The sequence below is a fragment of the Humulus lupulus genome, chromosome 8 (genome assembly GCF_963169125.1).
Source record: "Humulus lupulus chromosome 8, drHumLupu1.1, whole genome shotgun sequence".
Taxonomy (NCBI): Eukaryota; Viridiplantae; Streptophyta; class Magnoliopsida; order Rosales; family Cannabaceae; genus Humulus; species Humulus lupulus.
The window spans coordinates 46127813-46188760 of NC_084800.1; the positions used below are offsets into that span (position 1 = coordinate 46127813).

Below are 60948 nucleotides of genomic sequence, written 5' to 3' on the forward strand. Positions count from 1 at the left end.
CGCATCGCAGAATCACGTACAACCAAGACCAAAATTGCCAATTGTTGTCGGAGTCCCTAGACCTGATTGAGGAGAAACGAGAAAAAGCCCAACTCCGAGTAGCCGCGTACCAGCAAAAAGTCGCTCTGTATTTTAACTCCAAAGTAAAAAAAAGAAAGTTCAACGTCGGAGACTTCATGCTCCGAAGAGTTTTCTTAAACACCCGTGACCCAGCTGCTGGAGTACTCGAACCAAACTGGGAAGGACCTTACCAGATTGAAGAAGTCCTTCATCCAGGCACCTATAAACTTGCACGCTTAAATGGAGATCTCGTTCCGCGTTATTGGAATGGAGAACACCTATGCAAGTATTATCAATAAACAGTCCTTGTTAAAGGACTGGCTTGTATTAACTTTTACTTTTTACAAGTTTTGAAAAAGGGTTAGTCATGTTATATGGCTAATCACTTATAAGTGTAAGATCTTTCAAAGATCACTCGTAAAGACATGTTTAGTCCATTTAAATACGAGAATTATAAGGGACTGTGCGTAGCCAGTCATTCTTGCCAAACTTTGTAAATTTTTACAAGTATTTGTTCATTACGTGTGCTGTTTTTCTGTATTATAATTTTTACATTTTATACCGAGCAATAATGTTCGTACAGGTCGTGGTCAAGGCAAGTGACCAAGGACCTAAAGCTCCTCAGTCACTTGGGGGGCATATAAGGCACATAGAAAGCAAAGCATACCAAGAAGTATGTAAACACATGAACAAAATAAGCGAAAGCATACTACGATACTTAGAGTATTTTTCAAATTTTATATTTTTTTAAATCAAGCCAAAGTATTACGCTAGGTTCGGTCATGCGAACAAATATTATAATAAAGCAAAAATATTATAATGTCAAAGGAATCCTTTTACACTACGAGCAGTACTGCTCGGATGTAACTGTTCAAGTAAAAGTAAAATGGCTGCCCTTGCAGCAATAAAAAATATTGTCTTTACATCACGACCCGTGGGTCGTGTAGTTGAAATAACAGAAAAAAAAAAAAGGATTAAGGAGCTGGAGGGTCTTGAGGAGTGTCTTGGTTGACGGCTGTGCCAGCTTCAGTGTCTGCACCATCTATCCCTGCTGCCAGGGAGATCTCTGGGGAAGCAGGCAATTCAGCCCTCTGTTCTTCTTCCAGGCGAATGGCACACTATGACATTAAAGTCCTCCTCAAGCGTTCTGACAGATAGTTGAAGTTAGCCTCCCAGTTGTGATTCCAGAACTCGTAGAAGCAAAGATGAGTGGCTTCCTTGTATTTCTCCAAGTTCTTAGCTCCAGCTTCCTCAAGCTCTTGCACTCATTTTCCGAGTTCCTCTGCCTCCTGCCTGCTTGCGATCAGATCAAGCTCGAGCTGTACAGCTGGCTTCGTTTGATTTCTTCAGGGCATTCTGGGTTTCCAGCAGCTCCTCGGTCAGAGTAGCTTTTTGCTCGAGCAGCTCTTCTTTCTGCTTAGACAGCTCTGTTTTCTCCCCGAGCAACCCGCCATTCTGTTTAGTAAGCTCGTCGTTTTTAGCTTTGAGTGCTTTCTTAGCCTCGGCGAGCCTGGCATCGAAATTCCTGTCGCGAGACACCAACGCCCCAGCACGGCGCCAGCCAGGGGTTATGGTCAGTAGTCCCTGAAGTCAGATAGAAAAAGATAAAGTAAAGGCAAGGCAAGGAATCAAAAATAAATGTTACATCATCAGGAGTTGACATACGCTAGCTATCTCGTTCAGCCCTCTATTGATAACTTGATCAATCTCCATAGAGGTAGTTTCAGTAATGGCTGCCTGACTGTGTTTATGCTTGGAGAGCTTGTATATTCTCTCCCTAGCAGAGCTGACCACGATACTGAGCAGGGAGCCTTCGGGCTGAGTGCGCAGAGTTTGGCTGCTAGGAGCCTTAGGAGAAGGCTGCTGGTCAATGGGTGTTGCAGGATTAGAGGTTTGCTCGACCGATGGAGTTGAAGTCGGCTGCTCGAATGGAAATGGAGGTGGTGAGTTCTCCTTCGAAGGAGCGGTAGTCGGAGGGTCATCAGTTCGGGCCTTCTTCGAAGCAGTTTTACTGCTCTCCTTCCGAGCCCTCTTGTTGTTCTTCTTCTGGCCATAAGAGGCGGCAGCAGCCTTGTAATGCTCAAACACGTCCTTAGAGTCCATATCTACACAAAAGGAAACAACATGGGCAGTAAGACAAGATGGTCACATAGGCCAAAAAATGAAAGTGAAGAGATTACAAGTAAAGTACCCGCGCTACAATTATTGGTCGCTACATTATTTACCGAACTACTTATTGCCTGGAAGAAATCTGAATTTAAGATTGGAGCATTCTTAAAGTTGCCATCCCCATCAAACAGATGACAGGGAATTGGCAAATTGTTTAAAAGCAAAATTACTATACCGTTATCATCCGATGAGTCGTCAGAGAGTTCGGCAGACTCGGCAGCCTTCTGTTTTCCTTTTCCTTTGGGAGCCGAGGGCCTCTCTGCTCAGTGAGTGCTAGCAGGTTCCCTGATCGTAACCCCAGTTGGTCTCCTCGGCGGAGGAGACGCTTGGGGTTGCTGCTCGGGTTCCGCTTCGGCATGAGCACCCCCTGCCGAAGGACCGCTCATATTTGGTTGAGGGTCCCAGAGGCCAACCAACTTAAGGTTAGCCTTTGTAACTATATTTTTGACACTCTTCTCAGCATCTTACCATTGGCTAAGAGTGCCGCTCTTGACTCCATCCCCGGAGTCGGGTTTGGTCGCAGCCACGGGCCTGAAACACATTAAAAGTTTTAAAACATTTGTGGTGGAGAAACACTAAGTGAAGAAGCCAGCCAGCGATGTGAAAGTTTTACCTCCGCAAGCGAAGGACAAATTGTCTGCGACCAGGTCAGGCATAAGGAAGTACTCTTGGTGGTACCTCCCCACGTTCGAGATGTGGGTCGTGTCAGTCAGGAAAGTGCTCCCGGTTTCCTAATGACAAAGATGGAAGAACCCCGTGCCTTCTTGGTTGAGGTTAGACTTGAGTTCGAACAGGTAGTTGACCTCATGTGGCGACGGCACGAGCCATTTTTTCTGGCTATACAGGATATAGAGTGGAGCGAGCATTCTATATCCGTTTGGAGTAATTTGGAAGGGGGCAACTCCAAAATAGTTGGCCACCTCCTGAAATAATGCATGAAGAGGCAAAGTGGCTCCTGCCTCAATATGAAACCGCGACCAAGCGCTGTAGGCACCTCCAGGCAGATTAGCCCTTTGGTCTGGGTTAGGTTTGACTAGGGTCACCCCTGTCAGATTGTATTTGTTTAAGTAGTTGGCGATCATTCTGACGTCACCCTACTTTCAGAGACTACATGCCACTCGACGTTCGACTGAGTAGCGTGTCGAGGGCAGGCATGCCTTTGCACATTTGGATCGGGGGCATTTTCGTCTCGACCACTGGTCGAGGGAGAATCAGCAGTAGGCTGATGAGAAGTGTTGGGAGTTTTTCTTTTTCGAGCTTTGGTTTTGGTACGAGCCATATTTTGAGTCAAAACTGGGGAAGTGTTTAGGTTAACGCGAGAAAAAGGAATATCTGATATCAAGGTCGAAGGTTGTTCTTCGTCTTCAAGCAGTTGAACTAAGAGATCATCGTCGATGGGTCTTTCTCCTCCCCACGGGTCTTGCATATGAACTGCAAACAGACAAAGGAGGAGATAAGACGCATAGTCTGGGAGCTTATGTTGAAAGTTGGAATAACGTTGCTCGCGTCTATCGACTAGCAGCATTATAACCGAAACACTAAGTTTTATGCTAGCAGTTTGAAAAATGGATCAAAAAGTGAAAGTAAAAAGTTTTCTGAAAAGAAGCTTTTTCAACTCCAAAGGGGCGGGAAAAACCCGGTTTTTCAACTAGCCTAAAAATCGAATTTTTACGTCGATTTTACGCCCTAAACCTATGATCCTGACTATCAAGCTGATTCCTAACTTATATAGAGCAAAAGTACACTACCCTATCAGGCATTAAACGGTATATGCAAAATCTTCACAAACATCTACCCAAGAACACAAAAAGTTTCAGAAGTCAAAAGCAGTATGCATGGCATCTCAAAGAGTTTAAAAGACGAAGAAATTTACTTGGATGAAGGTTGGAGATTCTGAAACAGGACGACTTAGGGCTTGCAAACAAAGAACCCTTAAGCAAAATGACGGGAGACCTTCGAAGTTCTGAGCTCTGGGATGGAGTTCTTGAGAGTTCTTGGCAGGAAATGGCGAGTAAAAGGTCAAAAGGTGAATGAGAGGGTTACTTATAGAAACCGAGGTGTGACAAAAAGGAGTAATCATGAATTCCCTTTTTCGAAGAATGGGGGAGTGTAACAGCCGTCGGAGTGGTTTCTTGAAAACTGAAAAGGCTTGATTAGACGTGATTAGGTCACGATTTTCAAAAACGCACGAGGGCTCTGACAGATTTCGTGGGGCATATGAAGGGTTGTTTTCTAAGTTTACTTATTGCTGGTCGCAATAAATAAACTTGGGGGCAAATGTTATCCAAAGAATAGGCGTGGATCACGTGGCAAACATTTTTAACACGTGGTTGACACCTGGCAGAGGTCCTGATCGACTATCGACCAGGGAGATTCCCCTGACATAACATTTGGATTTTATATACGACCAGCTTGGTCGTATAATCCATATATTTTGAGAAGATCTTGTGTAATTGTAATCATATCCGAGATTATCTCCCATAATTCCTGAGTATCCGATTATTTAGGAAAGAATATATGTAACTAATTCATGTAATCCTCCTTGAGCCTATATATAGAGAAGAAATAACCCAAGGGAGGGATTGGACTTTCTACTTTTTGGCCGATTTGAGTTTATGCTTTACAAGAGAATTATAGCTATTATCTTTCGATTGTATTATTCATCCCTCTTAGGCTTGTGAAACTCGAAGAACCCTAGTTCTTTGATCACTCCTTTGAGAATCAATATCAATAATAGCTTAAGTGGACGTAGGTCATTACCAATCCGTGGGGCCGAACCACTATAATTTGTTGTGTCGTTTACTGTTCTTTCCATTAGATTTATTTCAATACTTTCTATCACATCAAGCGTTTGACTCCATGTCAGTTGACCAAAACGAGGGTCAACTTACATCTTCCAAACCCCTTATCATTAATCTCCCTTAACTTTTATTAATATAGTTTCCGAAAATCTCGGTAAACATTTTGGTGCTTTCATTGAGAGCCTGAGAAAGCTAGTGCTAACATCAAATCTCTACAACAATGGTGAATACAAGGCACACCACTTTCGACCCTACTAACCCAGAACAGGGCAATGGAGAGCCACTACCCTCCCAACCTCTTCCTCAAAGTCCACTTGAGGATGCTCCTCATCAGACGTCCCACCCTGACGAGTCACAAGACCACGAAGGTGGAACAGAGTATGAGGCGGACTATTACAAAGAAGAGGAGGGGAATGAGGGGGAATACCACGACGAAGCTACGGATCCCGAGATCCTAGGAGTAGACCCCAATGAGGAGGATCTGGAGGTGACTAGACTGAGGCAGCAAGTCCTGGACCAGGAGGCCAGGATTGCTGAGCAGGCAGAGGCATCTCGGCGGATGCATGAGTCCCTCCAAGCCGTACAGGCATTGATAACTCTACAAATTAGAGTTATTTTACAACTTTTTATGTGCTAATTGTTGCTTAATTCTTGAGTTTTTAATTGATTTATTAAGTTTTTAAGTAATTTTGAATTTATTAGGTTTATTTTGATTTTATATATTTTTGTGTGTTTTTATAGTTATTTTGTTGTAAAATATTGTAGCTAATTATTTAAATTATTGTTGTTTAGTTTGGGGTAAAAAATGTTGTTTTATTGAAACTAAATGTTAAATATAAATTAAGTTATAATTAATATTTTCAAAGAATTAACTTGATTTATTTTATAGTGAAAATATGTTATTATGATTTATTTTATGTTTATTTTGTTAGGGAATTTGGTGTATTTTTGTGCTTAAAAGACAAGGATAGAAAGCTAAAAAAGAGAAGGAAAAAGTGGCATTTTTGAAACACTTTCATCCAACCAAGCACTAGCCCAAGCCAGGCCCACGCCCAGACTCAGCCCAGCAAAGAAGCCCAAGCCCGCCTAGCCATCTCCCAGCCAATGCACTGCCACCTCACGCCTTGCCCCTGCCCTTCACATGAACCTCCAGCCAGTTGCACTCCCCTTCCAACAGCTTCATAGCCCACACGCCTGGCACCTTCAGCAATCCAACAGGTGCTTCTCCAGCTGCACCACAAAGCAGCCCACGGCCAAGCTTCTCTCCCCAAGCCCGAGCCCAATACCCACCTGCCAGCCACCAGCCCCCATGCAGCTGCCATCAAGCTTACTTTTCCCCATTTTGAGCCCAACAATGTACCTTTGTCCCCTATGTCTAAAAATACCACTTTTTTACCCAAACTTTTCTACACATTTTACCCCAAAACATCATTATTACATCCTATAATTTACCCCTATTTACTATATTATAATTAATTAATTTATATTAATCAATTTAATTAATTTAAATTGATTATTTTAACACCTCATTTTGGCTATAAATATGGAGTTTTGAAGACCATTTAGGGGGCCCATTTTTTAGAGAGGTTAACATACCAAAAATTCTACATATTTCAAAACCTCTCTATCCTCTTCATCTTCTTCTTCTTTTTGGTTATTTTCTATGTATTTCTAAATGAACAATTTGGGGGTTCATCCTCCAAATTTTCCTATTTATGTTGTAATTTTTAGTTTGTATATGCTATTCTAGTTATGAGTTTCTAATCTTTTTAAGATTATTAAGGTGATGATGAAACAATATGTAACTAGATAGTGTTTATTTTGTATATTGATTTCCCATTTTGTGCAACAAAGTTTATGGAATTTTCTTCTTCAAATATCTTCTTTCATCTTAAATATCATGTATTTTGGATTGTTAGCACTTATTTACACTTTGTTCTTCATTAGTGCAAAAACATAATATTCTTTGTGTAAGATGTGTCATTAAATTGTACACATCCATGCTTAGAACAAAAATATTATGTTTTGCCTTATAAATAATATTCATTGATTTATTTGTTATTTCATTAGATTAATTTACACTAAATGCTTTGAAATTATAATTTTGAAAAGTGAAGAAAAATCCTATCTTTTTAGAAGTAATTTGTGCTTGAAATTATACATCTATTTGGAAAATGATAGTTTGATTTATTTTAACTATCACTAAAACTTGGGAATCAATGTACTTATAAATATTATTGAATTATATTTTGTGGATTCTATTATCTTAATAATCTTTCTTTTACTATCTTGATTTCTATTTTTAATTTATTTTTATATATTGTCTTTAATTTCTTTATTATTATCTTTTATTTTATTTTTATTATACAAAAATCCCATCAATCTTTGGAGCTAGGCTATAATTTGTTAATTTTGGTTTAAAATAATTTCCTTTTCGATTTTAGACAACTCCTTTGGGTTCGACCTCGTGCTTACACAAACACTATTCTATAAATACGATTCTGTAATGACCCACTAATCTAGACTAATTGGACCATTATCGAAACTATACATAAAACTTACATTTTTACTAAAATACCATAATTTATTGAGTAACTTGAAAATAAGAGTTATTTACAAAGAAACAGAATACTAAGAAGGATTTTGGGATCCCATTGTCTTTAAAACAAAATAAGATTTAAAATAAAAGACATTACATAACAATGCGGAAAATACATGTAAAACCATAAAAAAACATAAAAGGAGACTACATCCTCGAATCGATAACGCTCGGCCCCTTGACTCCATTCATCATCGATACACATTCTCCAAGCGTCACGAATCTTTCCGCCTCTAAACTTATTTTCCTGCACATAAACAGAAAGGAGTGAGCCTAATGCCCAGTAAGGAAAATCTAACACAAAGTCACATACATAATTTCATAAGAAAACATAAAGACTTAACATAATACATATAACATACACTTATTATAATGGCCATTATTACTTGGGGTCCCATAGACTAAACAAGCATATGCCCATGGGGTTAATGGGGTCCTACTAGCTAAGTAGGTCATATGCCCATAACCCATTTGGGGTCTTGTTAGTCATATGGGTCATATGCCCAAGCCTACATACACATATACATATCATAACACTTTTAATAACATAAACATATAGATAACATAAGCACATAACATATTAATTCTAGCCTATTTTCCTTACCAAAGTTACCGGGATAAAATGGACTGAGTTAGGACTTTTGGAACACTCCTAAAACCACAATGAACAAGGGTGAGTCTAAAGAAAGGAGATGAAATGAAAGAGAATAGGAAGACTAAACCATTAAACGAAAATATGCTTACCACCACTTAAGTGCTTAAGAACTTGGATTCCCTAACCAAAATAAGAATAAGGTTAGGGGACTGAGTAGAAGGTTTTGAGAAAGGAAATAACATAAAATACAGAAAGGAACTAGAGTTTTGGGTTTACCTCAAAGATTTGCAAGATCAATCTAACCTTCACCGAAATACTATAGAACTCACTTCCCAAAGTGTTTGATAAGCTTATGATGTTTAAGCTTATAGTTTTTCCCCAAACCAAGTGTTTACACTCTCACACTCACTTAACACTAGCAGCTTCTGAACTTAGAGCAAATGGTGAATAATGGCTGGGTACTAGGTCCTATTTATAGAGTTTGGGAATGAAAATATCTTGATTTTACTTGAATAAAATAATGGCTTTTTAGGTGAAAATCATTTGAATAATCGTTCAGCAGAGGCTGAAGACTCGTTCAGAAGATGCTGGACTGTTGAAGGCGTTTGAATGGCTGAAGGGAAAAGAATTCAAATGAATTTGAAAACATGCTGGTGGAGGCGATATATCGCCCCCTATAGGCGATATATCGCCTGGACCTTTGTTCCCGAGGCGACCGTGCATCGATTCGTGTTTTCCGTATCTACGTGCTGCGACATATCGCCCCCTATAGCTGCGATATATCGGCATACGCAGAATATTTAAACACGAGTTTACACATTTTTAGCTAAGTTTGAATGGACTAAACAGCCTTGACTAAGCCCTCAACGTGCTCAAAGCTGCTGACTGACCCTATACATTCAAACTTTTACCCTTATTTAATTTAATCCTCAAAAATACTTAATCCTTAATTACCATTCAAAACATGTGCTTAAAATCCTATTGGTTGATGTCTAAACCTTATAATATACTAATATAATCCTTAATATCAGTCACATTAATCAAACCTTAGGTTATACTTAATATTCTTAAACTATAGGTTAAACTTAGAAAATCTATAAGTACTACTATGAGTGTCCAAATAACTCCCGGTCTGAACCAAAAATCCAAAGTAACAATGATAACACTAAACATACTATAATACTACTAAACAATTAGCTAAGTAAAGTTCTCGAACTCTACAATTCTCCCCTACTAAAAAGAATTTCGTCCTCGAAATTTACTTACCAAATAACTCCGGATACCGGCTCTGCATGTCCTCTTCCAACTCCCACGTTGCCTCGCGTTCAGAACTATTGCTCCATAGGACTTTAACTATAGGAAAGCTCTTGGACCGTAACTGCTTCATCCCCCTATCTAGGATGCTAACCGGTCGTTCCTCGTAACTTAAGTCTTTCTGGAGTGCTATGGTATCGTACTTGAGGACGTGAGATGGGTCTGACACATACTTGCGTAACATCGAGATGTGGAAGACGTTGTGACTATCGGCTAGTGCTGGCGGTAGGGCTAGTCTATACGCAACTGGTCCCACTTTGTCCAATATCTCAAAAGGACCTAAGAATCGGGGACTGAGCTTGCCTTTCTTCCCGAACCGCTTGACACCCTTCATAGGAGATATCTTCAGGAAGACTTGATCTCCAACTTGGAACTCCACATCGCGTCGCTTGGTATCCGCATAGCTCTTCTGTCGGCTTTGAGCAGCAAGCATACGCTGTCTAATAAGCGTTACTGCTTCTTGTGCTTGTCTAACAGCTTCGGGCCCTAGAAGCTGCCTTTCTCCTACCTCGTCCCAGTGCAACGGTGATCGACACCTTCTTCCATATAGTAACTCATAAGGTGCCATCTCGATCGTCGACTGGTAGCTATTGTTGTACGAGAACTCGATCAGCGGTAAGTACTTGTTCCACGATCCTCCGAAGTCAAGTACACATGCGCGTAGCATATCCTCTAAAATCTGAATTGTACGCTCGGACTGCCCATCTGTCTGAGGATGGAAAGCTGTACTAAGACTTAACTTAGTACCCATGGCTTGCTGTAAGCTTCTCCAAAATCTTGACGTAAACACTGATCCTCTATCTGATACTATCGTCTTGGGGATTCCATGCAATCGTACAATCTCTTGGATGTAGATGTCTGCATATTGGTCTGCCGTATAAGAAGTCTTAACAGGCAGAAAATGAGCCGACTTGGTTAGTCTATCTATGACTATCCAAGCAGAATCATGCTGCTTATTTGTCTTTGGCAGACCCGTCACGAAGTCCATGGCTATATCGTCCCACTTCCACTCCGGTATGCTAAGCGGTTGCAATAATCCTGCAGGTCGCTGATGCTCCGCCTTCACTTGCTGGCATACCAGACACTTAGATACATACTCTGCTATGTCTTTCTTCATCCCTGGCCACCAATAGACTGCCTTGATGTCATGAGTCATCTTGGTAGACCCTGGATGAACTGAGTACGGAGTACTGTGCGCTTCTTCTAGGATCGTCTTCTTAATACTCTGATCGTCTGGCACGCATACTCGATCCTTATATCTCAATAAACCTTGACTGGATATTGAGAAATCTGTAGTCTTGCCTTCTCGGACTGCATTCATGTGCGTTGCTAGTGAATCATCATGTCTCTGACCATTCCGTATGTCTTCTAGCAGATTCGATTGGATAGACAAGTTAGCCAACTTGCCTACAACCACTTCTATTCCGGCACTGATAAGCTCCTGCTGTAGTGGCTTTTTTTATTCCGGATAAGGCTGCTAAGTTCCCATAACTTTTTCGGCTAAGTGCATCGGCAACTACGTTTGCCTTCCCCGGGTGGTATAGGATTTCGCAGTCGTAATCCTTTACTAATTCCAACCACCGGCGCTGCCTCATGTTAAGCTCCTTCTGAGTGAAGAAGTATTTTAAACTTTTGTGGTCCGTATAAATCTCGCACCGTTCTCCGTAAAGATAATGGCGCCAGATTTTTAACGCAAAGACCACCGCTGCCAACTCCATATCGTGAGTTGGATAGCGTTGTTCATACTCCTTTAACTGACGTGACGCGTAGGCTATCACCTTGTCATTTTGCATCAGTACGCATCCCAATCCTAACTTTGATGCATCACAGTAGACAACGAACTTGTCGTTGGGTGTTGGGACACTAAGTACTGGTGTTGAGCAAAGCTTATCCTTAAGCAACTGGAAGCTTTCCTCACACTTATCACTCCAGTTAAACTTTTGTTGCTTCCGGGTCAGGTTGGTGAGTGGAGTGGCTATTTTAGAAAAGCCCTCTACAAACTTTCTATAGTAACCTGCTAGCCCTAAGAAGCTTCTTACTTCCGACGCGTTCTTTGGTCTAGGCCAATCCTTCACGGCCTCTACCTTCGATGGATCTACTGCAACTCCGTCTTTCGATATGATGTGCCCGAGGAACGCCACTTGTGAGAGCCAAAACTCGCATTTCTTGAACTTCGCGTAGAGTTGGTGCTCCTTCAATCGCGTCAAAATTATCCTCAAGTGTTCCTCGTGCTCCACTTCATCCTTGGAGTAAATTAAAATGTCGTCGATGAACACAACGACGAATTTATCCAAGTAGTCCTTGAAGACCCTATTCATTAAGTCCATAAACGCGGCTGGCGCGTTAGTAAGACCAAAAGACATAACCAAGAACTCGTAATGTCCATAACGAGTCCTAAAGGCTGTCTTAGGAATATCTTCCCCCTTTACCTTGAGCTGATGATACCCGGACCGTAAATCGATCTTAGAGAATACAGTCGCGCCTCGGAGTTGATCAAACAAATCATCAATCCGAGGTAGCGGGTATTTGTTCTTAATCGTTACTTTATTCAGCTCACGGTAGTCTATGCACATGCGCATACTTCCGTCCTTCTTCTTCACGAATAGTACCGGAGCTCCCCACGGTGAATGGCTTGGCCTAATGAAACCCAAGTCTGGGAGTTCTTGTAGCTGCGTCTTTAACTCCTTGAGTTCCGTAGGTGCCATCCGGTATGGTGCCTTAGAGATAGGCTCGGTGCCCGGTACTAATTCTATCGTGAAGTCTATTTCTCTAGTTGGCGGCAATCCTGGCAAGTCATCGGGGAAAACTTCTGGAAATTCTTGTATGACTCGAACATCTCCAACTTTGAGTGATGTCTCCTTCTCCACATTCGTGATGTTGGCTAAGAATGCTTGACATCCTTTCTCCATCATTCTCTGAGCTTTGAGAGATGATACTAACGGTGTGCGTAGTCCTGAAGCTTGTCCCATGAAGCACAGTTTCTGGCCGTCAGGAGTATCGAATGTCACCTTCTTGCGTCTGCAGTCGATCGTTGCGCCATGCCGTGCTAGCCAATCCATGCCTAGTATGACGTCGAAGTCTTTGATCACCAGCTCTATCAGGTCTCCTTCTAGTTCCTTGTCCTCAATCTTGATTGGTACGCCTCGTATAATTCGTGATGATAGAACTACTTTGCCCGAAGGCAACTCGGTTGCAAACCTAGTTCTAAATCTTTCACTAGGTTTGTCTAGTTTATCTATCATTCCTAACGAAATATACGAATGGGTGGCTCCCGAATCAAATAATACATGACATAATTTATTGAGGATGGAAACCTGACCTGTGACCACCTTGTTGCTAGCATCCGCCTCTCCTTGGGTTAAGGCAAAAACCCGAGCAGGAACCATCTTTTCGTCCTTCTTTCCTTCCGGCTTTTGCTGAGGACAGTCTCTTTTACGATGCCCTTCTTGACCACAGTTGAAACACTCCTTGGTGTTGGCACGGCATTCTCCAGGATGCTTCTTCTGACATTTGGCACATGGCGGGTATTCCACGTAGCCCGACCTATTTCCCCCATTACTTGGTCGTGCCCTTTTATTGTTGTCGGCTTGCTTGTTGTCAGGATGCCTTCTCTTCTGTCCGTTACCGTTGTTGTTGGACTGGCTGTTGCTGGACTGATTGTTGTTCCGACTGGCCTGAGGTTGGCTCTGCTGCCTAGGTTCCGGCTTGCTGGCTTCTTCTTTGCTCACGTTGGCTTGCAACCTTTCTACTTCAATTGCCGTCTCAAGAACGTCGGCATATGAAGTGTTTCCCGGGTTCGCTAGCTTCACCCCCATCTCGATCTTCGGGCGAAGTCCTCTAACAAACTTGTTCACCCTTAGATAGTCGGTTGGAACCAACTCTGCTGCGAACTTCGCTAAGCGATCGAACTGACGAGCATATTCCGCCACTGTTAAATTCCCTTGCTTCAGATTGGTGAACTCCTCAACTCTCGTAGCAAGCACTGCTGAATTGTAGTACTTCTTGTGGAAGAGCTCCACAAATCGGGTCCACGTCATAGTGGCAGCATCGTGGGATTGCTGGACCAAGTCCCACCATATCCTGGCATCTTTCTTGAGTAAAGATGAGACGCAGGATATGCGGTCAGCATTATTGAGGTTCATGTGGGCTAGGATCGGCTCCACATTCCTTAGCCATTCTTCTGCTTCAAAGGGGTCCGTAGTCCCTTCGAAGTTCGGAGCGTGCTGCTTGCGGAACCTCTCGTACACTGGCTCCATGTGCTGAACAGGATAAGGAGCGTAGTTCGTCATAGGCCATCCCCCATACGGACCAACTTGTTGGGGTGCTGGGGCCATTGGCTGTGGCTGCGGCTGCGGCTGTGGCGGAGGCTGAGGCTGAGATTGAGCCTGTTGGCGTTGTTGCTGCAGAAGTTCCTCAACTTGTTGTCGCAGTCTGGCAATCTCTGCAGTGTTGTCAGCTGGCTGTGTCGGCGCATTGCGGCAAGCAGTAACACGCACTCTCCTTCGGTGAACGGTAGGGACCGCATTGGTCGCTGGAACATCGTTGGAAGCGTTCCCGTTGGTGCGAGCAGATCTTCGGAGAGACATCGTAGCAGAGTTCTAACAGTTAAAAGAAACATGTTAGAACTTTTTCCTAATAGGCTCTAAGGCAAAAACTTATTCTAAAACAAACATATCTCGGACCTATTTATTATGACTTTTTATGAAAAATTATATAGGTTTTTAGTTATTATTAGAGTGGGTTTCTATACTTAGAAAAACAAGTCATCTTTATTTTCTAAGTGTGTTTCTAATAATCCTATATGACTTAATTCTCAGGCTCGAAACTTATCTTTGTTCCAAAGTTAACCATATTGAGGGAGGGCTGGGATCAGTAAAATCGTTCCCACTACTAAGGCCCCCTAACTCTCAACAAGGAAACCAGGTTCATTGATTTGTATCCACCCTCACCGAACTCAGTCATTATTCATTTTATTTAGTATTTATTATGATTGAAAAAAAAAATTCAAACTCACACATGATATTCAAATAGCATGTTTATTCATTTGGAAAACAATTTCACTTATTACAATCATAACATGAAAGTAAATAAAACAAATAAAAACTACTAATCTAAAAATCGGGATCTTCTACATCCGATCCGTCATCTAACATATCATTATCTATCTCCTTATAATCATCATTGTCTTGAGCCTCAAAATTTCCTCGGGGAAGATTTAAGAAGATCCTATGTTGTTGCTCATTAGTGAATTGAAACTCTAAATCATAGGTGAACTTAAGTATGAGAGAATAATATCTTAGGGCTGCTTGTAAGTCATCATCATTATTTATATTCTCCCATATTTCTTCTAAAGTTAAAATTGCTGAAGGAAAATCTTTTAAAAGCCTAATTACTAGGACATATTGTTCTGCAGCTCTCATCATGATTTTCTTAGACTCTTGAAGGTGACCTATCTCTTTGTGGAACAAGATCAATCTTCGAGTGATCTTTTCTAGTACTCCTACGGTGTTTCTTGGCTCCCTTATTCTTTTTAAAGCCTTAATGGCTCGGATATCCTCATTGCTTAAAGCTCCATTCATTCTTAACTGAAACATAAACACTAAAGTCGTTAGCTATACACATAGACAAAGTAACTTGTAACTTGTAACTTAAACACTTACTTGGCGGTCCAATTCGGAGCTTCGAGCATGTGTATCGAGGAGAACTTCATGCGAAGGAACCGTTTGCTCTGATACCAACTGTAATGACCCACTAATCTAGACTAATTGGACCATTATCGAAACTATACATAAAACTTACATTTTTACTAAAATACCATAATTTATTGAGTAACTTGAAAATAAGAGTTATTTACAAAGAAACAGAATACTAAGAAGGATTTTGGGATCCCATTGTCTTTAAAACAAAATAAGATTTAAAATAAAAGACATTACATAACAATGCGGAAAATACATGTAAAACCATAAAAAAACATAAAAGGAGACTACATCCTCGAATCGATAACGCTCGGCCCCTTGACTCCATTCATCATCGATACACATTCTCCAAGCGTCACGAATCTTTCCGCCTCTAAACTTATTTTCCTGCACATAAACAGAAAGGAGTGAGCCTAATGCCCAGTAAGGAAAATCTAACACAAAGTCACATACATAATTTCATAAGAAAACATAAAGACTTAACATAATACATATAACATACACTTATTATAATGGCCATTATTACTTGGGGTCCCATAGACTAAACAAGCATATGCCCATGGGGTTAATGGGGTCCTACTAGCTAAGTAGGTCATATGCCCATAACCCATTTGGGGTCTTGTTAGTCATATGGGTCATATGCCCAAGCCTACATACACATATACATATCATAACACTTTTAATAACATAAACATATAGATAACATAAGCACATAACATATTAATTCTAGCCTATTTTCCTTACCAAAGTTACCGGGATAAAATGGACTGAGTTAGGACTTTTGGAACACTCCTAAAACCACAATGAACAAGGGTGAGTCTAAAGAAAGGAGATGAAATGAAAGAGAATAGGAAGACTAAACCATTAAACGAAAATATGCTTACCACCACTTAAGTGCTTAAGAACTTGGATTCCCTAACCAAAATAAGAATAAGGTTAGGGGACTGAGTAGAAGGTTTTGAGAAAGGAAATAACATAAAATACAGAAAGGAACTAGAGTTTTGGGTTTACCTCAAAGATTTGCAAGATCAATCTAACCTTCACCGAAATACTATAGAACTCACTTCCCAAAGTGTTTGATAAGCTTATGATGTTTAAGCTTATAGTTTTTCCCCAAACCAAGTGTTTACACTCTCACACTCACTTAACACTAGCAGCTTCTGAACTTAGAGCAAATGGTGAATAATGGCTGGGTACTAGGTCCTATTTATAGAGTTTGGGAATGAAAATATCTTGATTTTACTTGAATAAAATAATGGCTTTTTAGGTGAAAATCATTTGAATAATCGTTCAGCAGAGGCTGAAGACTCGTTCAGAAGATGCTGGACTGTTGAAGGCGTTTGAATGGCTGAAGGGAAAAGAATTCAAATGAATTTGAAAACATGCTGGTGGAGGCGATATATCGCCCCCTATAGGCGATATATCGCCTGGACCTTTGTTCCCGAGGCGACCGTGCATCGATTCGTGTTTTCCGTATCTACGTGCTGCGACATATCGCCCCCTATAGCTGCGATATATCGGCATACGCAGAATATTTAAACACGAGTTTACACATTTTTAGCTAAGTTTGAATGGACTAAACAGCCTTGACTAAGCCCTCAACGTGCTCAAAGCTGCTGACTGACCCTATACATTCAAACTTTTACCCTTATTTAATTTAATCCTCAAAAATACTTAATCCTTAATTACCATTCAAAACATGTGCTTAAAATCCTATTGGTTGATGTCTAAACCTTATAATATACTAATATAATCCTTAATATCAGTCACATTAATCAAACCTTAGGTTATACTTAATATTCTTAAACTATAGGTTAAACTTAGAAAATCTATAAGTACTACTATGAGTGTCCAAATAACTCCCGGTCTGAACCAAAAATCCAAAGTAACAATGATAACACTAAACATACTATAATACTACTAAACAATTAGCTAAGTAAAGTTCTCGGACTCTACAGATTCGTGCGCTTGCGAGTATAAATATTTAAAACATACCCGTTTTGGGTCTACCAGGCATTCATAGCCGCGTAGGGTCCGGCAACCAATCTCCCAGCTGGCCCGCCTCTGGGAGCGCAACAGCCCGCTCTGCAAGCCAGAACCGGAGCCCCCGAAGATGTGAGGCCGACCCCTCTCCCAGAGCAATTTCCTGAGCCAGTCCCAGGAAACCCAGACCGGGAGAAAAAGAAGGCTGGGGGAAAGACCCGATAGAAAAATACCCCCGTCCCGAAAGCCGGGACTCGTCCCCGGCCGTTCCCTGGGAAAGAGAAGGTGCGCCCCATCCTAGGACAGGGCCGCCCGACCAATCCGTAAGGGACGCGGTCGCGGGATGCTCGGCCCCGGCATGCCCTAGAGCAAGCCAGACGGGAGATCTCTTTGCACCCCAGTGCTTCGGTGAAAAAAATCGCCGGGAACGCCCACATAGAGGGGAGCATCACGCCCTTAGTTCCGGGGACGACACATCCCGGGTAGACCTATGCGACGGACTGAATGCTCGGAAAGAGCGAGCTCGTAAGAAAAAGATCCCCCCCAAGGTGGCGACCTTAGGAACAACATCAACGACAGGAGGAACGAAAGAATCCCCCTGGAGGATGGCATGGCCAGGTAGCTCATGTAGCAGCTGGCCGCTTTGAAAAAGGTCACAGACCGTTTGGTCCGCAAGCAGGAAGGAGCGGATACTGACTCCGAAGAAGAGGACAGAGAGCTCTGTGCGAGGCACATCCTAGACGCTGTGCTCCCCAAGGGGTTCAAGATGCTGAGCCTCATTGCCTATACCGGGAACACCGACCCCAGGGATCATCTATCCCGATACAACCGGCTTATGACCGTGGCCCACGTTATTGATGACGACAAGTGCCTCTGTTTTTCGATCACTCTAGGCGGTCCCGCCGAGGAATGGTGGAAACGACTTAAGCCCGGATCCATCCTATCCTGGTCAGGGCTACAGTCGGCGTTTCGCAAATAGTTCGTGGCCGCCATGAGGATGGACATGCAAATCAGTGCCCTCGCCAACCTTAAACAGCTCCCCGCAGAGACATTGAGGGCCTACATCCAATGTTTCACTAAAGAGGCTCCAAGACTAAGGTGGACGATGGGAAGCGCCTAGTGGCATTGCAGTCCAGGATCCAGGCTGGGTCCCCTCTCTGGGATGACATGCAGCGTAGCAAGGCGGCTACCTTAGAAGAATTCATAAGGAGGGCCCAGGGGTTTATCAACTGTGAGGAGGCTTAGATCCAGGCGTTCGGATGGCCTCCGACGCCTCAGCCCAGTGTCCACGCGTTCCCGGGGTACGGGGTGCAGTTCCCGGCGCAGCCCTACGTCACTCCCCCAATTGCCCCAGGTTCAGCGGTTACGCCCGGGGTTACCTACACCACCCCTACGGTGTACGGTCCTGCCCCTTCAGGATATGCCTCGGTCCAGTCCGCCCCCTTTTCTGGATATGGTGCCGCGCCAGCGAGTCACAGTGTTGCCCCCGTCGAGGGCCAACAGTCCCAGGCAGGGGGAACGGAGGCAAGTGTAAACCCCTCCCAGGGGAAGAGATCCGGCAAAGGCCAAAATCGGTCTGAGCCGACTAAGAAAGGAAAAAGGGGCTACGAGCCCCAATATTCAGAATACACCAATCTGGTGGACACCAGGGAGAACATCTTCCTGGCCACAGAAAGGGTGGTTCACTACCGGAAGCCTTCCCCCATGTTCAAAGGAGGGAGGAATCCAAGAGATACCAACAAACAGTGCACCACACGACCGAAGAGTGCCGGCAGCTCAAGGATGAGATCGAGAATCTGATCAAGTTGGGGCATCTCCACCAGTGGGTCAGGATGCCCGTGGGAGTCCCAGGCCTGTCAGCAAGTCCCGGACAACCCACGGTCTCGGGTGCCCCCAGAGCATATCCGCCTCAGGGAGGATATGCACAGGGCCCGGCGGCGCAAACCCCTTAGGGGGTCCCCGTCGCGCAAACACCCGACCCCGAAATGCCCTATCCATCCGGGACGGCACCCCCTCGTGTGGACGGACATGTGGCCACCATTTCAAGCGGGCCTCACCTGGGAGGACCATCCAGGAATGATCAGAAACACTACCTGAGCAAGCTTAACCACGATCAGGAGGTGTCCGCTCTGGTCCAGGCCCCGGCTCAGCGCCCGAAATTGATGAACCTCCCTATCACATTCACAGAGGACAACGCCCGTAACGTCCATTTCCCGCACCATGACCCGCTAGTCATAGACGCCCAGATCGCCAACAAGCTGGTGTCCCGAGTGCTGGTGGACGACGGAAGCTCCGTCAACATCTTGTTCAAGCCCGCCTTTGCCGCGATTGGCTTGACCGAAGTGGATCTGGCATCGTGCCTAACCCAGATCTACAGCTTCAACGGAGACACGTTACTCCCCATGGGAAAGATCCAATTACCTGTAACATTGGGGAGCGAGTTGCGTCACTCATTCAAGTTCTGCACATTCATAGTGGTGGATTGCCCCACTGCTTACAATGTCATTTTCGGCCGGCCCGCACTAGTCGAGTTCAGAGTGATCACCTCCATCTATCATCTTTGCATGAAGTTCCCTTGCGACAACGGAGGGGTGGGGACAGTCCGGGGAGATCAAAAGAGCGCCTGGAAGTGCTACCACGTGTCTGCCTGACCAATATACATGGTCCAGGAATAACCCTTCAAGGAAGTCATCAGCCCGGTTCTTCCTCCCTCTGCTGGAAGAGTGATCTGGGAAGAAGATGAGATGGACCCGAGGATAGGAGACGATCGCGTCCTGGAGCCCATGGACGAGATTGAGGAGGTGTGCATTTGTGACACCGATCCAACCAGGGTAATCCAAGTCGGGAAAAATCTGTCGGCAGAGGTCTGAGCTGCCATAATCACCCAAGTTAAGGAAAGCCAGAATATTATGGCCTGGTCTTATTCAGATATAATGGGGATCGACCGCAACATCATTTGCCATGCGTTGAACATCGACCCGAACGCGACCCCGGTCCGTCAAAAACGAAGGCCCTTGGGGACGGCGAGGCCCTCAAGCTGGAGGTAGAGAAGCTGTCATCAATCAACTTCATTCTCGAGGCTGTATACCTCGTGTGGCTGGCCAACCCCGTTCTGGTGCCAAAGCCAAACGGGACGTGGAGGACGTGCATCGAATTCACAGATCTCAGCAAGGCTTGCCCGAAGGATTGCTTCCCACTTCCTCAGATCGACCAAATGGTGGATGCGACATCCGGGTACAAGATCTTAAGCTTCATGGACGCCTACTCCGGCTACAATCAGATTTCCATGCACGTGGCAGATCAGGAACACACCAGTTTCCAAATCGACAAGGGGATATACTGCTACATCGTCATGCCCTTCGGGCTTAAGAACGCCGGGGCCACCTATCAGAGGCTCGTCAACCGAATGTTCCGGGCCCAGCTGGGGCGAAACATGGAAGTCTACATCGACGATATGCTGGTCAAGTCCAAGACATCCGGGAAGCATTCGGACGACCTGGCCGAGGCCTTCGCGGTCATTCGGAAGTATGGGATGAAGCTGAATCCCAAGAAATGTACTTTCGGCGTGGCCTCCGGGAAATTCCTGGGTTTCATAGTGAGCTTCCGGGGAATATAATCCAATCTGGATAAAATCAAGGCACTGATTGATATGACATTTCCCCGGAAGCATAAAGACGTGCAAAGTCTGACTGGGCGGATAGCCGCCCTAAGCCGTTTCGTCTCCAAGGCCACGGACAAGTGCATCCCGTTCTTCAATGTTCTTCGGGGAAGCCAACGTTTCGAGTGGTCGGCCGAGTGCGAAAAATCTTTTCAAAAGCGGAAAAAGCACCTGGCTGGAGTGTCGATCCTGGCAAAACCGGTGGACGGGGAGCCTCTGTACCTCTATTTGGCAGTGACCGAGCACGCGATCAGCGCCGCATTAGTACTGGCGGAGGAAAATACCTGTAACGCCCTGGCTACCCCAGAACAGTTACGGTGAACGGTGGACCGGAAATTTGACTCGCTACCCGAGTCCTTTGGTCAAAAACGTGCTCTAAGTGTAATTAACAGGTTAAGGTATAAAACCAATAAAAAGGAAATGGGATTTTCATTACAAACTGCTCTGCAGAGCTAAACAAAACATTTACAAGTGGTTCTCAGTACAAAATGGTCATTACTGTTTTAAATTTACAATCCCGCCGACCTAAGTGGCAAAATTAGGGTAAACCCCTAGTTCCCCTGAGAACTCCTTAGCCGTGGTGGTCAAGCGGCCGCATATGTACACATCACCACATCAGCTCTCCATTCAAGGCTAGGTGAGCTTTTCTTTCCCTTTACCTGCACCACATAGCACCCATGAGCCAAAGCCCAGCAAGAAAACATAACACTTTATATAAACATTATCAAATGATTATCATTATAATCACACTGAGCATAAAACTTTCAAACCAATGAGTGAACATCACATGGTTCAAGAGGGAGAGTGGATGCTAGGTAAGCCACTAGCCTCCAAGCACTTATTTCATTCATCGACCCTCGGGGTCGGTTTGGCAGTAATGCTCTTTGAGTCATTCAATGCTAAAAGTCATTCAATACTGATGGTCGATTAGATCCAATCTCCGTTGGCTTGCGTGATCCACGCTAAGGCCGTTCTGACTAATGAGTCAGCGCTATGTGACCAGTGTCCAGTATCACTGCCGAACCTGACTAATAAGTCACAGCTTCACAGCTGATACTAACACCTTTGCCAATTCTGACTGATGAGTCAGTGCAACGTGACCAGTGCCCAGTACCACTGCCGAACCTGACTTATAAGTCACAGCTTCACAGTTGATACTAGCACCTTTGCCAAACCTAACTAATAAGTCAGTACCATGCACAAATGAGCAACTTATGCCAAGTATTCTATATTCAATCCATGTCCATATTACACAACCAACATGCCTCACGAGTATCCATGCATGTCACACTTGGGGTGCAGTTTTCTTACCTCTGGTTCGAGCTAGAATGAATAAAAGAACGACCCTGAGAACGATCGACCTTTTGGTCCTTTAGCGGTTACCTGGTCATAACCAATTATGGGATTCCATCAATAAAATGAACAATAAAAGGTTCCCAAACCAAAACCTAACCTCCGGGACATCAAACACTACTCAACCGGGTAGTAGGTTCAACCCCGAGGCCTTAGGCTTGAATCCCCATGCTAAAAACACTATTCTGGCCAAAAATGCCCTGTTGGGCCGCGGCCCTCCCCAGCTGCGCTGCGGTGCGCCTCCAAACAGAGGCGGCCACCCTCCTGACAGGCACCTTGGGCCGCGGCTCACCTATGCCAGGCCGCGGCTCAATAAGCTAAAATGCCCAGAATTCAGCACGCACCAAAAAGCATCCTCCTGCGTTTTTCCTTAGAACCAGCCCTTCAAACCAACTCAAAACCTCTTCCAAACACCCATTTAAACCTCCAAACATCACCCATAACTCTCCCCCATCATAACCCAACATAAACATCACAAAACTCCCATTGATTCCAACTTTCCACACCAAAATCTAAAGCTGAAATCTTAAAACGAAAACAGAGCATACATGGAAACTAGTGGCTAAAATCTTACCTCAAGTTCAGGTTATGGTGCTCTTCCACAGTGGAACACTCTCCCAAAGTGCCAAGGCCTAGCTCCTAAGCTCAAATCCTCAACAAGATCACAAAAATTCACAAGGAAAATGAAGGAAGGAGAAGGTACGGGAAGGAGAAGAAGAATTGTCTCTGTTTTACTCTGTTTATTCTACAGCCTCCAAACATCATATATATCCAAGCCAAAAGACTAAAATACCCCTAGGTATTTTAAAGCTTCTAAAGCCACTTCAAGGGTAATTTTGGCACTTTCCATTTACACCGTTAATCATAATTAACGCTTCCCAATTCCCACTAATCTCAATATACTCAAACACCAATAATCCACATCCCGTTACCCTTTAATGCCCGGTAACACTCTAATCATTAAAACACCCCGAGACTCACCCCGAGCCCCGAGCTTAAGCCTGTTATGACCAAACCGATAATTAACATTCCCTTGATCGTCTCATGCCAAATGGCTCGAACGAACCCGCATCATAATGTGGTCTCAAGATATATCACCAACATGCGTACAAATAATCAATTTACCCTCAACGGGCCAAATTACCAACACACCCCTATAATTAGAAATATGGACTCACATGCATGCATTTCACATCATATCATAATATAATCAGCATATACATCCATTTTATCAATTAATAACATAATTAAGCAAGTATGGCCCTCCCGCCCTACTGTTCACGCCGTTAAACACATCGGAGAATTCGGGGCATTACAATACCCAGCTCCCGATACACTACGTGAGTAAAAGATTATTGGGGGCTGAGTCTCCATATCCGCTAATCGAAAAAATGACTTTGTGCCTACTGATAGCGTCCCAAAAACTCCAGCCTTACTTCCAGGCCCACGCCATAAAAGTCCTGACCAACCATCCCTTGCAGCAAGTGTTGCAGAAGCCTGAGTCTTCAGGAATACTCTTAAAGTGGGCCATGGAGCTAAGCCAGTTCGATATAGCCTACATTCCTAGGGTCTCCATCAAGGGGCAAGCCCTAGCCGACTTCATCGTGGAGTGTTCCGGGATCACCCAGGGGGACGATCCCGGGGCCCCCGCGGTGCCTGTATGGAAGGTGTTTGTGGACGGGGCCTCGAATGAGAATGGGGCCGGGGCCGGGATCATCCTGGTATCACCCCAAGGACACTAGTTGCAAAATGCCCTGCGTTTCCAGTTCAAGGCATTGAACAATGAGGCCGAGCACGAGGCCATGCTGGGCGGGTTGTGTTAGGAAAAATTGTTTTGCCTCAACTGAAATAATAATATCTTACAACTCTATGCAAAATATTACAATAGACAAGGATTGATTAAATAAAGTGTTACAACTCTATAACTGAAAATACAAATAAAAAAGGAAATGAAGAAGATGATGAAGAAGAAGAGAATAGTAAAATACAACTCTAAGCAAAAGGTTACAAATAAAGTAAGGTGTTTGAAACAAAAGTAAAGAAAAGATTACAACTCTTGAACAAGAAATACAAGTAAAAGAATAAGAGAATAAGAAGAAAACAATACAATAGAAAGAATAACAGAAATGCAAGAAACTCTCACTTACACAACCTAAGTGAAGAGGGTTGGGGATCACCAACTTGAACAAGGTTTAAAACCTTTGTCCAAAAGCTTATTTCCCCCTAACTCAAGCACTAAGGGATCTCTCTCAGATATTGGAAAAGCTTTCTGGAATTATCAAGCCTCAAGGTGTTTCTAGCCAAGTGCTCTAATGGATAGAAATGTTGTGTCTTTCAAGTGAGCTATAGGCTCCTATTTATAGAGTTTAGAGACACCTTTTGAATTTCAAATTCCACCAACCCCCATAGCTGTTACCAATGTTTAATTGGATTAATATGAAATTAAAAATGAGATTTGGGAGTTATTTGAGTTTTTTGAGCCGTTCAACAAAGATTGAAAAAACTGAAAAATTGGTCAGTTTTGGCCTATGGCCGCGGCCACTGGTCTCTAACCCACAGGCCGCGGCCATTGAATGTTGGTGGCCGCGGCCACCGACCAATTTCAGCACAAAAAATGTGCTGTTTTTCCAAACGGTTCCAAATCCTCCCAAATGATTTTGTAACTCCCAAAACACATTATTGGGGTTAAAATCATATCTCTAACAGCCATATCACATATGGCTTTATAAAATTCATCTCAATATTGTGTAACAACAAATTTACACAATAAAGGGTAATATTTGGAAGTTACAAATTTGTAACACCAAATATGTTACATTATTTGGATATATCTTATATATCTAAATATTGTAACTCTCTATTATATGTTACAATATGTGACACACTTTGTCACATTTATTTAATCTAAAACATTATATTATAAAATAATATAACATTCCCCCACTAGATTAAATAGTTATCTATTGTAACACTTATTTAATCAATCATTATATTTTGAAATATAACATATCCCCCACTTGATTAAATAAGAACTCTCTCTTATAGGAGTCATTGCATTAGTGCATTAAGCAAAGTGTTTTTCAACTTGAACTTTACTATAGTGTAATTATCACAAAATTTGTCAAAAATTAGGTTGCACTAGGGATTGAACCATCTTTTCATGATGACAAATCGGTGATAACACACACACCTTTGCGATGTTAACTTGAGACCTTTATGTCTCGCTTTGCACCGTTAATGGCCATGTGCACTTTCCATTAATGGACGTTCTTGAGAATACTCCCAATTCTCATGAGAAGTGGCACCACCCCTAGGTCCATATAGGTAGAATTCTTACATGATTTCATTACCAAAAATACTTGTCTTTACAAGACTGAATTCTATTAAAAAACCTTTCGGTTTTAACCCTCCACTTGGTAACACACAAGTACTCAATATCTCATATGGGACTTGTTTTGAGTACAACTAATATTCACTTGATTGACTTGTTGTTACCTATTGAACCTAACACTAGTTGAATAACTAGTGTTAAGATAGGTTACCATCAATCATGAATCTCTTTAGGGAGTTTAAGTCCCATCCCTCGAGATGATGCAGCCACTAAATCCCTCGTTAGTGGCTTAGTGAAAGGATCCGCCAGATTTTCACTTGTTCTCACATAGGATATTGAGATGACTCCTCTTTGAATCAATTCTCTTACATATCCATGTCTTAGACTAATGTGTCTAGACTTCCCATTATATACTCCGCTGTATGCTCTAGCCAATGTCGTTTGGCTATCACAATGTATCGATATAGTAGATACATTATCTTTGTTTAGGGGAATCTCTATCAACAGATCCCTTAACCATTCGGCCTCTTTACCGGTAGCAGCTAGAGCTATGGACTCTGCTTCCATAGTGGAATGAGATATATAGGTTTGTTTCTTGGAACCCCAAGAAATTGCACCTCCACCAAGTGTAAATACCCAACCAGATGTGGACAAGTTGTCTCCAAGATTGGATATCCAACTTGCATCTGTTTATCCTTCTAATATTGAAGGAAATTTGGAGTAGTGAAGGCTTAGTCCTTTGGTTTTCCTTAGATAACCTAGGACTCTTCCAATTGCCTCCAGTGATCCACACTTGGATTACTTGTAAACCTACTAAGTTTACTTACAGCAAATGCTATATCAGGTAGAGTACACTGGGTAGCGTACATTAGACTCCCTATAGCACTAGCGTACTCCAATTGAGCCACCGATCTTCCTTAATTCTTCTTTAGTTTTACACTATGATCGAATGGAGTATTGGTATCTTTAACCTTGAGATGGTTAAATTTGTTCAATACTTTCTCAACATAGTGGGCTTGCCATAACGCAAAACCCCCACTATGTTTCTTTACTTTGATACCGAGTATGGTATCAAATTCTCCAAGATCTTTCATCTTGAAGGTTGATGATAGAAACCTCTTCGTTTCTTCTATCCCCTTCATGCTATTACTTAGAATAAGCATGTCATCCACATATAAACAAACAATGATCACATATCCCTTACAAGTTTTGGAATACAAACACTTATCTCCATTGTTATGTCTAAACCCATTAGACATGATGGCTTGATCAAATTTCTCATGCCATTGCTTAGGAGCTTGTTTCAATCCATATAAGGATTTTACAAGTCTACAAACTTTATGTTCTTATTTTGGTAGGACAAACCCTTCGGGTTGTTCCATATATACCTCCTCATTGAGGTCACCATTAAGGAATGTCATTTTGACATCCATTTGATGAACATACAAGTTGTGTATAGAAGCTAAAGCGAACAAAATTCTTATAGAAGTTGTTCTTGCAACAGGCGCATAGGTATCGAAATAATCGATACCCTCTTTTTGCCTAAACCTTTTAGCTACTAATCTAGCTTTAAAGGTTTGGATAGTGCCGTAAGTATGGTATTTTCTCCTAAATACCCACTTACACCCAATTGGCTTAGACCCTGGTGGGAGGTCTACCAATTCCCAAGTATTATTGGAAAGAATGGAATCCATCTCATCATTGATGACTTCTTTCCAAAATGCACTATCTCTTGAGTGCATAGCTTCTCTATAAGTCTTAGGATCATCCTCAACGAGAAGTACAATATGAATTTTCCTAATGACTTCCTCTCTATTTCCTTCTACCATGTAGAATGAAATTCGTTGAGAATCTATCTCATCCACTACTAGACTTTTATGATTTTTAAGCCTTTGACTTCTTTTAGGTTCAAAGGGTTGCTTTACATCCTTTTGAGAATTCTCCTCTTGAGAATCAACTTTGGATGTAGAAGCTTGAGAATTGTTCTCATATAATAAATTCTCCTTTAGAGATGTTGAAGCTTGAGAATTGTTGTCACATAACATATTCTCAAAAAATTCAACTTCTCTAGATTCAATCACAACATTAGACTCTAAGTCTAATGGCCTATAAGCTTTACTATTGTTGGCATAACCAACAAAAGCATACTTTATGGCTCTTGAACCTAACTTTGTTCTATTAAGTTCGTTTTTCTTGCAATATGCAAGACACCCCCACACTTTGAAGTACCCTATGTTGGATTTTCTTTCTTTCCATAACTCACATGGAGATATAAATACCATGTGAAAATTTTTCAAGAAAATAATCACTAATTTCACTTTTAGTTGTCTAAATAATCTCAAAATCTCTTAAACAACTTTTGTGCATTTTCTAAGAGTCTCTTTTGAGATTATTTTGAAAACATCATTTTGACATCCATTGATTTTCTCATCAAAATCAATTTGAAGATATCAATTTTAAACACTTAAATCAAAGAAAATAAACCCTCAATGATTTATTTAAACACTTTGATTTCTAATGCTTTGGTTTAAAATTATCTCCTCATTGAGATTAATTTAAACATATCACAATCTTTAACCAAAAAAGAATAAAATTCTCTTCAATATTATTCACCATTGGTGTAAAGATTCAAAATTGATTCTCCAATTTTGTAATGTCTCCTCATTGAGACATTGAATATTTAAGAAGTATTGTCACTAAATAATTCTCAAATATATTTCATTTGACCATACTTTAGACTATAAGTCTATTGAGTCAATATGTCATCCCACAATTTTCAATCCACCTTGATCAATTTTTTCTTGCAATAGCAAGATACTTATCAAAAGATGTAACCCTTTTAGGTTCATCTTTTCTTATCTCATAAGTTGAGATGGTCAACACTTAAATGAGAAATTTTAATTTCTCAAATAATTCTCTTTATTTACCAAATAAATGGTAACTCATCACATTGCAATAATATAGGATAAAACATATTTATATTATTATCACCTTAATAATCATATTATATGGCACACCATAATAATCATGATAATTCTCATGTATACATCAATATACTTTTATATATTAACATAATTATGTCTCAAAGAAATTTCACATAATTTGTCAACATATATCCATCATATTAGTATGCATTTTGAATCTCATAATTATATTGTAAGTATATCACAAATATCATACAATAATTCACATATCTATTGATTCACAAAATCAATATATAGGCATGTCAAAAACTACCAAATTATCATGCTTTATAAATTCTCAAAACATAATTTTCATGTCAAATGTATGTACTACTATCTCACATATAGCATACACATAAGATTAACAATCACTAGATTATGTAGAGCTTCTCAAAAGTTCACTTCTAAGGATTTAACTTTCACAAATAGATGTGTAACCTATGTTACAATGTATCTCATATTATATTAACATGTTAACATTTACACAATTATTCATATATCAACATTTGGAAAACATGCTAATACATGAAATAAAATTTCATCACTATTATATAAAATTTACACTTACCTTGTCTTACCACCAAGTTCAATTGAATCCATGAAACCTATTCCACCCTACTAGGTCTTGGTTCATGATTTTGATAGTCTCACCTTCCATTGAAACAAACAATCGGGATAAGCTTTTGAATGTTAGAAAAATATGTTTTGCCTCAATGGAAATTGATAATAATATTACAACTCTATGCAAAATATTACAATAGACAAGGATTTATTAAATAAAGTGTTACAACTCTATAACTGAAAAATACAAATAAAAGGAGAAGGAGATGTAAGATGATAGAAATAGAAAGTACAACTCTATTACAAAAGATACAAGTAAACTAGAAGTGTTTGAACAAAGGAAATAAAAGGATTACAACTTTTAAACAAAAGAACAAGTAAATAGAATAAGAAGAGAAGAAGAAAGAGCAATAGAAGAAAATAAGAACAAGAGCCAAAACAATAAACTCTCACTCACACAATCAAAGTGAAGAGTGTTGGGGATCACCAACTTGAACAAGGTTTGAAACCTTTGTCCAAAAGCTTATTTCCCCCTAACTCAAGCACTAAGGGATCTCTCACAGATTATAGGAAATGATTTCTGGAATAATCAAGCCTCAAGGTGTTTCTAGCCAAGTACTCTAGTGGATAGAAAAGTTGTGTCTTACAAGTGAGCATTAGACTCCTATTTATAGAGTTTAGAGACACCCTTTGAATTTCAAATTCCACCAACCCCCATGGCTATTACCAATGATTAATTGGGTGTTTTATGGAATTAAAATAGAGATTTGGGAGTTACTTGGCTGTTGGAATCGTTCAAAATTGGATAAAAACCAAAATTGTATGAAGCTGTCAGCCACTAGGGCCGCGACGCATGTTCCAGGCGCCGCGGCCCTCAGTCAGGTTCAGCAACAAATTTTTCAGTTTTTTTCAAAACGTTCCAAATTATTCCCACTTGATTTTGTAACTTCCATACACAATATGGGAGTTAAAATCACATCTATATCAGCCATTTCTCATATGGCTTTAAGAAATTCATCTCAATATTGTGTAACAACAAATCTACACAATAATGGGTGATATTTAGGAGTTACAAATTTGTGATGAATTTGTAACACCAAATATGTTACATGTTTGGATATTTCACATATATCCAAATAATGTAACTCTCTATTATATGTTACAATATGTGACACTCTATGTCACATTTATTTAATCTAAAACATTATATTATAAAATAATATAACACTTATACTGTAGAGCAGTATGCTGAGTTGTATGTGAAGGAGATTGTTCGACTTCATGGGGCTCCGAGGTCGATAGTATCCGACAGAGACCCCACTTTCACTTCCAAGTTTTGGGAGAGTCTGCAGAAGGCCATGGGCACACAGTTACGATTTAGTACCGCTTATCATTCTTAGACAGATGGACAGTCTAAGAGGACGATTTAGATACTGGAGGACATGTTGCGAGCCTGTGTGTTAGATTTTGGAGGATCGTGGAGTAAGTATCTCCCTTTGATTGAATTCTCGTATAACAATAGTTATTAAGCGACCATCGGAGTGGCTCCGTACGAGATGCTTTATGGAAGGAAGTGTAGATCACATGTTCAATGGGATGAGACAGATGAGAGGAAATATCTGGGTCCAGAGATGGTTCAGAGGACCAATGAGGCGATTGAGAAGATTAGAGCGCGAATGCTCGCCTCCCAGAGTCGTCAGAAGAGTTATTCAGACCTGAAATGCAGGGGGGTGGAATTTCAGGTTGGTGATCATGTGTTTCTTAGGATTTCACCTTTAAGGGGAGTAAAACGGTTCGGTGTTTCGGGCAAGTTGAGCCCTAGGTTTGTTGGCCCCTTTGAGATTTTGGAACGGGTTGGAGAGGTAGCTTACAAACTAGCGCTGCCTCCAGCTTTATCAGGGGTTCATAATGTCTTCCATGTATCCATGCTCCGGAAGTATGTGTTAGATTTGACGCATGTTTTAAGTTATGAGAATCTGGAGCTTGATCAAGATTTGTCCTATGAGGAGAAGCCGGATCAGGTTCTTAACCGGAAAGATAAAGTCTTGCGGAGCAAGACCATCGCCTTGGTGAAGGTGCTGTGGAGAAACATCAAGGTTGAGGAGGCGACGTGGGAACTTGAGTCAGAGATGAGGGAACGGTATCCCGAGTTGTTCAGGTAATTTCGAGGACAAAATTTCTATAAGGAGGGGGTAGTTGTAATGACCCAAATTTGCTAATAGGGCTTAGGGCCTTGATTAATGTGCCTGGAGGGCAATAAATGAATTAATATGCTAATATGTGAATTTATGTGAACATATGATAAAGATGCATGTTTAGTTGAGTTAAATGTGCATGTGGGCCCCGTTTGGATAGTAGGGGTATAACTATGATTAATGCAATATGTATGTGATTTATCTGTGTAGCACGGCCTGAGACAGTCCTGGGGAGCGGTTAGCCAAAAAGTCACAACGGGGTTGAGAATCTGACTCAGGGCGAGTCAAAGGGTAATTTGGGCATTAGTTATTACATTGGGTTATCGGGTTATGGAAATAAATATTTGGAGATATATTTGAGGTTAGAATGTCTAGGAGGGAATATTGGGGAAATTTACCATTTTGCCCTCGGGGACGTTTTGGCACCCCGAGCCTTGAGGTAACCCTATAGACTTAAGTTGAATAAAATAAAACTTGGAATAGTTTAGAACATTCAGAAACTGACCCATATCTTTCCTCATCACTGGGTTTTCCTTTCTCTTCATCTCCTCTCTAAGTTAAGCAAGGAAAACTTTGGGTGCCTATCAATCAAGACCAAGGATTTCAGCTGGGGATTTAAGGGAGCTTGAGGCTCGGAGCATAGGGAGCTGGTTCTGAGGTTCAATCCAGCAAAGGTAAGTTCTAAATTACAGAGATTAAGTCTGAATTTCTGCTGGTTTTCATTGAGTATGCATGGTATGGATTGTTGGATAGTTTTGATTGTTAGGCTGAGTTTTGGGGGCTGGTTCTTGATAGGTTTTGATGTAGAGACTGTGTTAGAACTTTTGTGGTGATAATCTGGAGCTGCTAGTTAGTTTTGGGTGAATTGGGTTGAGGAAAAACGCAGGAAAAGATGAAGAATTCTGGGTTTGGAGGAGAGGGCCGCGACCTTAGGAGGGGCACGCCACGGCCCGTGTGCGGGCGTGGCCATGGGAGGCCGAGAAGCTTGAGGTGGGCCGCGACGCTTGGTGATGCGCGCCGCGGCCGGTGTGTGTTACAGGGAGATGCTAGCCTCTGTTTCGAGGCTAGCTGCGGCGCTCGTGGGTAGGGCCGCGACTCTTAGTACCAGTTTGTGTTTTTATGTATGATTAGGCTTGGGAACTCAATGGCTAAGGCTCGAGATGAATTTTATTACCCGGATTGATAGAATTCAAGGTCCCGGAGACTATAGTTATAGCTCAAAGTTATTTAATGAGTTAGAACTTAATGGATGGATATTATTAATGTGTTGTGACTAGGGTTTCGGCGAGGCTCAAGTTAGAGGACTGTGCTTGGGATAGCGGTGCTCGAAGAGCTCGGGACTCAGGTAAGAAAACCCTTGTTACCATAGAGCTTGTATGCAGGGCTGAGCCCGATATGTTTGAATTGTAGGGCATAGCCCTTTGGTTGAATTTGTTAGTGTTCAGTATTTTTTTATTATGCTATGAATGCTATTGTGTAAATGATCGGCGAGAGCCGGGAACGGTGTAGGCCGAGGCCGGCAGGGGCCGGGAACGGCGTTGGGAACGTTGAGTGCAAGGCTGAGAACGGCAAGGGGCTGGGAGCAGTGTCGGGCACGTGGAGTGCAAGCTGCCAGTGCGGGACCCTAAAGGATACCTGGGATATCCTCATGGTGTAGACCGCGAACCCAGGGCCTGGTAAAGCGCCAGGGACGGCTTGGCCGTATGTGTTTAGCCTATTGATGGCCTATTTATAAGCTTGGTGTATGTTTTGCATGTGTTATCTTTTTGTGGGTTTTCTTGCTGGGCTTCGGCTCACGGATGCTCTGTGGTGCAGGTAAAGGCAAGGAGAAAGCTAACCAACCATGAGTGTAGTAGGCATGAGGCGGCGTGTACATGTTTGGCCAGCCTGGCTGCCACAGCCAGTGGATTTTGGGAGATGATTTTAATAAAACCTAGACTTTGTTGTTTAGCCGACTTGGTTGTATTTATATGTTGTAAATATTTTTAAACTGTATTATGGGATCCCAAGTGTTAAACTTTTATGATTTTCAACGGAATATAGTTATTTCTAAAGTTTTTGTTATATTATTTCATATAATATAATATTAGATTAAATAATGTGACAAAATTTGATTTGTCACACCTTGTAACATATTATTGAGAGTCACAAAATTGGACACATGTGTGTGTCCAAATGTGACATATTTTGGAGTTACAAAATCAGTTACAAATTTGTAACTCCCAAATATTACCCAATAATGTGTAGATTTGATATTACACATTTTGATTTGAATTTCTTAAAACTATATGTGAAATATGGCTGTTAGAGATGTGATTTTAACTCCCATAATGTGTATGGAAGTTACAAAATCAAGTGGGAATGAATTTGGAACGTTTTGGCAAATTTGGAAAATTGGTTACTGAAAAAACGACTTGAGCCGCTGCCTATGTTTTTCAGGCAGCGGCCCAAGAGGCAAAAATAGGCAAAAACACACCGTGGGCCGCGGCCTGAGCGGCTGACAGAATTTTCCAACTTCGGTTTTTATCCAATTTTGAACGTTTCCAACAGCCAAGTAACTCCCAAATCTCTATTTTAATTCCATAAAACATCCAATTAATCATTGGTAACAGCCATGGGGGTTGGTGGAATTTGAAATTCAAAGGGTGTCTCAAAACTCTATAAATAGGAGCCTAATGCTCACTTGTAAGACACACCATTTTTCATCCACAAAGCACTTGGCTGAAAAATACACCTTTAGGCTTGATTATTCTAGAGAGATATTTCCTAGAGAGATCCCTTAGAGCTTCGAGAATAGGGGAAATAAGCTTTTGGACAAAGGTCTTGAACCTTGTTCAAGTTGGTGATCCTCACTACTCTACACTTTGGTTGTGTGAGATTTTGTTTGTGTTGTCATTCTTTTGTTCCTCTTGTTCTTCTTATTTACTTGTATTATTATAGTATTGAGTTTGTAATCTTCTTCCTCCACATCTTTTTTATTTACTTGTATTTTGAGCAATTGAGTTGTAATACTTATTTAATCAATATTATCTTGTCCATTGTATTTTTGCATAGAGTTGTATTTGGTTTTTCCATAATTCCATTGAGCAATAATATATATTCTCTAACAGTTTTTACTCTGATTATGGCTTAAATTACACTTTTGCTTTAAAAACCTCGATTAGCGAGTGATTGCACGTTTTAAACTCACCTAGTAACGGCTCTAAGGTAGTAGGGCGTTACAAGATCGCTTGGCATTTTAACTCAAAAGTAAAAAGCCGAAGGTTCAAAACCGGCGACCTAGCCCTGCGAAGAGTCTTCCCTACTACCCCAGATCCGGGAGTAGGGGTTCTGGGCACGAATTGGGAAGGGTTGTACGAGATCCAACACGAAGTGTGCCCCGGGACATACCGTTTAAAGCGACTCGATGGCACAGAAGTCCCAAGAGCCTGGAACGCAGAACATCTCCGTAAATACTATCAGTAGTCAGGAGAACGTGTTCCAATTTTGTATTTTCATTGTAAATAATGTATGCCTCAGGGCGATTCCTTGAATGATAAAAATGGTGTGTACAAAACGCCATGAAGAAATGTTATCAGATAATGAAAATTCTATTCAAGTGACCCCAGACCAGTCTCCGCTCACTTGTGGGGGGGTATTCCCAGTATGAACAAATATCAGGTGGGGCGCAAGGCTCAGGCCTAGTCCCGACCTAGACCGGCGAGGTCCGGAGGGTACAAACCCCATCGGACCAAGCCTCAGGCTGGTCCCGCCCCGGACGAACGATGTCTGGGGGTATAAATAAAAAGAGGACCAAGCCTTAGGCTGGTCCCACCCCGGACGAACGATGTCCGGGGGTATAAATAAAAAGAGGACCAAGCCTCAGGCTGGTCCCGCCCTAGACAAACGATGTCCGGGGGTATAAATAAAATGAGGACCAAGCCTCAGGCTGGTCCCGCCCCAGACGAACAATGTCCGGGGATATAAATAAAAAGAGGACCAAGCCTCAGGCTAGTCCCGCCCCAAACGAACGATGTCCGGGGGTATAATAAAAAATAAAAAAAAAGAGGGACCAAGCCTCAGGGTGGTCCCGCCCCGGACGAACGATGTCCGGGAGAGAAGAGCATCCGGTATGCCCCAGGGCAAGGCCATAGCCCGCAATTGTTAAAGTGAGGGAACTAGGTTTCACAATAAACTAATCAAACCTCGATGGCCCGGGCCATCAGATTTTCGAAGTTGAGGACTGGACGGGCAGATTCTTCAATGTCAGAATTAAAGCAAGTTGACAAGCTAAAGTTAGGAATAGCCTAGTCCAGGCCGTTGGAACTAGGACCAGACCCTCAGATCAGTCATGCATGGTGATATAAAAAAAAAGAGTTAACGAAAATAACATAAACTGGATAAAATAATACAAATTATCTAGGACGCGTGCGCGTCCGTAAAAGTGTTACAAAATAAAGAAAAAGAAAGGCCAGGTGAAGATCCGGGTCTAGGCTTCATCGTCCAAGAGCTCCGCATCTTCTTTCTCCTTGACCTCAAATTCGGCTCTCTTCGATTCCGGATCAGGAAAGATCAGAAGGTTCATGCTCTTGTCCTTGTGCCAGGCCATGTAGATGGCCTCCTCGAAGGTGACGCGCAGCATGTCATCCGCCTACTCTTTCGCGTGACGAGTTTCCTCATGCGCCTTCACCTCCTGGCAAAGCGAGCCGTCCAACTCATGGATCCGGGCCTCCAAACCTTTGATCTTCTCCCGGTCTTGGATAGACTGAGCTGCCGCTACCTCCTCTGCGTTCTATACCCGGAGAAGCTCCGCCTCCAGAAGGGCCATCTTCTCGTCAGCCTAGGCCTCCTTCCGGGACATGGCCTATTCGTGCTGGAAAGTGGCCCGATCGAGCTCCGCGCGAGCCGCTTCGGCCTGAGAGACTGCTTTGGCCAGGGACTCGCTTGCCCGGCCACTCTCCCAGGTCCGAGAAATGAGCTTGGACTGCTCATCCCGCAAGACGGCTTCCCCCTCCTCAGGTAGGGCCGGATGAATGGGAAACGCCGGTGTTGCCGGAATCTCCTTCGCGGCGAGGCAACTTTCGCCGAATGACTCTCTGGCCGAGCCAGCCCGCCTCGTCCATGGCCTCTTGTTCCTGGTTTCGGCCTCCACCGCGCCCAAATCCGCGGCCCTCTTCCCGAAACTCTAGCTTACCGCAGGTTCTGGCTCAAGATCGATTATCGGGGGTTGAGCGAGGCCGAGGATGGTGGCTGGGTCCACGACCGTAACAGGAACCGCGACAATTACGACCTCGCCGAGTCGAGGATCCGCCCCTGGCGTCTCCTTGTTGCGGGAGAGGTCCGGGCCCGGCGCCTCGAGTGTTTTCTTGGCAGCCTTTTTTGCTGCAACTCTGGCCGCACTCGTGGCCCGGACTTCAAGAAGCTGCCTCATCTCATCCACGGGGTCAGACATGTCGAAGTCTCCTGCAACAAACGCAAATGAAAAGGAGTTAGTACGATTAATAGGAAAATAAAGGTCAAAACTAAGAGTGGCCCGGGACGAACCCTTATCTAAGCCTCAGACATGACTCAACTCATCTAACGCGAAGGAGTAGACTCGATCCCCCATGTCGTCCAGGTTTAGGAAATTCTCGTATTGGAGGAACCCAGACAAGTACATGAGAATTTTCGAGCCTACGGGAACGGGAGACGAAGGTCTCGTCTCCCCGTCAGCCCCGAACGCGGGGCCTTGAAGTGCTAGCCTATCCCTAGCTAAGTCCCCGACATGGGGAGCATAAGTTAAAATCAAAGGTGAGTTACCTCGTCCCGATACGCTAGCCCCAGGGGTCCTCATGTTCGGCAGTGCCTCCTTGAAGAGGGCTTCTAGCTCCTCGGAAGCGGCCGCCTCCGACTGGGCCAAGTCCCTCCTCCGCTTGGCCGCGTCCGCGAGTGCCGCAGCCTCTACTTCCCTGATATGCTCCAGGGCCAGTTGATCCCTTATGACGGGATTCTTCTCGCACTGTATTCCCCGAAGGCTCGGAGCGTCGATTGTCTGATGGGCCACGAGCAGTCCGATCAGTCGGAGGTTGTCGGTGTTGATGTAACCCCCTATGTCCAGGTCCTCCGCGCTCAGCTCGCAGTAGAGCTTCTTCTAGTTCAAGATGAACTGGGTAAGAGGAGTCTGAGCAAAAGGTCCTGCCTCCCGAGATAATATAGTGAGATAAAAAAGGAAAAGAGAAAGAGGAACAGGCAATGTAGGATCGGGAAGGCACTTACCCACTCGCTGGAAGTCCAGCATCAGCGTGGGGTTCTTCTCTACGAGGAACCCGGACGTCATGAACCAATAATTTCGGACGTCCGGGGGGTGCTTCCAGGCACTTGTAGGAGCGGGGTAGTTGCCCTGTGGCTTCAGCTTGTAAAAGCCATCCAAGGTCTTGTCCTTGGCATTAACCTGCGGTTCCAGCTTGTAGAAGTACAAGATTTTCGCGGGGGTCGGCTCCATGATCTCCTTCGCGGCGTAGGAGATGCACCATCCCGCAAGCAATCAGTAGGCTTATGGAAGAAGCTGGAAGGGTGCGATCCCCATGAATGTATCGCACAAAGTAATCATGAAGCGGGAGTGTAGCTCCCACACTGATGTGGCCTGCGCTCCAGGTCCCGAACCCATTCACGGAGGTATGCGCCCGCTCCTCTTTCCTGGCCAGGTGGTTGTGGAAGAGTCCAGGAGTGGACTCTACGCCCAGGCGTTTCTCTAGGACGTACATCATCCGGTAGTTCTGGAACAGATTCGGTACCGTGTCCATCTCCCATCTGTTGTCTTTAGGGGTCCGGGACCCAGGAAGGAGGACGGGGGCCCTGTTGACTTCCTCCTCTGAATGAAGGGTAACACCCGACGTCATGGCTGATGATCTTGGAGCAAAGAAAAGACAAACCAAGCAGTCAATACCCAAACCCAAGAAAGTCGATTAAGGTACGGGGGGCCTCTTATGAACTGCTTGGAGTCCCCTCCGAATCAGGTCCGGGTTCACCAGAGAACCACGAGACCCAGATCGGGAACGAAAAGTGGGCTAATAAATAAGTTCCACCCTTGGTCCGGGAAGCATCCAGACCCGGAGCAACCCGGACTAGGCAGTCTTCCTAGAACTAGTCCTAAGCATAAACAAGTTCTAGCAGCCTAAACAGATGAGCAAAATGACAACCTACGATCATATATTTATTAAGGCAGAGGACAGAAGGACTTACTGTGAATAGCTGGTTGTGAAAAATGGCGGTTGTTCGGCGATAAGGATGGCAGAATCTCGGTCTTGAACTGGCAAAGGCGGTTCAGCAGCTCGTCGACAGGACAGGCTGAGGACGTGCGCTCAGGCAGAGGTGCAGATGCCGGGACTGTTGGGAAAAGGCGACGGCGCAGAGTAAGAAGACGGAGGAAGATGTCGTCGGTAAGATCGGACATAAACATATCCTCAGAGTTCTTAGAATGGCTCGAGAGTGTAAAAGTTTCAAATGGATGCCTGAGGAGTATTTATAGGTACCCAAATCCTGATCTTTGATCCAGCGGATAGGAAATCCCCCATCGAACCAGAATCGTGCAGAGGCATTAATGAATCCACTCGAGTGCTGGATCTTTCCATTTCGATTCGACGCCCCAGGAGAGGGGAATTTCAAAGGTCGCCCCATCCTACGGTCCACCTCAGCGCAGAATGGGACGTTTCGAAATCCATGCTGACGCACTAGCCTAGGCCTAGCGACCCTTGAGGTGGTTGGTGACCTTTCGAGGTCAAGTGCCATCGTTGCAGCAGTTGTTGGATGACACGTGTGTCCCTCGCACAGAACGAGACTTTGGTAAACGAACCCAGACATTGGTAAATGGTCCGGGCTCCGCGTGCGCCCAGCGCGCACTGCCCCTTGCCACGGACCCACAATTCTAAGCAGGAACTGGGAAGATAACCGTGGAGTATCCGGGAACAAGGCAAGCCTCCCCCTCGCGGACCCATGTGAAGGCTTGGGGGTAAATTTTATCCCCATTTCCTGCCTTGGGCCCGGGACGGTGGTCCAGGCCGACTAACTGGGCAATTGGGGTTGGGCCCAGCTCAAGCCCGTTTGACAGGAAGTGATTGACATCGACGACCCAAGTGTGGGTCCAGACCCGGACGGTGTCCAGGAAGAATGATCCGGGACGTTCATCCAAGAGATGTACAGCTGTTTGGGGTTACGGTTGAGATGTACGCAGACGGTCCCGGAGCCTGGTAAACGGTCCGGGCTCTAGGTAGAAGATCCGGGCTTACGGTAAATGAAGAGGGACAGAGGTAAACGAATATGTGTCAAGTCCTCAGGGTTGGCAGGATAAAGCATCCGTGACCCTGACTCCGCCCCATGAAGCGTGGGGGTTGTCCCCACGTTTCACCTGCGGAAAAGGCCACCTCGGGATTGTACGCCGCTGGTTCAGACCTGTGCCGCTACTACTCTGGCTGATCTTGTCCCTTGAATCCGCCTCGTAACTCGGAATGCCCAGACCAAAAGCCCCATTTTTTCGGGTGATAGATAGGCTTTAGGCTGCCTCAGTGGGCTCTGATCATTATTTGTCTTTTATGTTTTTATCCTTTGTATTGGGCTTCCGATAAAGAAGCCAGTGGTATTTATATCTTTGTTGGGCCGGGTCAGCCCGGCCCAAGCCCAGTGCTCCTGTGAGCCTATAAATACAGGTGACAGAGCACTGGAGAAGGGATCTCTTTTTGGCTTGTATACAGTTACTCTGCTAAAACGAAGAGAAAACTCCATTGTTATAGACTTTCCAAGTTCTAATACAACTGTCACGTGGACTAAGGCTCATTAACGCCCCCAACCACGTAAAAATCTTGTTTACATCTTCCAAACCCCTTATCATTAATCTCCCTTAACTTTTATTAATATAGTTTCCGAAAATCTCGGTAAACATAGGGTATTAAGTAAGCATAATACAGTTGTATACTTGTTTATTATTAAAAAAATATTCAACTGAAGATAAGTGTACTGCCACATACGCTCGGGAGAAAATTCCACCAGGTTATATAGCATTTCTCTATATATAAATATTAGGTTTTTGTTTAGTTTCATTTAGAGAATTTATTAATAATTTTTATTATGTTGTTTATAATAGCCGTATAAATTTTTAAAAAATAAACAATATTATATATAAAATGATGACATAAATTAAACCAAAATATTATTAATGGTTTTTAAAAAAAAAAAAAATAATATGATAATATTTTAGATCACAAACTACCATATTCAAGGTACAAAACATTTATAAATCATGATATTATTCAAAGCACACATTAATAATTTGAGAATAATCTTATTTATTCTTGATAGAAGAGAAATGTTCTTCTACTTTTTTATGTAGCTACACAATCATATTTTTTATACACACGATAATATATTTATAATATTTGTTATTATTTAATATAAATATATTTATATAAATTAGATTAAGTAATAAAAAGAGTAATATATATTTTTAAATATAAATAATAATTTTTTTATAAAAAATATTATTATTTATTAAATATTATTATAATAATGATATTTTGTAATATTTGAATTTATATGAATATAATTATTAAAAATTTAATTTTGTATTAAATATTATTATAATAATATTATTTTATACGGTTTGAATTTATATTACTAAATATTTATTCCATCGAAATTTTATAAAATTTAGGATATTATATTATATATTATTATAATAATAATATTTTATATCATTTAAATTAATTTATATTAATATAATCATTAAATATTATAATAATAATAATGATATTTTATAATATTTGAATTTATTTTAATATAATTATTAAATATTTATTCTATCATATTTTTTAATTGACTTTAAATATATATTCGATTAAATATTTATAATATTACGTTAAAATTAACTAAAATAATCGTTACACCGGGCAAAAATGGTTAAATAAAACTTTTTATATAGAATATATACATATATATATAATTGTTTTACTTTATCGTTACCATCTTTTCAATATTTAAGTTTTCATCCATACATTACTCCAAAATAATCAACAAACTACAAATTTATGCTTAAACACCACAATTTAATCCATATGAAAATTAATTGAGTGCTTCTCTTGGCACTCTTATTTTTTATCCACTGCACTACCATTGAATAATTCTTTCTAATATATATATATATATATATATATATATTATACACATTATAAATTAAAACATTTTTATTATATTTTAAAATTGTAGTATATTATTTTTAGAAAGATTTACATGTACACACATTATCTAGAAAATAATTATCAATTTATTAGATAAATTTTAATATACCAAATGTTAGTATTATATAACATAAATAACAAATATTATTAATTTATTTTCCATTTAGTTATACCTATTATGTTTTACTTAGAATACACCATCTTTATACAATCAATTTAAACCTATTTTATTACCTTAGATTGGTTTTATTTTTGAAAGTCACTATTTTATAAAAAAAATGCTCAATTCCATAATTCAAAAAGGAAACTTTCGTTGCATAAATTAAAAATTAAATAGTTTATTTTTAATGAGAACTCCATAAACAATATTTGTATATCTACTCTAATATTCAAAATTATTGATTTATTTGAATACTATTTTGTATCTTTTTTTTATATATATTTTTATCATTTATTATTTTAGCTCCTAAAAAATTATATATCATACCAAAATGGTATCAAAATATCAATTTCTTCAAAATTATTGTTATTCTACTTGTCAACTCACTTTTGGTAATAGTATACCACTGCATAATTAATAATTATGATATTATATAGTATAATATATAATTTGGTATGTATCTTATAATACATATAACTATTTACTATCTTATCAAATAATGTGTGCAACCATGTTTTACTACTTATTGTCAATATCATATACGAGCTTCTTAGCATACCATCTGATACTTATATATTTGGTATTATATGCAATTAGGTACTAATTAACATCCAAAATAATTTATTGTTATTGTGTATACTATGTAATTTAAAACAGAATGATATCATATAATTATATATAATTAACTATTAAATGGTATAATATTTTACAATGTGATAACAAAAGTATCTTAGGGCAATCTAAAATGACATGATATCATATTATTATATATAATTAACTACTTTTGTTATAAGTTTTGGGTGTCATGGGAATGTGTGGCAATGGTTCACATGTGGATTAATCTAAAACTCACAATTTCACAAGTATTCACGTTACCCACTAAAACTCTGTGGGACCCACCACTTTCCCACCTAACAAATGTAACCAAACATGGGGTACACTTCAAATGACCACCCATCCCAACACTTCCCCATATAACAAAGAGCCCATAAATGGTATATTTTGCTATGTGATACCAAAAAGTATTTTGTATGTTCTACAAGACTATGAGTATTAATCCACATTAATTATTTAGATGATTTTTTTTTCTTCTACTAATTGGTATCTAACACCCAATATCTTTGTTCATTTTTCTACTATTTTGTATTGAAATATTTTTTTTTTACTATTTCTACTAGTTGGTATTGAACACATAATATCTTTGTTCATTTTTCTACTATTTTGTATAGAAATATTTTTTTGCATTTGACACTTTTTTTAGTTTTTAATTTTCTAATTGTTTTTACTAATTGGCAATGATTTATATATATTTTCTACTCTTTCAATATTTTTAAATTTTCATTAATATATTTTTGATTGGATACTTTTATTTAAAATTTTTTGAATAAGTTTTTGTTCTACTAATTGGTATCTAGAAATTGTATCATAGAATAACTCGGGGAAACACCAATAACATAGAACACCATAAAAATTGTCAACTGATGATTAATATTGATACATCTGCATATACTAAATAGTATCTAAATCATATTATTAAATGAGTTTTTGATGTTCTACTATATATGGTACCATTTATACTCTTTTTCATAATTTGAAATTTGAATTAATGTAATTTTTAATCGAATATTTTTTACAATTTAAATTTTTTGAATAAGTTTTTGTTGATCCACTAATTGGTATCTAGAAACTAAATCGTGAAAAAACTTCAATAAACCAAAAGTATTACAATAAAAGTTGTCAATTATCGATTAGTATCTAAACGTCTACGTTAACTATCATATCTACTCGTATGTGTAAACTTCTCACTGATAATGGTAACTTGATGTCAATTTTTCTTTAAGAATGGTTGTAAATAGCAGTTGTATTCTATATATAAAAAAATGTTGATTATTTATTAAATTTAAATTTTGTAATTGAATCTTATTTTAGTCAATAACAAGATATCTTAGGAAGGTTGTCATGGTGAGTGATTTAAGGGAATTGAAATATTTAATTTAATTATCTTATATGTGCTATATATGATAATAATTTACTAGAATTGGTTGTATTATTTTTTTCAAAAACAGTATTGTAATTAAGTTACCCTATTAGTATAGATGTGTAAACTCCCCTTATTTTTATATACAATGCTCTCCACTTTTCTTCAATCATACACTCACACACCCAATTTGCTAAAAATTGTAATATTTTTAGGAGGAGAAAATTTTAAATATTGTATAAATTTAACATTTTGCTTAAATAATTATTACCCCAAACATGGCATTTGGATTGGAGAGTCAATAAAACCATGTTTTGTATGTATCTCTTGACTAAGCAAGGGTAAATTAAAGAGAAAAATTGCAAGATATCCCAATAATATAAGAATATTAAACACAAATATTTAAAAAACTTAATGCACTATCCCTTAATATAAGGAAGGACAAAAGAAAGAAAGAAAACATTTTCTATTAGAAGACAATTTCTCTTCTTCTTTGTTTGATATTGATCTGTGATGTGTTTTATAGGCTTATATGTTGTTGATATATACCATTCATAAAGTACGTTATTCTTTGGTACTTTGTAATTTGTTTAAGCTATTTACATTTTCACTAGTTGTTCTCAAACGAATAAATAATCAAAAGAATATCATATCTTCATCAACTCTACAAGAAAAAAATAAAACTGTTATCCAAATTTTGCAACATCCTCCTTTTTTAGCTAGCTTAATCCCCATGCCTGCAAACCATCAAAAATAAAGAAATTAAAAAAAATTGGTCGTATTTCCAAAGAAAAAAAACAATATATAGCCTCTTCAATCGTCCTGGTTGTTATCATTTGTTCTTTTTCTATTTTAACTGTTACAAATCTTTTGTTAATTTTGAAATCTAACTTTATTGTATTTTGAATAGTGGTAAAATAGTTCAATTAACAATCCTAAATTTTAGAGTTATTTATCTTAATTGTGCTGTACATACATATTAATGATAGGGTATGCATTGCATATATTATGGTGAATAAATCCCACAGTGCTATTTTTACAATACAAATTTTTATAAGTGGAAAAACAATCATCGTCATAATAATAATATGTAATGCTTAGAATTTCATTCATAAAATTTGATTAAATATTGTTGTTACCTGAATTTGACCGTCGGAAGTACCAAACACCAAAACCTCTTCAGTAGAATCAAGAGCCATGCAAAGAACTCTGCAATTTGAACCACTTTGTAGTGTGTCTATTCTATTCCACTTCTCTCTATTCCAAATTTCAACATTTCCTTTTTTGCATCCTAAATAGATTAGTTCTGAGCTTATGGCCATTACTCTTACTTCCAATGCAGTAGCCAATGATCCAACCATGCTGTAGTCTGAAGTGCTTAAGATCTTCCCTCATCAAAATTACATTAATTCAAAACAGATTATTACTAATCCCCATATGAGCAATTAGATATATAGAGACTCAAAGAGAAAAAAGTAAGAAAAAAACGCCATAAATCAAAATCAGGACTGGCTTTGAGTTGAAGCAGACTAGGTTTATGTCTAGGATCTTCTAGTCCGAAGACCTTCAAATTATTACAATTCTATTACTTAGCCAAAATATAAAAAAATTATGTTTCAAATTAAGTTTTTTAAAGTACCTCCATTCTATAGTAATTGAACAAATCTTTGTGTGCGTCTCTCTATAAATGGCATTACGATAGTTAAACATTTTCTAATAAATAATAAATATCATTACATAGTAACATAGTTGAGTATGGTGTTAAACGTGGTGTTGAAAATACTTGACACCTTTTCTATTTTACAAAGCAACTTTTTCCATTTTAAGGAATTACTTGAGTTAATTTTCGTTTGTCCCTATTTATAATGGAGTACTCAAATAAATTAACAAATTAAGGGAAAAACAAGATTAGATCAGCATATGATAAAGGTACCTTGACAGCTGTTCCATCCAAGGAAGTAGATGCAGCATATATATGATCACCATATATTTGCAAGGCATGAACAGGGCTTGCTTTGCCAAGCAATTTCCTAGAACCACCTTGAATGGTGCCAACTGTTTCAGTGGCCAAATCAATCTCCTGAAAAATTTGCAACAATTTTGGCTATCAGAATGGGGGAGAGAAACAAGTCTAGCTGGTTTGAAACCAATCTCAAACTAACAAAAACTTCATACTTGAATGCTACTATCTTGGCATCCACAGTATAATTTTCCCTGCACTAAAGCCAAGCACTTCACATGTTTGCCTGCATTCAACAATTTGGACGATCCATTCCAGGAATGAACCTAGTAAAACAAACACAATCCAAGCCAAATATATAAGTTCATTTCCATACAGAATGAAGTATTGAGTTTGTCAAATAAAAAACTAATCTAACTTACTGTTAGAATAGCTTGATTCAACTATAAAAGCAATGCTTCAAAACTGAAAATACTGTTATCAAGTACCTTGACACCAGAACCATGTGGAATGAAGCAAGAAAATGTATTGGCAACGACTAAATTGTGAACCTGATCCTTCATTTCGTGTACTTGTATACAATTTATTGCTTTATCAGAAATAGACCAGACCTGCTCTTCAAAACGTAGAAATAATTTTGTATGAAAAAGAAGGTATCACTTTACATGATATTGAAGAAAGTATTAGAAGCATACCCTTGAAGTCCTATCAAGTGAACCACTGTAAAGTCTCTCTGCTGCTGGCAAAATCGTTAGGCTAGTAATCGCCTTTGTATGTTCTCGGATTTCTTGAATCAGATGAAGAATGCTACCTTTACCAGTCCACACCTTCAGAATTGAGTAACAGATAATACCATCAGACAATACACATCTAATTACAGCTTCACAATTAAGATTATAAGATATGAGATGCATAGAAAAATTACATGTTGAGAAACCTTTATTGTGCCATCTGAATGGCCAGAAAAAAATTTGTCTTTGAAGGAAACTACAGATAGAACCTCTCCATTCTCACTGCAATCTACTTGAACTAATTGTTTATGACTCCACAAGTCCTGTGGTTATAAGCACAAACAGTCATTTTGTCAAGGCAATTTCATCTTTCTGCTGCAAGTTATTGAAGAATCATGTAACAGAACTTACAGCACTTGAGTCTTGGCCTTCAAAGACAATTTTCAGCATTTCAAGTGCTAAGGGAGTGGACTTCTTTAGCTCTCTCAGACCTTTAAATATGTCCTTTAAATAGGAATTTAACTCATGTAGCCCCTCTAAAATTCACAATGTCAATAATATTTTAGTCTTCCATACATAATTAAACAATAGCTAAGAATTTGAAATTTCAGAACTTTATATACAGTAACTGATTTATTTTTTATTGCAAGCAAATCTTCCATTTATGAATAGACAAAAAACCAAATCTCAGAACTGAGTCTTCCATTCAAATGTGCTCTAGATAAATTTAAGACTATTTAATAATTTTTACTCACCAGGTTCCTGGATGAAGCTGGTCAGTGCAAGCAAAGAGAGGGTTTTATTTTCAGTATCTCTGGAGGACTTGAATATAGAAGCGAAACGCTTCAGCAAGCAGACCCGTGCTGCTCCTCGTACTCCTGTATCTGGGAGAACTTTGAGCATGTCCACAAGCCATGTAGCTGATATGAAGCATGTTGAACATAGTTCTGCATCTGTGCTTCTTAAGCCTTCAGACAAAGCCTCAAAGAGTAGACCAAACTCATGGCTCACCAAAACAGAAGCCATTTTCCTTTCCCAATTATCAGCTGCCTTCTCTTCTTCCTGCTATGATCAATTGAAATAAAGAAATAAATAGAAAAAAGAGATCAAATGAAAGGCATGGAAAATCATCACAGCAAACACAAGAGGAAGATTAAGGACGAATACTGCAAACACAGTATTTCAGGAAGCTTACAAGGCTCTCTTCAGCGTCTGCTGAGAAACTGCTTAGTTGATCAATCCTCACAAGATTATTGTAGCTTTTGTCTAGGCCGGCACGTTTAAGAAGGGTAGCCCTTGTAAGAGACTTCCCAGAAGTGGTGAACCTCCCTTGTAGTGACATAATTGTTTCGGCAGCAGCTAATTGGACTCCCGGGAAATCTGTATTTCTGAGGCATGCTATGAGAGTATCTATTGCCTCTTCACGGTAAATGCTCATCTTTCTTGGCTCAGTCTACAGACAAAGACAATAATGTCAATTTGGGATCACGAGTAAGGTAACATTGACTATTTAAGAAAAGGCATTGCATAGTTATTAGTAAGCAGAAAGAGAAAGAATTCCAAACCAGAAGGTCTAGCTGGAGAAGGAGACCAGCTACGGTAGGACATTGGTCTTCGGGAGCTGTCTGCAGATAAACAAGAAGGGCATGCATTGTACTGAGAGGCCCTTCATCTTTTATAATGTGAAGGATTTGGTTATTGAATGTTCTTCTGGATCAAAGAAAAATTAAAAGTTTACCAGGCAAGCTCAAGTCCAAAGATTCATGAAAGATCTTTTATACAGTTAGCTACACATAAGATAGGATTTAAAATATGTTACCTGTTTAATTTTACTAATTCTGATAAAAAGTTGACCATTTCAAACCGTTCTCCATCATTTGGACCCATTAAGCTTTCCAAAACAGGAGCCAACTCAGCCTTATTAGAAATATTGTTCCGACACTTCCCATCTACCTGCATACACTTAACCAGAATTCTAACAGTAGCAACCCTCTCTTCTGAGGATTCGGCCCCCAAACTATCAACAACACTTTCAATCTCCTTTTCAGAAATCATGGAATTAACAATAGAAGCAACAGTGGTCTCATCATAGCTCTCGAAAATCTGCCCCAACAAAATCACTGCAGCTGTTTTTGGCTTCACACACATTTTAATCAAATCCCTATCTTTTGTCTTTATGACCATCAATAGTGAGTCCAGCAAGTCCAACTTTGTCAAGTTCAGGATTGATGTTCTCAGTAAATATATTAACACAACAGCTTCAGTCAACCCCTTTTTAAGAAGAGCCGCAATGCATTCGACATCGGAGTCAACCTGTGTAAGCGTCTGGATCACAGCTTTGTCTCTCGATCCCATCTCAGACAGAAGAAAAATTGTAGCTCTTAGTACCTTAGAATCAACAGAATTGAAAAGTATCTCAACAAAACCATTTACTACTGGAGGCTTTGATAACATAATTTGAATATCCTGTTCCATGTTCGCTTCCTGCCAGAACCGCTCGATTCGAAGCACAGCAGCCTCAGACTCCTTAAGAATCTCAGACGTACAGAGATTGGAAATCGCATGCCTCAGCTCACTTGATGTCCCTTCCATGGTGGCTTGGCTTATGACACTGTTGGGAGAAGTTGAAGGCATCTCTGAGTTCGAATTCACAGCTGGGTCAAACTGTGTGCATAAATTTTCAGGCTGGTTTACTGCCACTGAACCAGGATTGAGTTCTTGCCAGCTCCCAATGAGCCTTTTGAGGACATAATTTGTCTTGGGCAGCTGTGTGTTTTGCAGCTCCTGGCGAGTAATTGGACAAGTATCGTTTCCTCTATCGAGCCATTCTTGTATGGCTCGCCGTTCGTAGGTCTGACCGGTCTCAAGGGTCACCGGGTCATTGAAGACATTGCTAGTTATGGGACAGACAAAGTCCTTTGGAGGTGTTTGTTTTCCAATAAGATTATCTGGAGAACTAATCATAACAAGGAGAGAAATCCAAGTGTTAGATTATGCTGCTAACATTACAATGTTACATATTTGTTTTGTTTGGTCTTTATTTATCACATATAATGGCACGTTGCGTACCGACTTGACTCTGCTAAAACGGGTTGCTCTTGTTTCTGGGTTTGACTCTCTCTGGACTCAAACAATGCCATGTTTCTGTTTCGTTCCTAGAAAGACACAACAAACACAAGAAAGAAAAACTATTATCATATGTACAAGTAATTAAACAAACTAACATAAATTAATCAGACCAAAGTTAAAAGCTTTTTCTAGTTGGTATCGATTATTATTACCTCAGTTTCAGCTTCGGATTCCTCGGAAGAAGATTCTGCCCGATTATCATCCAATGAAGACTCGAGTTCAGAATATGAGTTTGTTTTGGGTGATGTTGAAAATTTCCAAGAAGACTTTTGATCTGAAAAGATTTGAGGGGAGACCCTTTGAGGGTAAAATGGTAAAGACTTGGCTTTGCTGCTACTAGTTTTGTTGAATAGTTCAGCAGAGCGCTCTCCTTCGGTCCATATGGGCTGCATTCATTATAACAAAAGGCATTTTACATTTCTGCCAAACATGGTTTTGTTAAACTCAACTTGTAGAAACTGACAAATAAGGATGGCATAATTATTGAAATTTAAAATTATAATAATAATCATGTATGAAAAACACGTGTCAAAATAATGATTCATGTAAAGTGCATTGAGGTCTCTTAGTGAAGTCAACTAGTCAAAGCCACTTCTCTTTAGATAACAATAACATATTGTATCTTATAGATAGGGTAAAGCTCTGTATATAGTCGAAGTTAGAATACTATTTATATATATAATTCTATTTAACAATCATTGATTAAATACACACTGTGTATTCCACCTTCAATGAAGTATGTATATAAAATTCCATGGGATAATCATGAATTACAAACACAAATGCTTATAAGTTAATAAGACTTTATATACTAATAAGTTTATAAATATAGTACCTTTATAACTATGGGTGACTGAAAAAATCTCAATCGGAGGACTTAAACACTTATTGGTTATTAGTTAACAAGATAATACTGTTTCACATATGGAATGACATAATTTCTTCTTATTTTGATATTTCTTAGGTATTCAATTGTGAAACTGTCAAAATAAACAAAAATAATTAGCTAGCTGGCCCGGACCAGACAACTTGATGAAGAACTATATTATATGAATTTTCTATATTTATTGATACAATGTACTGATTAAAATATTGTTTTAAGATATAATTTTTAGGAGGGAAAGAAAATAAAACAAAAGAAAAAAGCATTTTTTTTTACAACGTGGCGTGGTCGGCTAAAGTTAAGGACAAGAAAGTTAGAAATTAGAAACTGAGGATCAGAAAAGAAAATTATAAAATTTACAAAAATGACAAAAAAAATTAAATGAATAAGGAAAGAGTTTAGGGCAATCAAGCCATCTCTCACGGCAAACGGACAAAACAAAGTATAAAATTCCAATTCTAAGTCCATACTCCTTCCAAGAAAATAATAATAATAATAATATATTGAAACATAGACCAATTCTCAATACCGGAGGCACAAGAAGAAAATTACAGCAATATTAAAATAATCCTTGTTTGCTTAACTTAATTTAATTTGAATATAGTACAGTAGCGTCAAAAAGCCACCTAAGAAAACAGCTAAATAACAATGAATACTAGCGATTCTAAATTATTTACCCTATTTACTATTTATTTAGATATACAGTCCTTTTGTACTGAATTAACCATAGTTTTCAATCTTGATTAGTTTCCTAAAAAAAAAATTAACCTGTCAACAAAACTATGTAAGAACTTATTAAAATTAAATCCAAAAAATACTGCTACCTAAGTAACTCAACCTGTAATAATATATATTTACTTTCTTAACATTTTTGTCTGTCTAAAAAAAATTTGTTTTATCTTGCCTTAATCCACATTATAATTTAGTCAAATTGGCTATATTATTCTCTTTCCCAGCCTAATTAATCAATTAGTTAAGGGAAAAAAAGCATTATTACATTATACCGTCCGTTTACGGAAATCCTACTGAGTTCCCCAGCTCTCATCGGACGGTCCTCATTAAATCCATCATGATCATGAGCTTCGCTTGTGATTTGCATCATAGTCAAAGGTGGGTGAGTAGTCAACCTATTAATATTATCATCTTCATTTTCCAAAACCTCTTTCAAGTACTTGGCTAAAACCCGGCAATTATCGTCAATAACCTCTTCGTATTCCGTTTCCAACCTTTTCAGCTCCGAAGCCTGCTCGTCGCTCATCTTCGACAGCGATTTCGTGCTCGGAATGGCCGCCATTTCGTCGTTAATCGAGTAATCATCGTCGTAAAATGTATTAGTAATAATAATATTCGGCGGAGATGTAGCACTCGACAAGATCTTCGATCTCCGCTCATTCAATTCATGGAGAACCGGGAGAAGATGAATTAGAAAGAGCTCCTCGAAAAGCGTGGGAGCGATTTCGGACCGAGCCGACGAAGGGTCCAACCGGAAAACGTCGAGGAGACTGAGAGCGGCGTCCACTGGTCGGCGCCAGAGACCGTAGGTCAGGGAAAGGAGGAGGGAGGAGACGGAGTTTTCGGGGTGGGAGAGGAGGAGGTTTTCTATGAGGCGGAGGCATGATGATCGGACGGTGGTGCTGGTGGAGGTGACGGCGTTATCGAGAGTTTCGGCGGCGAGGTTTAGGGATTTGACTAGGGTGGTACTGTCGTGGGAGGGGGATAGGGTAAGTTTACGGCGGAGAACAGAGAAGAGGCGGCGGCGGATTTCGGCCTGCGAGAGGGTTTCGGAGACGAAAGTGGAGGTGTGGTGTAGGATTTGGGATGAGGTGGCGGAGGCGGAGGTGGTGGTCATGGTGCCGCCGTGGTGAATGGTAGGAGGTTGGAGGTATCCTGCCTGAGATTGAGATCAGGGTTTTGAGGTTTTAGAAGGAATCAAAGACAGTAATATGTTAATTTATTTGATGATCGAGGGGTGATGTTAACTGAAATACCCGTTTCAAGAAAGCTTGCGGGAATCAAATGGGACGGCTGTTCCAAATGACTACTCTGCCCTCCTGAATGAATCAAAAGAACTTCAGAGATGGGTTAAGATCGTCATTTTACACAACTTTCTGGCCTCTGTAGAGTGTGTAAACTTTCAAAGCTAACCCAGTTGGCAGGCGCGGCCGGCTGCTTCGAGTTGACGTTAATATTAGGAGCTGTCGATTTCCAATTTCACAAATATTAAATTTAGAAAAAAAAATCCAAGTGCTTCCAAAATAATCAAATTTCTCTTACGATTCTACCTTTCCTCCATCCAATTTCTCACTAAAATCCAAGACGGGGGGAAGATACTCAAATCAAATTATATATTATTATATATAATTAATTTTAATAATATAATTAAATATTATGTAGATTCCGCTTAAAATTATGAGATTATTTAGACATCATGTCTGCAAATTAAAAATGTATTTATCATTATTTAATTGGGAAAACGTGTTTTGAATGGAAAGATGGAATTCCTTGTATTGTGTCACCACATTTTAATCTATACTAATTATTTGAGTGATTTTATAGAAAGATACTATAACTAGTACAACTAAGTACCACTTCAACTAGTTCTAGGGTCTTTCTTGAATATCTTTGGTTGTTTCTAATGGAGTGTAACAATAAGTTTAGCAAAATAAAAACAATCTAAACGTGTAGGACACGAGATCTTTAATTTCAAATAAACATGTGGAGCTTTTTTAAAGAAATTGAGCAAATAAATACATATTATATTGATGATCGATCATGCATGAGATGATAATAATAATAATAATAATTGCAGCTAAACTCTTTATGTAGTTTATTACTGCAGTTAAATACTTTTGTGAAAAAAATTGACGACAAAAGTACCTAATTAGTAATTTTTGTTGTAATCAACTATCAATGTAAAAAATTTGACGATGAAAGGGCGTAAGTAATATATTTTATTGCAGTAATTACACATATAGAATCCATATAGATTTAAAATCTAAAGTATTACCAGTGAGCAACAAAATCTAGTACTTAGGTATTTTGCTGTCAATTATTTTTACATAGATAATTAATTACAATAAAATCTACTATTTATTTACTTATTTTTGTGGTTAAAATATTTTATAAGTAATTAACTGCAATAAATAAAATTAAGCGTTTTGCTGTAATTATTCCCAATAATAATAACAGTTTATTTATATGTACATGTATTTATATATTTTCCAGCTGCCAATACAAACGAGCCTGTGAAGACAACAAAGTAACAAATCTGGTGTAGTTTACCCAGGCAGCTGGGTTTTGGGTTGCCGAACAGGCATAGCTGGCACCTTCATTGGTGACAGACAGGATTCCCCACCAGCCCCAGTAGAGAGTGCCCCTACTCTCCTCTCCTCTCCTCCAATAATTATAAATTTGGCTTATTGTTTCATTATGTTGTCACATCCAAATAAACAAATCCAACCTTTTTTATTTGTTAGTTTTAAGGAATTTTATTGTCATCATTTAAAATTCCAAAACTAACATGCTTACAGATGTAAGAGCAGGACACATGACACATAATGAAGAAGTGGTTTTTTTTGTAATTATATATAGTTTTTTAGAAGTTGGAGTATGTGCCAATTTGAGTGTAAACTACTTATCCTAATCATTTCTGCATAGAGAAACGTATAATATGAAGCCCAACATTGAGGAATATATATCTTGATAATAAATAGTTATCATGTGCATCAAAGTTTTAGTACCTGATTATAGCCAGCATGGATAAATGCTTAATGTTTTGCCATTATTCATAAAGTGAAACTAATTAACTGAAGCCTAGCATAGCCCTATGATGACAACAAAGCAATCAATCTGATTAGAACTTGCACTGAATTTTGAGCAGCCAAAGTGGCAAAGGTGGCAGCTTCATTGGAGAGAGAGGAGCCACCGCCAGCCAAATCAGAGAGCCCTCTAAGTGCAATAAAAGGAATTTTTTGCTGGAAGCAGACTATGGCCACGGCAGCACTCTCCATGTCGATTGGGGTAATACCCTCAAAGTGTGAGTTCAAGAACTCTCTGTATGCCCTATTGTCAACAAACACGTTGGCACTAATCCCTCTCTTTACTCTTACCACAACAGTTCTTCTTGGTAGACAAGTTGTTGCATTCAAACAACTTCTTAGCTTCAAATCCTGCATCCATTATTGATACCATTATTTCAAATGTTGTATTATAAGACAGTATACATACCTATTATTTTTGTTTTACCATTAATCTAGTATGCCTTTTCATATACAGTTAGAGCATCTCCAATGTATATAATTGTTATAAAAATCTAGTGTTATAAAAATGGTATATAATTGTTTTTTAGCACAAAATATTGTATAGGTCAAATTTGACTCACAATAAATATTATATTTTTTAACTATTTATTTGTCATTCATTAATACCAATTATTAATTTTTTAATTTTTAATTTATCTTTTAATAAAAAAAATTATAATTTTTGTATATTTTCAATAAACATTAATAACTATATTTATTTTTTTAGCTAGTTTTCACATTGTATTATCCCCACTATCACTAAGTCTAAAATCCACTTAATTAGCCTGTTTTGGCAACAAAAGAAATAGTAATTTTAAGGCGCATTTAGTGGACTAGAGGGCACTACACAATTTTAGTCAAAACCCATGTTCGATGTTCATAAATAAATATACGAGTGCTAAGTGAGATAAAAAAAAAAACTTGTATTTCCCTTTTTACGTGAATTTATTTAGATTGTTTAATTTGTGCTTTTCTTTTCATACATTACCCAAATAAAGTTGACCCACATAATATTTTTTATTTTCTTTTCTTTTAATGCCATTTTAGTTTTACTCAAGGGAAATTAATTAAGTGTTGGTACTTACTACGATAATCCAATATAATGTAATACCAACTCTATTCTAAGTTAATTAAGGTCTAATCCAAATCGCCTAAGTAGATACAAAATATAAGTATATGCACTTTTTCAAACAACAATCGATCAGTCTAATAACAGATATATATATATATATATATATATATATATATATATAACAAGTTCACTTATTTTTTAAAGATATTTTATACTCTATTTTAATTTTGATAATTCATTGCAAAATGACATCGGACAAATTAGACAATTTATCAAAAATTTTAGACAGTATCATCGAGTTTAAAATTTTAGACAATTGAGCGATAATTAATCGCAAAATTAATCACCTGTTAAATTTTTAGACATAGGTCATTTTGCAAAAAATTATCATAAGTAAGTAAAAGTACAAAATTACTAAAAAAAAAATAAATAAATAAATAAATGAATCTAACAAATTTCTTAATATATTTATGCATTTGAAGGAGATATATGACAAGGATACCTCTAGTTTCTTTGCAGCTTCAAAGTATTGAGGGTTAACTGGGACCCAAAAGGCATGTTGCCTAACTTCAGGATATCCAAAAACGGGAAAGACCTCTTCGGGTTGATACCAAACACTATTCAATAGGTTTTCAATAGGCATATTATTATTATCCTTATTTGCTGTTTTGTTGTTGAAATTAGAGAATTTTAAGTAGCCAAATTTCCTTGTGTAGTCTCCATTGGATTCCAAGGGCAATTCATCTCCAGGCCCATCTCCAAATCTCTACTCAAAAATTTAATTGTCAAGGAAGATATATAGAAATATATAAATAATTAAATATATATATCAATATCATCACTAATATGCAAATAAATAATCATTATAGTACTATGGATCATCTACTAGCTAGCTAGTGGTATAATATGCAAATTTAATAAGGCTAGTGAATAATAATTAATTTGATTGTTTAGAAATATTGACTTATGCTATATATATGAAAGTGGCCATCAATATAATTAATATTAGGACAAATAAAATAAAACTAAAATGATGATTTAATCGAGATTTTCACTTATGTAAGATCTAGAGCAAGTCTATCCATGCTTAAGTGAATGATTTAATAGAGGATTCTTATTCCAATGGGTTGACCAAAAAAAGAACCGAAATTTAGTGACTGCCAATTAATAAGAAAACAATGTGTTCGTAGAAGGTGAATAGTGACCAAATCTTTCTTTTTTTCTCCAACAAACCAATAGAAATGTACTACATAAATCTATAATAACTTCATAAATTATGAGCATGATAATTTTTTTCTTCTTTCTAACAATATGAGCCAAGAGTCGACATGGGATTTCTTTGGTTGTGAAATATGTTATATTGAAAATTTTCTTTTACCTGCCAATTCCATAGGCCTGTATGTGCCCAAAATTGGGGAATGGTAACATCACCTATTTGCAGCTTAGGATTTGCATTTCCTGCAATTCCAGAGAGTATAACCCCTTTCACATTGAATAGAATTACCAATAGTTGTGTGGTTATACCTGCATTAAGCTAGTTATAACATAAATTAAAATAATAAGTTTCACAATTATTCTAAACCAATAAAAAAATCCCAGGCAAATTAATTTGATTAGAATAATAGACATACCATGCTCAATCCTGTCATTACAACTATGACTTTCTGGTTGTCTAACTTGCCGATCCGAAATCTTCTTCCTGATAGATTAAATGATAAATTTCAAGTGAAAAAACATTTTTAATTAAAAAAAGAAATTAAAAAAACGGTAATATTAATAAGCTCATATTTAGCCAGACAAATTACATTTTACAAATCAAGGCATCATGTCATCACGAAATGAGAGAAAGCAATGTTCTGGAAGGATTTTATATATGCGAAATCATGTATATGTATGCATAAAAAAACCATCAAATCAGATAACAAAAAAAAATACATGTTCACGTTGAAAAGAACAACAAATGAAATAACACTACTTATTATTTGCTGGTTTGGTATATATGTGTATATATATATATATATATACCTGAAATGTCTACGTACGGCAGTTTCTGATCAGCCTCAAAACTGTTTGATTCCAAAAGAGGGTTTAGCTCGAAGACATTTGGCACCACAATACCAAAATAAGGTCCCTTCTTGTTAATTTTATCAATCTTTTTCTTGGTCACTGGAGAAACTGCTCCATTGGCTGTGCCACTACTACTACAACTAATCGCAAAAACCAACACTAGTGCCACCAGCATAATCCTCACATGGCTCGTCATCTTTCAAACTTTCAGATCTCAAAAACCAGCTTAATCACCTTATTTAGAGATCACAGGAGGATACTTTTTTTTTGGTAATTTTTTATAGATGCCCCAAGTTTTGGAAAGTCTCGAAAGCTAGCTGAATTGGTAATTACGTGTTAAATACTATAATCTATGTATATATATATATATGGTTCGATTTCGAGGCTAGCTAGTTCGATAAGTATCGTGTATATATAAAAAATAGGTGTTTGTGAAGTCAAAGCTGGGGATGGTTTCTAGCCTAATGTAAAGAATAATGGACATGTGACTGGGATTTATTATTACTTAGAACAAGGAAAGGCACAGTTCACGGTAAATTAGAAAAACCACTTGCTATTTTTTTATGAAGTTATGACATTTCGATTCTCCTTCATAAATTGTGGGTTCCATTCAGAGTAATTTTTTAAAAACATTTCCTTTATAAAAATAAAATTCTTCAGTAAAAAAATATATTATTTTGCATTAATTTTTTTTTTTTTAAGGAAGTCAGGTTGGTGCACATTCAAAAAACCACTAAACTCATTAACACTAGTAAACTACATGTCGTTTTATTGCCAGGGTAAGCCACTTCATGCCCATTACAAAATATCATAAATCATAAACTTTCCCTGTTAAAATGCAGTAATAATAAATATGTAACAAATATTAAAAACCCAAATTAATTAAAAGTTTAGGTGTTGTTTGGTAGCACTTAAAAAAATAAGTTTGTTATTTAATTAATTAAAAATTTAAAAATTAAACATAAAATGTGTTTGGTAAATTTATTTTTATTTATTATTTTTTTTAATTTTAATTAAAATTTATTAAATTTTGAAAATAGAATTTTTTTTCACTTTCAAATTCTTTTTAAACAGTTTTCAATTTTTCATTTCTTTTTTTTCTTCTCTTCTTCAAATCAACACCTTATAATGTTAAACAAAAAATAAAAATAAAAGTTATTAAACGCGTTTATTATTTTTTGTTTTTAAAAACAAAAAACAAAAATAGTTATCAAACATATTTTTAATTTTTTAAAATAAAAAAACAAAAAAAAATAATATTTCTATGTTTGTGTTTAAAAAATTTAAAAACAAAAATTTTACCAAACGGGCCCTTAATAATTATTATATGGCATTGAGGCTTTTCCTCTATAAAAGACGACGGGTTTTTAATATTAATATTTTATGATATTAACAATAACAAAGTTTAAGGTGGCAAAAAGAGAAAAAAAAGAAGTAAAAAAGCGTTATGCTATTTGCTAGTTTAATATACTCAAGTCATTTAAGCCAAAAAAGAAAACGGGCTAAGTAAATGAAAACGACATCGCTTTATCATATAAGCACTAAGTGTAACGCCCTACTGACTTAAAGTCGTTACTAAATGAATTTAATATGTGCAATTAACTCGCTAATCGAGGTTTTAGGTTAAAAATGTAGCTAATCTGTAATAAAAGTCATACAATTTGAAAATATCATCATTCATTATAAAGCGATATACATTTGGGATCCCAAAATACTGTTTTAGAAATATTTACAACTCAAAAATATAATTAAAGTCGACTAGACGACAAAATTAGATTTAAAACAAACATCTCCCAAAAATACCCCTGGTCGTGGTAGCCAGGCAGGCCAAACATGTACGCGTCGCTTCACGCTCTCCGTACTCATGGTTGGTCGACTCTCCCCTTGCCCGTACCTGCACCATAGAGCACTCGTTAGCCGAAGCCCAGCAAGAAAACTCCACATAAGCAAATAACATATGCATAACCATCATTCAACACATAATGAAACCGCCAATAGGTTAAACACATAACAGTCATGCCGTCTCAGGCGCTTTACCAGGCCCTGGGTTCGCGGTCTATACTGTGAGGATATCACAAGTATCCAATAGGGTCTCACCCTGGCAACTCGCACTCCGCATGCTTAACGCTGCTCCCAGCCCCTTGCCATACTCGGCCTTGCCGTTCTCAGCCTTCGCCGTTCCTGGCCCTTGCCGTTCATTCATAAATATGCACACATAGCATAATTTAACAAATACTTTAAACATAATCAATGGGGCTACGCCCTGCAACATAATCACATAGGGTCGTGCCCTGCACAACAAACTATAGGGAAACGCCCTGCTCTATGGGTATAACAGTTTCCTTACCTGTGTCCCAAGCTACCCGAGCACCGCGATCACGAGCACAGTCCTCTAACCCAAGCATTGAAGAGAAATCCTAGTCACAACGCATGAATAGAATCAACTATCAAGTTCTAACTCATTAAATAGTTTCGAGACATAACTCTAACCTCCGGGACCTTGGTTTCTACCAAACTAGGTAGTAGAAACCTTCCCGAGCCTTAACGTTCAAGTTCTCGAGATAAAAACCCTTAATTTTCCAAAAATCCACTTTTGGGTTGCGGCCCAACCTCCCTTAAGCGTCGCGGCGCACCCCAAAACAAAGGAAAAATGCCTCACATCTGCCAGACTCGGGCTGCGGTGCCCAAACCTTGCGCCGCAGCGCCTGGGAAATTCTTCGAACTAAAAATGCAAGTGGGCTGCGGCGCTGATGAACAGAGCCGCGACGCGAGCCCGAAACCTAGAAAATCCCATGCAATTCTACGAGCCAACACCTCAGAATTCAACCCAAATCAATACCTAAACCCATAATTCAGCCCCAAACCACTTATATCAAACTAACAGTAGCACATAAACTTAAAGAAACCAAACAAAATCCTACTACAATCCAAATTCAATTATCTAAGTTCTAACCCCTCTAACTCCAACAAAACCAAAGGAATATTAAACAACAAACCAGTTTTGATTCTTACCTTGCTGATGATTTCGACTTGGCCAACTTCAAATCTCCTCCTAACTCTAATCCCTCAACCCACAAGCTTGCAAACCACCAAATCCTCAGCCCAAATCTTCAAGTTTCCTCAACAATTCACAAACACCCAAGAGAGAGAGAGAGTTACACGTGGGAGAGAAAGAGAGTTCCTTCTGATTTATTCTAACCCCTCCTAGAAACACAACTGCCTAAACATAAGCCTATCCTTTAACCAAAATGTCCAAAATAGCCATTTAACTTATCATCAATCCTTAAGTAACCAAAGGGCATTTCAATCATTTGCCATACCCCGTTAAGTCCCCGAATAGTCTTATAAATCCCCATTAATCCCAACATGTCCAAATCATTACCAAACTACTACCCATTACTCCATAGATCCCGAACACATTTTACGTTCCCAAAATACCCCTAGGCTCCTCCTGAGCCGGGTATTTGACCCCATTGTGACTTTCTTTCTAAACCACTCCCTAGGACTGTCTCGGATCGTGCATCACAAATATATCACCATTCACACGTGGTGTTAATTCACAATAATCACAAATATTGCATTTATGCCCTCAACGAGCTAAAATTACAAACATGCCCCTAATAACCAGACAGGGCCCACATGCATATTTAATTCACCTAAACATGCATTTCTAATCACATATTCATCAAATTCACACATTATAATA

The 60948-nt window shown here is 39.3% G+C and overlaps 3 protein-coding genes across 7 annotated transcripts; all 3 read right to left on the reverse strand.

Annotated features, from left to right (window-relative positions):
- Positions 1 to 1368: 1368 nt before the first annotated feature.
- Positions 1369 to 2163, reverse strand: LOC133795346 (uncharacterized). Its single transcript, XM_062232798.1, has 2 exons — positions 1726 to 2163; positions 1369 to 1644 (listed from the first exon to the last, which is right to left on the reverse strand). Exons 1-2 carry the CDS (start codon positions 2161 to 2163, stop codon positions 1369 to 1371), a joined length of 714 nt encoding a protein of 237 aa, XP_062088782.1.
- A 41884-nt stretch (positions 2164 to 44047) lies between these two features.
- Positions 44048 to 52420, reverse strand: LOC133797063 (putative E3 ubiquitin-protein ligase LIN-1). 5 transcript variants are annotated; one of them, XM_062234837.1, is made up of 15 exons: positions 51301 to 52420; positions 49573 to 49806; positions 49361 to 49446; positions 48111 to 49247; positions 47857 to 47998; positions 47487 to 47744; positions 47047 to 47356; positions 46703 to 46827; positions 46486 to 46614; positions 46256 to 46387; positions 46049 to 46171; positions 45776 to 45886; positions 45534 to 45680; positions 44740 to 44985; positions 44048 to 44337 (listed from the first exon to the last, which is right to left on the reverse strand). In XM_062234837.1, the coding sequence occupies exons 1-15, from the start codon at positions 52150 to 52152 to the stop codon at positions 44320 to 44322; spliced, it is 4050 nt and encodes a 1349-aa protein (XP_062090821.1). In that variant the 5' UTR covers positions 52153 to 52420; the 3' UTR covers positions 44048 to 44319. The 5 variants fall into 5 exon arrangements, with proteins under 5 accessions (XP_062090821.1, XP_062090823.1, XP_062090820.1 ...); XM_062234839.1 differs by having other exon boundaries at positions 46498 to 46614; positions 47047 to 47353; positions 47857 to 48001; XM_062234836.1 differs by having other exon boundaries at positions 47047 to 47353; positions 47857 to 48001.
- A 1552-nt stretch (positions 52421 to 53972) lies between these two features.
- Positions 53973 to 57545, reverse strand: LOC133797064 (bark storage protein A-like). The gene is made up of 5 exons (XM_062234840.1): positions 57201 to 57545; positions 56807 to 56874; positions 56554 to 56709; positions 55678 to 55941; positions 53973 to 54472 (listed from the first exon to the last, which is right to left on the reverse strand). The coding sequence occupies exons 1-5, from the start codon at positions 57436 to 57438 to the stop codon at positions 54128 to 54130; spliced, it is 1071 nt and encodes a 356-aa protein (XP_062090824.1). The 5' UTR covers positions 57439 to 57545; the 3' UTR covers positions 53973 to 54127.
- Between the last annotated feature and the right edge of the window lie 3403 nt (positions 57546 to 60948).

Bases quoted from the DNA above. Each gene is read 5' to 3' on its own strand.
- LOC133795346 (XM_062232798.1), bottom strand. From the start codon at position 2,163: ATGGACTCTAAGGACGTGTTTGAGCATTACAAGGCTGCTGCCGCCTCT. The intron at 1,645-1,725 runs GTATGTCAACTC...ATCTGACTTCAG, and splicing joins GGCTGAACGAGATAGCTAGC to GGACTACTGACCATAACCCC.
- LOC133797063 (XM_062234835.1), bottom strand. From the start codon at position 52,152: ATGACCACCACCTCCGCCTCCGCCACCTCATCCCAAATCCTACACCAC. The intron at 49,248-49,360 runs GTACGCAACGTG...TGTTATGATTAG, and splicing joins GTTTTAGCAGAGTCAAGTCG to TTCTCCAGATAATCTTATTG. The intron at 45,681-45,775 runs GTATGAAGTTTT...CAAATTTTTCAG, and splicing joins GCCAAGATAGTAGCATTCAA to GAGATTGATTTGGCCACTGA.
- LOC133797064 (XM_062234840.1), bottom strand. From the start codon at position 57,438: ATGACGAGCCATGTGAGGATTATGCTGGTGGCACTAGTGTTGGTTTTT. The intron at 56,710-56,806 runs GTATGTCTATTA...TGTTATAACTAG, and splicing joins TAATGACAGGATTGAGCATG to CTTAATGCAGGTATAACCAC. The intron at 54,473-55,677 runs GTATCCTTGTCA...TAATGGATGCAG, and splicing joins AAGCTGCAAAGAAACTAGAG to GATTTGAAGCTAAGAAGTTG.